Genomic DNA, 72,089 nt, shown 5'->3' on the forward strand with positions numbered 1-72,089 from the left:
ATTCCATTTTCCTCTTCATTTATTTTACGCTTGTTTGGTAATTGATTGTTCACTTAAACTATCTCTTAATTTTCTTTGCTAGCTTTCAGCCCGCTACATCAGGTATTACGGTTTCTCAGAGGGCATACAGCCTAGGCAAAAGTCATATTCATAATATCATATATAAGAAATACTTCCTTTGAATTGTGTAGTAGTAGTTAAGTAATTACTACTTATTATTATCCATCAAGTTATTAATAAACCTTCCATTTCGTTTTTCTTACTTGACTTTACATTTATTGGGTAGTAGTGGATCAGCAATCATCAACTTCATTGTTTTGCTTTTGTTGTCTCCATGCGTACTGTTTTTCTTTGTCAAACCTTTCCCCAAACCCCCGTTCCCATCCATTCATCAAACCCTAACCCTCTTCCCCCGGGCTTTGTGGTTTTATATTGAGGTGTGATGTTACTACATTAAATCTACACCAACAATTGATCACACGCTTGCTGGGGCAGATGTGGTGAAAGCAACACTAATGAAATCAAATGTCAACGAGGCAGGGCGAGGATCTTCTTCTGCTTGCCCACCCAAGCTGACTTTATGTACTAGTGTACAAGGCAATTAATTTCCCAAAGTGACCCAACGAATAAATGTAAATAATTGCTGGCATTGTTTGAATTTAATTTTAGAGCATTTAAGTTTACGATTTGTATTGTGTTTTAATGACTCCAACGCAACTACAGTTATCTTCTTGTACTTGGCAGTCCCCGACACCATTGATTTCTTTGAGTTCGTTTTGCAGTTGCAATATTGTTTGTATTTTTTTGTCAGTATAATGTACTGTAATTTTCTACTTCTCCCATATTCTCCCTCAGGCAAATGACTGTCTCTTTGTTTTTGTTTGCCAATGCTAGTGCCAGTGTCTAGTCTACTACTACCATCACACAACCACGGCATATTCTCCGTTGTCTTGGGAAACCATGCAGCCCTTGCGGTGCCAAACTTAATCATCATCAATCACAGGTAAGAAGAGAAGTTTGCTGGGAGGTATAATGGAGGAGAGGCTGGTAGTACTAATAGGACAAATATAACTGAGTGAGGGGTACACATGTGGTCAATTAATAAAGTATTCCAATCAAACACTGGCCACTGCCCTGCATCTAGAGTAAACCTTGTGACGTACAACAGTAACCCCACCACAAAATAACATCATATGTGTAAGTTGAAAATAAATAACATTTATTCATGTAAAAAAATATCCTCCTAGTCCTCCTATCCCACCCCTATCCCCACCCTAACCCCAACCAATGTACAAGTCCAAAGAATGTCCCACAAAAAAACCCAACACCAAATTCCCACCCACCAACAAAAGTATTAAAAAAGGGGCAAATCAACAGGGTCCATTACATTTGGCGGGCTTTGAGGTGTTTGTCCACTATAATCTTGACGCGCTCCTCTAATTGGTCCTCCAGCTTGGCCACCCGGAGGAGAAGTTGTTGCCGAAATGCACGCCACCTACATTTGCATCCATGCTGTGTGGGGGTGGCAGATGTTAATTGCCGGGGGTGAGTGGCTGCCTGGCTGCGGCGCCGTACTCCTGCAGGTGGGGCCTTGCTGGGGCCAGACCCATTGGAAGAGGCAGCAGCTGCTGCCGCCGCCTCTTCCTCCTCCTCCTCTGCATCAGTCACCAGCTTGCGGTACTCCTCCACAATGGCCTGCAGTTTCCTTTGCCGGGCCCTGGCTGCCAACTCCTTCCGTGATGGTTTTTGGGAAGGAGTATGAGTATCTATAAAAAAAGAAACAGAATTGTAACTGAAACTCTTCAAAATTAATTCAACAGTACATTGTGGCATAGCAGCACTACCAAGCGCAGTACATACAATTGGTGTCAACTTTTAGTATCTATCTAATCTATCTTCCTGCTTGCCCTGCCTGTAGCATTTGTTGAAGTTTTTTCCGGCATTATACTTGCCCTAGTACTATGAGTGGTCTTGAGTACACAGAAGAACACCAGTGTTTTTTGTATCTCCTTTTATATTTTCAAAGTAAGACTCTGCTTCCAGTGACAGTCTCCACCTATGATGAATACAATACATTTAGGGGGCATCCACCCATTAAAAGTAAATGTCTATCATTCTTTATTATCGGCTTAGCTGGTTTCACTTTCACCAGCAACCACCCATGCCTCCACTCCTTCCTTGCCTTGGGTTTCATTGACACAAACTCCGCTCATGATTCTTGCTATCCACTATATCCATGCACCCATATTGTTTTGCCCAACCAGGCCTGCATTTTCTTTCACCTTCCAGTTCTACCCATCCTTCAACAACCCATGCATCGGATTCATATCAGCCACGTCCATGAACCTTCCAAAGTATCCTTCTATGGTAGTTAGTCTTATTATTACATCTCTTTAGGCCTTCCTCCTTCCACCCTAGTTCACTTCTTTCCCTTTTTGTTCAACACATCTCTCAAGGTCATCTGATCTGACTTTTAGTCTTCTCCATAACTTTCACAGCTGAGTTGGAGTCTGATAGAAGAGGCCTTGTTTACTCAACTCACACTGGTAATGCTACAAAGGGTGTCTTCTTCAACCATTGTATATTGTCGACTACAACTTCAAATGTATACTTTCCTAATAAGTCTCATAGCACAGTGAGCACAGTGCACAGTGAGGGAAATGTTCCCCTTCCACCTATGCAAATAAGTAATGAATATAACTTACCACCGCCCACCGCTGAAGTTTCCTCCCCTACTGATGCTCCTGCAGGGGCCACAGCCACTGTCCCCTCCTGGATGGCAATCGCATCGCCGCTGGCCCCGTCGGCACTGGTGGTTGGTAGTGATTGTGCACCTATAAAAGCAAGTACACCTTTTTAGATGCCTGCACACCTCCCCCTATTTTACTAGTTGTACTTTTTTCACCAGGAAGGAAGATTGAAAAAACAGTTACGTACAACATAAATCGTTGTTGTAACTAGTCCAAATTGCGTCCTACTGTACAGCAGTCACATTAGACAGAGTTTAGTTTTAATTTATTAGATGGTCCGTAGGGTCATCTAATCTCTACTCCTACTCTAGTCTTTGGAAAGTTAGCCTGAGCCATATAACCATTTTAGATCCGGGTCTACTGCTTTGCCCATGTTACCTCGCAGCTTGTTGCACAGTAAGAAAGACACCTTTTGCTTATCCATAATGTTGCACTTTTTGCCATGACTGCTAAAAACTGGCATAGTTGTATTCACTGTCTAACGTGCAATATTTTTCTCATAGGCAGATGAGAAGATTGCCTTCTACGAAACAAGGGATTTGCAGAGCTTTCGAAAGATGCATGTGTAACCAGTATACGTTCAACGGTGAGGGGTCTCCCACAATTCACACATTTCTCTATCGTTGTTGGACCCGGCCTCGTGGCGTGGTCCTCCTTGACCCGTAGTGATCCCTCCTGACCCGTGCAACTCCCCATGACCCTGATTCACCCGACCTTTCCCGCCATGACCCACATCCCCGACACTGGGCTTCCCCGTCCTCGCCCTCCATTTCCCTGGTACCAGAGGCCGATGCCCATGTCCCTGCACCTAAGATGGCCGCCCCGGCCCCAGCCCGACCTCGGCCTTCGGCGCCATACCCGGCCAGGGGGTAGAGTGCTCCCCGTAAGCGAGAGAGGGAGGAGTAGCTCGATCACACCTCCCACCTCCCCTCGAGAGATGAGTTTCGATCACCCATCCGGCCTCACTGAGGGCTGGCTCCAGGCCTGCTGAGTGTCTGGGATCCCTCCAGACCCAACTTGAAAGGATGAAAGGTGCGGCCGAGGTGGAACCCCCAACAACCGGCTCCCAGGTGCTAAGACCCCTGCCTGCGAGGACTCCGGACATCAAAGGCGAGGAGTCCTATATCAAGGGTTGCTGGGGTGATCAAGTCAGTTGTATCCTGGACTACGTGAGCCCTCCTGACCTCGTCGCTGCTCCTACCGAGCAGAGAAGGACATCTACTCGAGAACCACCTGAGCCCTGCTGACGCTGTCGCGGCTCCATTGCAACCTAAAGACTACCTGAGCCTTGCTGACGCGGCTCCCTTGCAACCTAAAGATCCACCTGAGCCCTGCTGACGCTGTTGCGGCTCCTACCAAGCAGAGAAGGACTTCTGCCCAAGACCACCGAGCCCTGCTGATCCGATCGCGGCTCCCCAAGACCGTAAGAACTACGACCTCCTTGCTCGAGCCCTGCTGACTCGATCGCGGCTCAAAGACTATCCTGGCCCGGCTGGACCCAAGATCACCCCGTATCCCCCGGCTCGAGGATTGAGAGCTGTGCGCCGGATACGCACCCGCAAGTGACTTTGAACCTTGAGACTGTCCCGCTACCCTACCCCTACCAAGACTATTTGAGCCCTTGCTCGCTTGTACATAATAATCTGCGGATCATAAAGATCCATTTTTACTTGAAGATATAAAGAATATGTTCCCTTAATCCTACGGTGTGGTGTCCCTTTGTCGAGTGGTGCTAGTGCAGCGCGTACGATTCTAGATTCAAGATACTCTCCCTGTGGGTCTCCCGCCATTGCTCGGCTGTGTTCCTAGGATAGGTGGGTCACAGGGTGGTCAGGTGCCAAGTCTGTCCTCCCCTGGGATCGCCCCTCTAACATCGGTGGCAAGCGACGGGATACAAGCCCATAATCTAGAGATCGTACAGTAAGCGGCTGGCACACTACCGAACAAAGATGACGGAAAGAAACACCAAGAGTTCCACTGAAGCCGAAGCGAGTTCCACGTGTGTGCGGAACGGCTGGAAGAGTACACGCACAAAGAACCGAAAGAATTTTGCAAAGCGCGAGGAATCACTACCACAGGCCTGAACACGAAGAAGGATATGCAGAAAGCCCTACAAGCTTGTGTAGAGTCCGAGGAAAACCCTCCCCCGTCAAGAGGAGGAGCAGAACAGCTGACCGAACCCGAACCCAACCCAAGCAGCAGCACTCCGGTACAGAGCAGCGCACCAGTTGGGGGCCTCTCCCCAGAAGAACTAGCGGACAGAGAAAGAAACCGCAATCATGAACTTGAGTTGGCAAAACTCAAAATTGAGTGCGAATTAAAGCTAGCAGAAAAGAGGCTAGCAGTAGAGCAACTACGAGTACAAGGAGAGTTGGAAGAGAAGAAACTCCAACGGGAACATGAAGACAAGAGACTCCAGCTGGAGCACGAGCGCGGCCTGAAGGAGATCGAGCTAAAGGCCCGGAGCGAAGAAAAACGAACCTCGGGGAACCGAGAATCCGTTCCCCCGGTAGAGCCAAAAGTCCACATCCCCAAGGATGTGGTGAGAGAATACTATAAGAACGACAATATCCAGCAATGGTTCAAGGCCTACGAAGTCGCCATGACCTCCCACCGAGTTCCGCAGAAGGATTGGGGAGCGGGGTTGTGGGGCCGATTCCTGAGCGAGGGGAGAGACACCCTGCTCGATCTGCCGTCCTCTGTGCAGACCTCCTACAGCCACATGAAAGAGGCCCTCCTCACGAGATACGGGCTCACCCCCGAGATGTATCGCCAGCGGTTCCGGGACTGCAAGAAGATCCCTGGCACCACGTGGGTGGAGTACGTGAACTTTTACAGTTGAGCATTGGAAGGGTGGATCAAGGGCAGCAAAGTTACCACCTTCGAAGAACTTACCGACCTTATCGCATGGGAACATTGGTCCGCGAACTGTTTTGTGGAACTACTCCAGCATTTGCTGGACAGCAAGCTTGCAGACCCAAGGAAGCTGGCCGTGGAGGCCGATCGCTGGGTGAACACCCGTGTCCCCAGGGGCCCCGTAGGAGACTACCGCCGGAGAAATCAGGGATCTCCCCGCCAGAGGGGATGGGGGAACCAAGGAAGACAGAGGGATTCCCAGTCAGGACCCCAGCGTAGTCCCCCCAGAGGCCAATCCCAGACCGTACCAGCACCCCCACCAGCCAATCCTGCTCCCCCGGGCAACCGTGGGCACCGGGTCACTATTTCCTGTTACCGTTGCCTACAGCCAGGGCATTACGCCAGTGACCCCCAGTGTCCCATGGCCCGTGACCCTCCACGACAGCTCCCCAAGCCAGACAGGTAGCCAACGTAGCCCTAGGGGAGGAGATGGAGGATACCGAAGAGTGGGAACCCGCTGCCATGGCCCTAGTCTCCCTAGGAGACCGAGAGATGATCTCCCGGGGCCCCCCTACCAGATAATACCAAGAAATACCGGCAACTGGTGGCAGTGAACGGCCACCGGGTGGAGGCCCTTTGGGACACCGGGGCGAGTATCACAGGTGTCCTCAGTCACCTAGTCAGAGAGGACCAGATCATTCCGAATGTCCTGTGCCCCGTACTGTCCGCTGACAACACCGAGAGTTTATGCAAAATGTCCCTAGTACCGTTCAAATGGGGGGGAGTGATAGGAAAATTACGAGTCGCTGTCCGAGCCTCCCAACCTGTAGACTGTCTCCTGGGCAATGACCTAGAAAGTTCCCCGTGGAGACAGGTGGAACGCAAGACCTACCTGGGCATGATGGGCCTACCCGAGTGGGTGTGCGCCACCACCCGATCCATGTCCGCCCGACTACCCCCCCTCGGGGCTGTCGACGCCGAGCCTCCCAGCCACCGCCCTGTAGTAGAAGAGAGAGACGACCGAACTGAGCCCACCGGCCTCTCCCCAGGAGGAGAGCCCGTCACCGACAACAAAACCTTGCATCCCGAGCCCGCACAGATCTCTGAGTTGGCTGATCTGCCCGAGTTGGCGCAGTGGCGTCACGAGGGGGACCCCTCCCGAGAGGAGTTCTGCCGGGAGCAAGCCACTTGCCCTTCCCTGGTCGGACCCCGGCGACAGGCCGCGGCCCAAGCTGCGGGGGACCAGACTGGAACTCATTCCGTATACTGGGAGAATGACCTCCTGTACAGTGAGCAGAAGTCTGCCGAGCTAGGGTCAGCCCGAGTGCTGGTGTTACCCCTACGCTTCCGAGAATTCCTCCTGGGCCTGGCCCACGATGTACCCCTGGCGGGACACTTGGGCCAGGACAAGACCTATGACCGCCTCGTTACGCACTTCTATTGGCCCAAGATGCAAGCGAATGTAGAAGCCCACTGCAAGTCCTGTCTCACGTGCCAGGCTAGTGGAAAAAGTAGAGGAACGCGCAAGGCTCCCCTCCAACCCTTCCCCGTCGTCAGTAACCCCTTTGAGCGGGTCGGGATCGACATAGTAGGGCCCCTGGACCCTAGAACCTCCCAAGGTCACCGATTCATCCTTCTCCCGAGTGGGTTTTCCCCGCGAGGTCGTGAGTGACCGCGGCGCGAACTTCATCTCGAAATACATGATGTCCCTGTGGCAACAATGTGGAGTGTCCTACAAATTCACCACCCCGTATCATCCCCAAGGAAATGACCTAGTGGAACGGTTTAACCGGACACTGAAGGGGATGATCATGGGCCTAGAAGAGCCCCTCCGGCGCAAGTGGGACATCCTCCTCCCCTACCTCTTGTTCGCATACCAGGAGGTCCCCTTAGAAGTCCCTGGGGTTCAGCCCATTTGAGCTGCTGTACGGGCATCCCGTCTGGGGGCAACTCAGCTTGGTCAAGGAGGGATGGGAAACGGCCCTCCGAGAGCCTCCCCCAGATGTGTTCTGCTACATTCTCACCCTCCGAAATCAGTACCGGAAATTCCGAGCGCTGGCCGAAGCCAACCTCGAAGCAAGTCAGGAGGAGATGAAGCGCTGGTATGACCAGAATGCCACTCTGGTCGAGTTTCAACCGGGCCAGCAGGTCTGGGTGATGTCCCCGGTGAAACCCTGCGCCCTCCAAGACAAATGGACCGGCCCCTTTAAGGTCGTGGAGAGGAAAAGCCAAGTGACCTACTTGCTGGACGTCCAGTCCCCTCGGAACCCCCTTCGGGTCCTCCACGTGAACCGCCTCAAGCCTCACTTCGTGCGGACGGAGTTGAGCTTGCTCTTGGCCACCGACAACGGGGCGGAAGAGGAAACGGAGCCTCTCCCTGACCTCCTGTGTGCCAAAGAGAAGGATGGCTCCGTAGACGGAGTGAGCCTCTCTCCCTCCCTCACTTCTCAGCAGCGTGAGGACTGCCGCCAGCTCTTGGGGCAGTTCCCGGATTTGTTCACCTTGGTCCCCAAAATCACCGACTGGTGTGTCCACGACGTGGACACCGGAGCCAGCCCGCCGGTACGACACCGAGCCTACCGAGTGCCTGACCGAGTCCGGACCTGCATCCAGGCCGAAGTCTCGAAAATGCTCACCCTAGGAGTGGTTGAGCCCTCCGACAGTCCCTGGGCCAGCCCAGTGGTGTTGGTCCTGAAAGCCGCGGCCCCTGGGGCTGTCCCTGAACTGCGGTTTTGCGTGGACTACCGGGGGCTCAACGCAGTCACCCGAGCAGATGCCCGCCCCATTCCCCGCGCAGATGAGCTCATCGACCGCCTGGGGTCTGCTACCTGAGTACCTTCGACCTGACCTGCGGCTACTGGCAAATTGTGCTCACAGAGGGAGCCAAGGAGCGGTCCGCCTTCTCCACCCCGGACGGGCACTATCGCTTTCGAGTGATGCCGTTTGGGATGAAAAACGCCCCGGCCACCTTTCAGAGACTGGTGAACCGAGTCCTGGCCGGGCTGGAAGAGTTCAGCGCCGCGTATTTGGACGATATTGCGGTGTTCAGTTCACAATGGGATGAGCACCCCCGGCACCTCCGGAGGGTGTTGCTAGCCCTGCGCCAGGCAGGCTTGACGGTGAAAGCCAGCAAGTGCCAGATTGGGCAGGGGTCAGTGACCTACCTAGGCCACCAGGTCGGAAGCGGGCAGGTCACCCCTCTCCAGCCGAAGATCGATGCCATCCTGGCCTGGGAACCCCCTACCACCCAAACCGAGGTCGGAGCCTTCCTGGGCCTCACTGGCTACTACCGGAGGTTCATAAAGAATTACAGCAGCATAGTGGGTCCCCTCACAGAGTTGACGTCAAAAAACCGGCCCAAGCACGTGCACTGGACCCCCTCCTGCCAAGAGGCGTTCGACGCCTTGAATACCGCCGTGTGTACTGCCCCCGTGCTTCAAGCTCCGGATCACTCTAAGGAGTTTGAGGTCCAGACGGATGCCTCCGAGCATGGCATCGGGGCCGTACTGTCCCAGCTCAATGAGGAAGGCATAGATCAGCCCGTAGCCTTCATCAGCAGATGGTTACTGCCCGAGAACAGAGAAGTAAGCACCATCGAACGAGAAGCGTTCGTAGTAGTCTGGGCCCTCAAGAAACTCCGACCCCACCTATTGAGAACCCACTTCCGAGTGCAGACAGATCATCGACCCTTTCGGTGGCCCATGCAGATGAGAGGAGAGAACCCCAAACTGCTGCAATCGTCAATCTCCCTCCAGGGGATGGACTTCACAGTAGAGCACCACCCTGGTACCGACCACGCCAACGCTGACGGCCTCTCCAGGTTCTTCCGCCTCAGCGAAGAGAACCCCCAAGAGGATGGGTAGTTCTCCCCGACCTTCAGCTGGGGGGGACGCGTGTTGGACCCGGCCTCGTGGCGTGGTCCTCATTGATCCGGAGTGATCCCTCCTGACCCGTGCAACTCCCCAAGACCCTGATTCACCCGACCCTTCCCGCCATGACCCACATCCCCGACACTGGGCTTCCCCGTCCTCGCCCTCCATTTCCCTGGTACCCGAGGCCGATGCCCATGTCCCTGCACCGAAGATGGCCACCCCGGCCCCAGCCCGACCTCGGCCTTCGGCGCCATATCCGGCCAGGGGGTAGAGCGCTCCCCGTGAGCGAGAGAGGGAGAAGTAGCTCGATCACACCTCCCCCCTCCCCTCGAGAGATGAGTTTCGATCACCCATCCGGCCTCCCTGAGGGCTGGCTCCAGGCCTGCTGAGTGTCCAGGATCCCTCCAGACCCAACTTGAAAGCATGAAAGGAGCCGCCGAGGCGGAACCCCCAACAACCGGCTCCCAGGTGCTAAGACCCCTGCCTGCGAGGACTCCGGACATCAAAGGCGAGGAGTCCTATATCAAGGGTTGCTGGGGTGATATAGTCAGTTGTATCCTGGACTACGTGAGCCCTGCTGACCTCGGCGCGGCTCCTACCGAGCAGAGAAGGACTTCTACTAGAGAACCACCTGAGCCCTGCTGACGCTGTCGCGGCTCCATTGCAACCTAAAGACTACCTGAGCCCTGCTGACGCTGTCGCGGCTCCCTTGCAACCTAAAGATCCACCTGAGCCCTGCTGACGCTGTCGCGGCTCCTACCGAGCAGAGAAGGACTTCTGCCCAAGACCACCGAGCCCTGCTGATCCGATCGCGGCTCCCCAAGACCGTAAGAACTACGACCTCCTTGCTTGAGCCCTGCTGATTCGATCGCGGCTCAGAGACTATCCTGGTCCGGCTGGACCCAAGATCACCCCGTATCCCCCGGCTCGAGGATTGAGAGCTGAGCGCCGGATACGCACCCGCAAGTGACTTTGAACCTTGAGACTGTCCCGCTACCCTACCCCTACCAAGACTATTTGAGCCCTTGCTCGCTTGTACATAAGAATCTGCGGATCATAAAGATCCATTTTTACTTGAAGATATAAAGAATAGGTTCCCTTAATCCTACGGTGTGGTGTCCCTTTGTTGAGTGGTGCTAGTGCAGCGCGTACGATTCGAGATTCGAGATCCTCTCCCTGAGGGTCTCCCGCCATTGCTCGGCTGTGTTCCTAGGAGAGGTGGGTCAGAGGGTGGTCAGGTGCCAAGTCTGTCCTCCCCTGGGATCGCCCCTCTAACAATCGTGCACTAGATGTACAAAATGTATAGTATTTAATCTTCTTCATTTTGCATGGTGGAGCAGGATGTTTTTCATGGAAATACTTACAAGTTACAACAATACAAAGCTTGTTATTAAAAAAATAAAGTTTTTGAACTTGCACATGGACTCTGTGGTATATTTTGAGTGTCTGGGGTGTTGTGGACTGAAACGAGTGAGTGAGCGAAAGGGTGTTCTTCTGTTCTGGGTTGTGTAATAAAATCATTGGGTATATATATCTAACTATCTTCGTGTGGGGGTCGGGAGTGGGACAAATGACTATGACCGAGACACTTAGGTAGGTAGACGGTTATTGGATTGTGGGTTCTTCTGACTGAGTTCTGTGACTAGGGTGTAAGGTGTAATGTCCAACCTCCCTATCACCAACATCAACATCCTATTTTCTTGTGCATAGTTCTGTATGTGTATGTGCAGATAATAATAACCACAACAGTAGTAGTAGTATACTAACTGAACAAAAATTAGTAGGTAAACATCTGGTTGTGCATTTTGTTGGTGGGAATTGACAAAGACTGGAGATTACAGAGGACAACGCAAAAGACAGGAATGGACCCAGTGGCTACAGCTATTCTATCACAGCTTTATTCAAAAGAATACCTTAACTAAAGAGTGGCCAACAGGGCAAGCTTAGCTACACACAGTCTAATAGTAGTAGCACAGAGAGTCATAGGGCAGAGGCAGTTTGAAGGAACTGAAAGTCAGGGATGGCATTGGATACCCAAAATTTGGAAAACAAATTTAAGACCAAAGAAGGTTTTGCTAACATTGAATTAGGAAGGAGGCTTAATAGGTTGGAAAAAATAAGGTGCGTTAAAAAGTTAGGGAAATATAATTGTTAATAATATAAGCACTGTAGGACTTACTGGGGCCAGCAGCAGGATCCTCTGTAGAGGAGCACTCCTCTTGTGGTTGTCCCGCCAACTCGGACCCCGTCTTCTTGCCCCTGGGTGGTGCTGATCATGTAAGAAATAATAAAGAAAGAGAAACATTAAGTGCTGTGAAACAAAGACATCATTCAAAAATCCTCTCAAACATTTTAGGAAACAACAATTCCAATAAAATTGACTTCGAAGTATAAATGACTACTGGCTTGCAGGATTCACAGACCGTTACTTATAGAACACTAATCAAATGTTCCATAAACATTCTGATTACAGAATATACTAACAAAGCCAGTAACACCTGACCTACACCACCTATTCCAGAATCCAGACGGGCCAATTGTTCAGAAAGTCGGCATTTCCATTTTATTTTTGCCCGCAAACATGCATAGATGAGATGGAGGACACATGCATAAATTTGTGCATACACGGAATTGTTGGTTGATTGAGTCATATGAACTGCTACTGACTCACCCGACCATGCTATTGCTGCTAAGCCTACCACTCAGTAAACAAACTTCAAACCGTTCTTTGGAGGGGTGGGGTAAATAAGAACTAAGCATTCAGTGACAGAGGAGGCGTCATGCAGACCGTTAAAAAAATATGAACTAATACTATCCATCCACCACTATTTCACTAAAGGACAATGTAAGGAAGGACTAGAGTCAAGCAATAGCATTAACTAACTTCAGTTCTCTAAAAACTCTAACATCAATAATCACCAGCCCAAGCTAGCGCAAAGTTACAAACCAGTAAGAGAAGTGGCGAGCAGCACCTGTGTCATACAATAACAGAAGATTTTGAGACGGAATGATCTGCAATGTAACTAAGCGCACCAGTAATTGTGTTAGTTATTCGTCCAAGAAATATACACAATACTTATACTACTATATTATATATTAAATTATTAATATTACTACCTACTCAACAAGCCCCATGACCTCGACACCTAGCAGGTCCAACAGGTCCTGCTCCCTGTCCAGAATGTCTGCCCACCGGTGGGCCAGCTGCTGATGGGTGCGCCGGATATCCTAGCGACGGTAGACTGCCCGGTGCAACTTCGCCCACCGGCGGTGACGCTCCTCTGGGAGGTAACCAGAGCCTGGCCTGCCGCCTGCTGCCAAGGTCAAGGGGAGGTGGGGCTGGATGAAAAAAACCAGGGCGGCCACCTCCGCCTCCCAGAAAAGATTCCGGGCATGCACCCCTGCAGGTCTCATTCTGCCGCAAGGCAGCCGGCTCTTGGGCGCAGGCACCTTGCCCTTCGAGCCGGTTCTCCTGCTCCCTGCCATGGTTCTGGGGTGGAGGTGGAGGTGGAAAAGAAAAGTTAGAACAAAAGGAAAAAAAGTTAGCGGGAAGAAGTAGGAGCTTAAATAAAAAAGTAAAGTAAAACAGTAGAAAAGTTTTAAAAATGGTGGAAAAGTAGAAATAAAATGCAAAATATAAACTTAAGGACAGAGAGATAGATGATAAGTGAAAAAGGAAGAAAAACTGTGAAAATAGGTAAAGATTGCACAGATATAAGGTGGATAGAAAACTAGTCCCAGAACCATAGCATAGAGTGTGAAAAACAAGATGGCCGCGCCCATCGCGACCATGTGGGTAAGTTCGCGCGATTTCACGCGAACACGCACTTTGTCAGCGTGAACAAGTACTTGTGTTCCCGAACAAGACGTGCACCGCGCGAACACGATATACGCGACCCGGAAGAGGAAATAGGGGACGCGAGCGGGCGGGACAATTGAAAAAACAAGATGGCCGCGCCCATAGCCCACCACATGGGTAAAGTGGCACGCTACAATCCCCCGAACACGCAAACAGCGCCCCGAACACGCACAATGCGCTCCCGAGCAAGAAAAACGGCTCGCGAACGGGTCCAGCAAGCTACTACGCACGCTCGCGAAGCTCGCGTAGTGCGAGAACGTCTTTGCGTAGCTTCGCGTAGCGCGACTACGCGTACTACGCCCAGGGTTAATTAAAACCAAAACATTGAATAAAAGCCTTAGGAAAGTGATAATTGACTTTGAATTGATGATTAACACCATTTGCAACATTTACCCTACCACCCAAATTCAAGGATGTTTTTTTCACTTTTCTCAGGCATATTGGAGAAAAATTAAAAAAACATCCTTAGTTTAGGATTACATGTCAAACAGTAAATTGCAATTTGAATTAGGAAATCTAACAGTGTTATGCTTTGTTCCTCCTCAGTGTGTGGATGAGTTCTACACTTCAATTACTGAATCTGACTACTTTACCCAAAACGAGGACAAAGTGACCCCACTACTAAATAATTTTGAGGACACATGGATTGGCCATCTAAGCAGGTCTGGACACAGGAGCAAGCCAAGGCTCCCCATTGACAAGTTGAACTGTTATGCAACCTGCTTAGAGAGAGGAGCAAAGACTAGTAATCCCATTGAGGGATGGCAGAACTCCTTCAATAAATCTACTGGCAGGCCTCACCCAAACCTGTAAAATTTCTTAGACATTTTGAAGAAGGAACAAAAGGCCTTATTACTATAGTGGGTGGTCGGACTGCCGTCCGCTATTGCATAAGTCAGGAGACCAACTAACAGTCAGAAAAGTTCTCTTTAACATGGCAGAGTTGTAAAGAGCACTTTGTGCATATCCAGGCATTGTGTACTGTGCACCATGTGATGCATGGCACACGGTGCAAGGATTTGTATGGGGGCCCTACATGTGTCCACAGTGCCGCTTTGCAGTGGACCTCGAGGGACTGGGTCCTGTATGGGGCCCCTAACGTCTCTTTCTGACAGTCTTTTCATTGCAGTGGTACTGCCATGTAAAGGCTGCCAGAAAGGAACATCGTAATTCCGACGGCGGTGCCTGACCACGCACCTTTCTCATTAGGGATTGTGTTTCTGACTACGACATTGGGATCTGTAGAAACTGTCGGAGGCCGTGATCTGTCCCTAGTCCAACAAGTGTCCAACTATCTGCATCATAATGTAGCCATCGGACCGTAGGGCTGACTGTCGGGAGGTCTGCCACTGACGGCCTTTTTGTGGCGGTCCTCCCGACATCGTGATTAGGCCCATAGTTTCCAAGAAATGATAATTGCATGATCTCTAACAGGCAGTCTGAACCACCCGGGTTTCCCAAAAAAGTAAGAGATGTCCAAGAGACTATTGGCTAAAATCAAGGCATTTTTATTGATGGGTGCTTCAGACTACCTCAATGACATTGCCTACATTCTACACTTCCAACATGCACTAACAACCTCTAATATTACTTGCCTGTTTTAAATATGCTGTAATTTATTTGGCATTTGTTAAATACGTTTTTTTACACATGAAAGGATTTTTAGGGTTCCTAGCTGTAGATGTCTTCTCTCTTCAACTCCAGGTAGCTATTTCAAACCACAGGTCACCAGGAGTCTTCTGTATTCCATTAATCAAAACAGGGTATCCAACATCCAAGGAAAAGATCAAATCCCCAAAAAGGTATTTTATGAAAAATCACAGTTAAAAGTATGGGACTTGGTGTCTCTTTGATTTTCAGCAAATGCTTATGAATAAGGAGCTGGGAGCTCCGAAACTCGCCAGGTGAGGGAAGGAATCAGTGCTAAAACTGGTTTTGAAAATTAAGGACTTGGATGAATCATCTGTTGTTGAGTGCATCCTCATCTCAGGGCAAGTTGGAAACATATACATATATATATATATATATATAACCGCTACAAGTTTGCCATAAGCAATGAGTCGCACCCCAGCAACGTTGTAACATTTAATCAGGTACGGACAGCATGTTGAATACAGATTCCATAAGCAGCTGTGAATTCGGGATTACGCCTGACGCGTTTCAAAGGACACAGCCTTCTTCCTCAGAGGCTCCCAGTCGCAGTTCGTGCTACTTTCCGGTTTTCATCCCATGGTTACTGCCCTATTCCACGCCCTTTATGGGCTGCTCCGTTGAGACCGCGGGGCATTCTGGAACCAAAAGTCCGGAAAGTAATACCGCACTATGTTGCTGCCGGTAACCAAACCCTGGATGGGCCTCCATACCAAGACACTGTCCTCAATCCTTGCCGTTGCTTCCCCATCAGGGCAAGGTAGAATTTCCGAGGCCCGGGGCCCCCTCTTATGTGGTGGTGCAAGCTCGGCGGCATGGCAGGCCGCCTAAATAAAACTCTTTTTGAAAATAAAGGACTTGGATGAATCATCTGTTGTTGAGTGCATCCTCATCTCAGGGCAAGTTGGAAACATATACATATATATATATATTTTTTAAATTACCTACTGGCGGTCGCCAGTAGGTATATATAGTTAGGATTTTTTCTCTATGGGTTTTTTGAAAATTCTATGTCTAATAACTTTGGCGTTTGTGGACGGAATTGGCTGAAATTTTCAGGAAAATGGCACATTCTGTTTCTGAGCAGCCCTTGAAAATTTGGGGGGGGTTCGTCCAGTGGGGGCCGAGAAAAAAGGGGGGTCCCAAAACGTGTTTTTAACATTGAGTTTTCCATAGGGCGGTTGGCCTCACTTTTAGCCCGAACGGCTGAATGGATTTGCACGAAACTTGGCAAAATTGTAGGGACTGGTAGCCCGATGTGCCTTTTGTAGGTCTCAATATATGTGCTCCAGTGGATTTTGAGAAATTAACGTTTAAAAAAAGATATATATCTGTAACAGCGGACCGGGCAGCGCTCTGGTTCGCGGACTTTTCGCGCAACGGAGCTTTGTGAAGCGAAGCTGATTGGTTCTCCGGCGTCTGTCAACATTCCAAACAGTCCGTAGCGGCCGCCATCTTGTCTCTCGGTAGGATCGAGAGACAAGAGGAGGTCAAAACAAAGGGGGAAATAACTATAAGGGGGCATAGTAGATCCTCGCTGACCCCCTAGGTTTGATGTGGAGGTTTTAAAAGGGCCCCGCGGGGCAAAAAAAAAAAATAATAATAATAATTGAACGGCTGAATGGATTTGCACGAAACTTGGCAAAATATTAGGGACTGGTAGCCCGATGTGCCTTTGCTAGGTCTCAATATATGTGCTCCAGTGGATTTTGAGAAATTAACGTTCAAAAAAAGATATATATCTGTAACAGCGCTCCGCTTCGCGTAATGGAGGTTTGCGAAGCTGATTGGTCATTCTGTCACTGGGCTATAGTTGGGCTACATCTGGCTGATATTTGGGCTACATTTGTTTTTTTGTGTGTCTGGCGGCCATCTTTGGGCTACATTGGGCTACATTGGGCTTCATTGGGCTACATTCGGCTAATTAGCAAATAGCTCATCGCAAACTAGGAATGGTAAAGAATCGCTATTTATTCCTTAAAGTTCGCTATTTAGGAAATGCAAAAAACTTTGATGATATATATGGCGGTTCATCTCTAACAAGATAAGAAGCATAGGGATACATTTATGATGACTGGCGCATCACCAGGGATGTGTTAGTCATTCTGTGCCGCTGTTCCGTCACCTATGGTGTGCTGCATTTACAATGCGGCGCATCATGGGGCAAAAACAGCACAGATGCGTGATGTATCTGTGCCGTAAAGGTGGCGCATTGCTGGAGTTGTATCGCAAGTGTGATGAAGCTCCAGCAAGGGTCGGGGGTGCCCCTGTCGCAGGGTTTCTGTTCTCACACAGAACTGTGGACAGAGGATTGGAACCTCGGCGAATGCATTGCTGGAGTTGTATCGCAAGTGTGATGAAGCTCCAGCAAGGGTCGGGGGTGCCCCTGTCGCAGGGTTTCTGTTGTCACACAGAACTGTGGACAGAGGATTGGAACCTCGGCGAATTAGGGTGTCCCAAAACTCACGTTAGTAATCAAAAACTCCTTAGCAAGCTAGGTACAGTGTCACATTGGATATAACAAACTCTCAATGTTTAGACAATCCAGAATATGAACTTATAGTACCTCAGGATACGTGGAACTCATGAACAGTCGGTCGTTATAGATTTCTTAGAAACCAGAACATGGAGTTAAGAAGAACAGATGTGTATTTGAAATGTTTATTTACTAATGCCGTCTTCTCAGGCGTAGTACCTTAGATAATAAAAGTACACATATTATCAGTAGCAAAATTACCAGCATAGTTACTAGTACATAAAAAGTGAATGGTGATAGTATGTTAACATGCTGTAAATGAATAAGAGTTAGCAACACTTATAAGCAGCCGCGGGCCGTGGAGGGAGTTACGGTGAGGCAGGGAGGCGGGGAGGGGGAGAAGCAGGGTGGAGAATACAAGTACACATATTAACAGTAGCAAAATTACCAGCATAGTTACTAGTACATAAAAAGCGAATGGTGACAGTATGTTAACATGCTGTAAATGAATAAGAGTTAGCAACACTTATAAGCAGCCGCGGGCCGTGGAGGGAGTTACGGTGGGGCAGGGAGGCGGGGAGGGGCAAGGTAGAGAGGGCTCCACCCTGCTTCTCCCCCTCCCCGCCTCCCTGCCCCATCGTAACTCCCTCCACGGCCCGCGGCTGCTTATATCTCACCCTCCCTAATACACATATTATATTATTTGCTAAGAAGGTCTCTTTGTGTTGGTTTAGGGCGTGCCCATACTTTAGTGTCTTAGATTTGAAGGAATCACATCACCATACACCAGCTCTCTCTTCATGTGAACCGCATCAACTGTTGTGTATGTGTGTTCGGCAAAGCAATATAAAACCCGCCTCATGCCCAGAATTGGCAGAAGTTGCACTTATGTTATGAGTATGAAGTCGTGGAGATCAGACCTCATAACAATTCTGTATCGTGTTGTTCTTGAAACTTTAGCACTCGCTGTACAGATATAGTTTAACAAGTAAAGCAGATAGTAGACCAATAACATATTATTCTCATGTAAACCACGATGAACTACTAGGTGGAAAGCTAAAGCAACAACTAAGTGTCGTGTGCAGAAGTTGCAAAAAAGGAAAAATGGCGTTTAAACCGGTAATGAGCCCATGCTAACTTAACACGGTGTAAAGATATCCAGGACCTAGATGACACCTCCTCATGATCCGGAAACGAACTGAATAAGATAATAGAAGTGCCATCTCATGAGAGCAGATTGCAAGTTTATATGTGGACGGTCCGCAAGGTAAAGCATTAAAAACTAGGAAAATTTTATGCTAAAGAAAAATAAAACAGCCAAGTACTTTATCGAGTCTTAAGCCAATAGGCAAGGTAAATAATAAAAACTTGACAAATAAGTCAATGAATTGTCAATGAAATGCTAGTACTCAGCATATCAAACATGAAAAAGGTCTATGACATAACTGTGTATGCAAAATAAGCTGCAACAGCCTCCAATAGGAAGTCACCGTCTTCATCCGAAAACAGTTCAGCCATCCAATTTAAAAGCGGAAAAGAACATACGTGCTCTCCCAGCACCGGATCCTCTATCACCATCAGAGGACAGCTCGGTGGGTTTTCAAGAAAGCTCTCTTCCAAGAAAGACTGTGCTGCCGCCAGTAAATTCCAGGGACCAAGTAGTCCATGCATCAATGCCACAGCCATAATCCTTTCGCCAGGACAAACCAACTCGTGAGTAATGATAGGAGTCATCAGCTGATTAAAGTCGACGTCAGGAGAAACCGGTCCGCAGAGACACAAATCAATGGCCCAATCGAAATCACAGGTCAGGCAGTGAAATACAGGCTGGACACAGGTGAAGTAGGAGAACCGAAAAGATAATCCATATGCCGTGCTTAATATCGCCAACGGCATTGTGCCATAATATTCTAGCATGCGATTGCGGAACAGTGTCAGCAGCTGCAGGGTCGGAGGTTGCATAGGAGGGACATCCATATTTAAAAATGTAAAAAAGCACAAGAGCGTCCGCTGGTAATGCAAGTAAAAATGCCAATCCACGAACCAGAGTGCAGAAAATACAATGAAAGGAAGCAGGGATGACTCCAAAGATTTTCTCAAATGAAGTCACGAGACCACTGGTAACAACTTTAAAAAAGTGTGTCAGGGACTTTGTGGAGGATGCGTTAAAGATAGTCGGAAACATGTTGCTGAAATTGAAAGGCAAATCTTAATTGAAAAGGGTGTGCACCTCTGTACGGGTGTTCGCTATGTGAAGTACGAAAGTTTCACGGGCCGAACTCAAGGCCACCTCTCTCTGAGACAAAAGAGCTCTTATTCTTGCCATGCCGTTGAAACGTGTCCCAAGGTTGGTATTTGTGGCCAGATTGAAAACTCCCTATGTTCATGTGTGGGAGGAAATAGAACATTTCTGCAGCAAATAACCCGTTCACTTACTGTTACGATAAAAGGAATACTTTTAATTAACTCAGAACAATCTTCATTATTGAGCATCAAATAACTACCATTTTCCAACAACTTGAACGTGGGGATGATAGCAGGAACTGGCGTGCCTTGCAACACGCAAGCCATATTTGGTCGGTGTTTGTTGCATGAACCGTGTAACTGTATGTGCCTACACATTAGTGAATGATCTGGCGTCTCAGTGCATTCCTCTCCATTCAGATAAACTTCTTGATCATCTTTGAAACATCTGTATGTGTATGGAAGCGACCAGACCTCATGAAGAAAAGCACTACCTAAAGGTTCATAACGACCTATTGGTATATATTTCATACAATTTGAAAACTTATATAAAGCAAAAGGCAGCGTTATTAAACCGTGGATAAGGCATGTTGTCAAAAAACCCGCAATCCTCTGCTGATGATGTCACTGAGCATGTCATGAATGATGTAATGTGTGACATCATCAGCAGTGGATTACGGGTAATAGTATCTCTAGTTTACTCCCCTATAGCTGTCTTTATTTTAACATAAGTGTGTGTTTCCCTCCCTTATACTTACTGTTTTTGGTTCGCTTCCAGTTCGCGTACCGGCGAGCGAACTAGGAAGCGAACTAAGAGAAATAGAGGTTGGCACAGTTCCAAATATTGTACCAATTTTTTAATAACGGGGAGGTAGTTCTGAAAAGAACTTTTTTATTTATTTTTCTGAACATTTTTTTACTGTTTTTGAATTTTTCGGAACAGTTTTATATTTTTTTGGGTTTTTCTTGGAGGGGGCAATGAAAACGATTCATTGTAAAGGGCTCAACAGGAGCAACAAAACCAAAAAAAGAAGTATTTATTATTTTGGGCGTTTCGGACAAACTTGCATATGATAGTCAATAGCTCTGTTGATCAGAGTGATGCTTCTTTCTCCGTAGGAAATGAATCCATCGCAAAATACGCAGGTGTGTTTTACTTCACCAAATCTCATTTGTATATTTGGCACCATCTCCCTGCCCTCTGGTCCCGTTACTTCCGGTACAACAGATCTTCTGGCCATAATAGGGAGATTATCTAGGTCGTTCCGAAACTGTGCAGCACTGTAGTTGTTAGGATGCCACCTAGTCATATGGCGATGCATTGTGTAGTTTCCGAAACTGTATTTTTTGTCGGTCCCTCTGGACAGTCTATCTTGACATATAAGGCAAGTTACGTATCTTGCATTTACTTTTTTCTGACCTTTGGGAATTTTAAAAAATTGCCAAATGAAGTTTTCTTTCCGGTGAGACGTCCTGGGCTGCTCAGGCAAAAACTGCCTCTCTTCGTGCTCGTCCTCCTGTTCCTCTTCTTCTTCTTCTTGTTGAATTATAACTTGAGCAGGTGGTCCACTCTTCCTTGGATGTGGTGGAGGTGGTGGGGAAGCACCAGCTGAAGCTACTAAAGAAGCCATTGCTCAGTGATCACAAAGGGTCTTTCTCTCACAATGATGAAAGTCAGAGTGAGGAAAGAAGGAGGGATTTTCATCATTTGGGAAAAACAAGAGTTCTCAACCAATCAAAAGTGTTCATTTTAGATTATATGACCTAGTCTTACATCATTAGGAAACCAAAAGTGAAATGAACCAATGAAAAGTGTTATTACCAAGTCACATGACTTGCTGTGTTTACGTTAAGCGCTTTGCAGGGCCTCCCGGTTTGCTTCCAGAAACCTGCGCTTTGCGACTCGCTTCGCGTACCAGTTCGCTAACGTAGTACGTCATATGACGTATCACGCGACAACGTGAAACGTCATGCGGACGGGAGGCGTCACGATGTTGTTTTGTAACGCGGCACTTGCGGTAAAGAAACGTTTACCGGCTCGCGGTCTATTTCGCGGCATCAAGGTCAGCTAACGGGAAGCTTCCCGATTTGCGAAGCGGGAACGAAGAAAAAAAAATATTTAAAAAAAAATTATTCATAAACATATAAAATATATTTTTGGATTTAAAGAAGAATACATTTTACAGCTACAGATATTAGCTGTTAAAAAACCAATGAAATTCACAGAAAAAACCATAGGTTATGGACCATATATAGTTAGGAATTAGCATTTACAAAACCTTGAAAATTCACTGAAAAAACCATAGGTTATAGACCATATATAGTTAGGAATTAGCATTTACAAAACCTTGAAAATTCACTGAAAAAACCATAGGTTATAGACCATATATAGTTAGGAATTAGCATTTAAAAAACCTTATTTTACTCACACAAAACCATTGAAATTCCATATATAGTTAGTTGCACTAACTATATATCGCGCACCCGCAATCCACTGCTGATCATGTCACATATTACATCATTCATGACATGGTCAGTGACATCACTGATGACATCACTGATGACATCTCAAATGACATCACTGATGACATCACTGATGACATCTCATTTGACATCATTCTTGTGCTAATACGATAAACCTCTTCAGACTCTAATATAACCTTAGATACACTCAGTGTATACAGACACTCACACACTGCCACTCATCCATGGAGTTACTCACACACCCAGTCAGTCATGCAAAGAAACAATCTCACCTCCATTTCTTCAACTATACAGTTAAACACACCTTACTTATTGAAACATATACTAACACATATTTACTCCCTTATACAATCCCTGATACAAGTTCACAATGATCGATACAACCACTCACTCATTCAGTGGCTCTCATGCACAGTTATTTATATATGCCAACTCTCACATGTACTGTGTTTTACATATGTACTTACTATGACATGTAGCATTGAGATATCCATTCACTCATCAATACACTCATGCACACAGTCAACTGCCCATGTAGCTGTTTCCACATGCACTCTTGAACTCATACACCTAGTGAATAAACTGCTCACACATCTATGCATAGAGTCTCACACCTTCCAGCCACCCCCACACAAACTCAATCTCCCATAGAAATACTTGGGCAACCAATTAATAACACATATAGCCTCTCGTATAGCTAATGATCAACACATGCAGCAGTTTACAGAACAACAGACATAATGATGCACAAATTAAGACAGTTTAGTCACTAACCCATGCATTCAGTGAGACACATTTAATCACTCACTCATACAGTCAGTCATGCACCTACTAAATCCTTCATCCAGACACTTATACATCCACTCAAGACATATTTTAACTTTACAGAAAAATACAGTCACTGGATGTTGTCATCAGTGATGTCATCAGTGATGTCATTTGAGATGTCATCAGTGATGTCATCAGTGATGTCACTGACCATGTCATGAATGATGTAATATGTGACATGATCAGCAGTGGATTGTGGGTGCGCGATATATAGTTAGTGCAACTAACTATATATGGAATTTCAATGGTTTTGTGTGAGTAAAATAAGGTTTTTTAAATGCTAATTCCTAACTATATATGGTCTATAACCTATGGTTTTTTCAGTGAATATATATATGTATATATACATATATAAATATATATATTACCTACTGACGATCGCCAGTAGGTAGTTATAGTTAGTACCTTGTTTCTATTCAAAAAGTGTTTCTTCTTTTCCCAATTACTTTGGCGTCGGTTGACGAATCTTTGCGGAATTTTTCAAAACCTAAGGCCCGCTCCGGTCTGCTCCTATCTTGAAAGCTTCGGGGTGATTCGGCAAGCGGGGGCCGATAAAAAAGGGGGGTCCCAAAACATGTTTTCTCCATGTTAATTCCCATAGGAAACTTTAGACTCGGCTACAGCCAGAACTGCTAAACGGAATTACACCAAATTTGGCACAAAGGTAGCCCTTGTTTCAGAAAGAACTCTTTTTGCTAAATGGTGTAAATACGTTCAGTAGTTCCTGAGAAATTCAAGAAAAAGAGGTGAAAAAAATCAATTTCCTGTAGGAAACTTTAGACACCGCTACAGCTCGAACTGCTGAACAGAATTACACCAAATTTGGCAAAAAGTTAGTGCTTGGTTCTGAAAGCACTCATTTTCTTAAATGGTGTAAATCTGTTCAGTAGTTGCTGAGTAAATAAAAAAAATTATAGTTTCGATATATAGAGGAACAAAGGATCCACACACCCTGACGATTACGTACTGCATTCTAATTGGCTGTCAACACTTCAAACCAGGTAGTGTTGGCAGCTATCTTGTGCCTCGGTAGAACCGAGGCACAAAAAAGCAGTGAAACAAACACGCAAAACAAGAAAAGAGGGCAGGGTAGAAACACCCTGACCCCCTAGGCCCGCTCAGGGGGACCCACAAGGACCCCCAGGGCCCAAAAAGCATTGCAAAAATAAAAATTGGGCAAAATGCACACAGGGCCTGCTAATCCCGCTGAAATTTTAAAAAAAATGATGCGCAGGCTCCTTAATTGAGGCCCCTGGGTGGGCCAGGTCCTGGGGGCAGTGAACAAAATGTGTGGGGGGGGCCGATCCCCCCACACTGCCCCGGGGACTGCCACCTCCCCGGGGCTTGAGTAAATAGTTGGGAGGCACGCAGCCCCCCCAGCCCTGGGGGCCGCCACCCCGGGGCTAATTTTAAAATGTGCGGGGGGCCTCTAAGGCCCCCCAAGCCCCGGGGACCCCCACCTCCGGGGCTTTCTTTATTAATTTTTTGGGGTGCACACTACCCCCCGCTGCCCCGGGGACCGCCACCCCGGGGCTTTTTTTTCAATTAAAATACCTATGTGGGGGGCTCGCCCCCACACACCCCGGGGACAAACACCTCCTCGGGGCACTGATATTTAAATGTGGGGATTCATAACGGACCCCCGAGCTCCAGGAACCACCACCCCCTGGGGCATTGTCAATGTTGGGAGGGGGCCGCGCGGCCCCCTCCTGGAGCCAGTGATGGCCCTGGGAACCACCGCCGCCAGGGCAGGCTCCTACAGTGTCTCTGGGTGCCCACCCTGGGACACTGCTGTTTGCAATGACAGGGCGGGAGCCTTGCGGCTCCCGTCCTGTCATTGGAAACTGCCTTGCTTCATTGAAGTGAGAGCAGGGAAACCTGCTCTCGCTTCAATGAAGCAAAGCAGATTGCTTTTCCACACGGGGAGATGCAGGTTAGCAGCTCCCCATGTGGAAAAGCAATGCCGGGTCCCGCAGGATGCGGGGTATCGGCGGGACCATGGGGGCATTGGAGCTCCCCCCACGGACCCCAACGGAGAGGGCTAGTCCCGGGGGATGGGGTCCCAGGGGCTAGAAGTGGCCCGGGAGGGGGGCCACGTGGACCACATCCGAATAAAAAAAAAAAAAAGCAATGGCTAGGCCCCAGGGGATGGGTTCCCAGGGGCCAGAAGTGGATCCCCTCCCCAGTAAAAAATAACAAATAAAACAAGGCAGAGCCCCGGAGGATGAGGTCCCTGGGGCTAAAAGAAGCCTCAGCCACGCAGCCCCCTCCTTTGTAAAAAAAAATTAAATATATATATATATATATATATATATATATATATATATATATATATATATATATATATATATATATATTTTATTTTCCACTGAAAAAAACGTAGGTTTCAGACGTTATAGTTAGGTGGACATTTCACTTATACAAAACCATTGAATTTCCCCCGTTATAGTTAGTTCAGCTAACTATAACTTGCGCGCCCGTAATGCACTGCTGATGACGTCACATATTACATCACTCATGACATGGTCAGTGACATCACTCATGACATCACTGATGACATCTCAAATGACATCACTGATGACATCATCCTTGTGAAAGAGTGGCAGATCTCCTCTCAGCGTAATATAAACTTTGATACACACAAATTGAAAAATAGAAACTAAACTTTTCAAAACAATGGAACTACAAATTCCAGTTAGAACAACCTATTCAGTAATTCCAAAAACTACGTAAACATCCACTCATTCACCAACAGTTCGATATAGTCACTCATACATGTACTCAGTCATCATATGTACTCCGACACCTATACATCCTATACATACACCTATACTTAATTTTTAAATGTATTAATTGTTTTTTTTAATACTAATTTACTACATTGTTTTAAAGTATTTATTTTTAGATATTTTATTTTTTAAATTACATTACATATTTTTAATATAAATTGAATTTTTTTTTTTAATATTGAAATTGTAATATATTGTTTTATTTTATATTTTTTTAATTTATATATATTTTATATAGCAGGTTTTATTATGATATCCTATGGAAGGAAATTCAAGTTACTGGTAAGTACAGTTAAATTTACTTTTCAGGAACAGTAGTGAGCTGAAAGATGCAGCACTGAGGTCTCTCCTGATAACAGGTGACTAAATCAGAATTCGTAGTTCGGCTGATTTTAGAGGAATTTTTTAAACTTCCAAAACTCCACACTTAGAAGAATTTCCAAGTGAAACCAGTCAATGTTAGCCTATGGAAGGAAATTCAAGTTACTGTAAGTATGGTTAGAATTACTTTTCAGGATCGGTAGTGGGCTGAAAGATGCAGCACTGAGGTCTCTCCTGATAACAGGTTAGTAAATCAGAATTCGTAGTTCATCAGATTTTAGAGGAATATTTGTATGTTTCAAAAATAGACACTTAGAAACTTTTCTGGTGAAAACCCCGCAATAGATTCCTTTGGAAGGAAATACAAGTTACTGGTAAGTACGCTTAGATTTACTTTTCAGGGTCCGTACTGGGCTCAAAGATGCAGCACTGACGTCTCTCGTGATAACAGGTGAGTAAATCGGAATTCGTAGTTCCGCTGATTTTAGAGGAATATTGTGCTCAATAGTGAAGGAAGGAGGCGGGGCCTAAGGTGACATGTGTGCAAACACGCCCTGTGACGAGTTTTAGATTGGGGAATTAATTCCTCTTCAATCCTGAGGTCCCCTGTAAGCCAACTAGCCCACCAGGTACCTCCAGTATGCACCAGGGAGCTGTGTTGCAGAGAGGTGTTCAGAGGGCACCCCCCCCTTTTTACAACGCTCCGTGGCGCTTAATGGAGGTACCTGGTTGACTAGTTGGCCCCTAGGGTACCTCTGGATTGAAGAGGAATTAATTCCCCAACTTAAAACGCGCCACAGGGCATGTTTGCACACATATCACCTCAAGCCGCCCCCTTCCTTCATCACTATACAAACACGCCCGTAGCGTGTTCTAAGTTGGGGGATTAAGTCCCCTTGCATACTGGGGGTCCCTGGAGGCCAACTAGCCCACCAGGAACCTCCAGTATGCGCCAGGGGGCTGCGTTGCAGAGAGGTGTAAAAAGGGGCGTGGCCTCTTTACACGTCTCTGCAAGGCAGCCCCTTGGCACGTTTGCAGAGGGGGAACTAATTCCCCTTGGATACAGGGTGTCCCTGGGAGCCAACTAGCCCACCAGGAACCTCCAGTATGCACCAGGGGGCTGCGTTGCAGAGAGGTGTAAAAAGGGGCATGGCCTCTTTATACGTCTCTGCAAAGCAGCCCCCTGGCATGTTTGCAGAGGGGGAACTAATTCCCCTGGAATACTGGGGGTCCCTGGAGGCCAACTACCCCACCAGGAACCTCCAGTATGTGCCAGGGGGCTGCGTTGCAGAGAGGTGTAAAATGGGGGGTGGCCTCTTTGCATGTCTCTGCAAGGCAGCCCCCTAGCGCATACTGGAGGTTCCTGGTGGGCTACTTGCCCCCAGGGACCCCCAGTATTCAAGGGGAATTATTTCGTCCTCTGCAAACGCGCCAGGGGCCGCGTTTGCTGAGTGGTGCCTTAATGTTTTTTTGGGGATCGGCAGGGTAAAAAATATATATTTTTTGGTACTTGGGGGTCCTTGTGGGACCCCCTGAGCAGGCCTAGGGAGTCAGGAACCTCCAGTATGCGCTGAGGGGGCTGCTTTGCAGAGAGGTGTAAAAAGGTGCGTCGCCTCTTTACACGTCTCTGCAAGGCAGCCCCCTGGCACGTTTTCAGAGGGAGAACTAATTTCCCTTGAATACTGGGGGTCCCTGGGGGACAACTAGGCCACCAGGAACCTCCAGTATGCGCCAGGGGGCTGTGTTGCAGAAAGGTGTGGCCTCTTTACATGTCTCTGCAAGGCAGCCCCCTAGCGCATACTGGAGGTTCCTGGTGGGCTACTCTGCCCCCAGGGACCCCCAGTATTCAAGGGGAATTAGTTCCCCCTCTGCAAACGCGCCAGGGGGCGTGTTTGCAGAGTGGTGCCTTAAGTTTTTTGGGTGATCGGCAGTGTACGCGTACCAAACACGTATCCCGCGATTTTTTCAAAGAAAAAAAAAATTGGGGCCTTGGGGGTCCTTGTCGGACCCACTGAGCAGGCCTAGGAGGTCAGGGTGTTTCTACCCTGCCCCCTTTTCTTCGTTTTCTCCTCTGTTTCCCTGTTTTCTTGTGACTCGGTTCTACCGAGGCACAAGATAGCTGCCAACACTTCCTGGTTTGGAGTGTTGACAGACAGTTGACAGCCAATCAGCATGCAGCTCGCACTCGTAATTGTACGGATTTCCGTACGCGTGTAGTACTTCGTCTCTAGATATCACTACGATCTTACTTTTGATTTTCTCAGGAACTACTGAACGGATTTACACCATTTAACAAAAATCAGAATCTGCGAACCAAACTCTACCTCGCTGCCAAATGTGGTGTAATTCCGTTAAGCCGTTCGGGCTGTAGCCCTGGTACAGGTCCCTATGGAAAATTGCATGGGGAAAACATGTTTTGGGACCCCCTTTTTTCTCGGCCCCCACTTGACGAATCAGCCTCAAACTTTCAATGAAGGAGTGGAGCGGAGCAGGCCATTTTCTTTGAGAAATTCGCGAAGATTGGTCCACCAGCGCCAAAGTTATTCCAAATAGAATGTTGTGGATTTCCTATGGAAAGTAGGTCCTAACTATAACTAACTACTGGTGACCGCCAGTAGGTAATATATATATATATGAATATATATATATATATATATATATATATATATATATATATATATATATATATATATATATATATATATATATATATATATATATATATATATATATATATATATATAAATTCAGCTTCTCCTCCTTTCACGGTGCAGAGAACCACAGGACACGGCAGGGTTTTTCAAAAGTAGTTTTATTCTTGAGGCTTGCATGACCGGTTTCGGCGTGTAGCCTTTCTCAAATGCATTTCTCAACAGCATGTTCTCCTTTCATTATTTCGATGGCTGGCTCCTCCTTCCCAAGTGGTGGTTGGCTCACCTGCACCAAGTTAGGCCCGCTGAATTTATCAAGGGACTACCAGTCCCATAGTGCAGCAAGCTACTATGCTCGGCGCTGGTGAAAAGGAAATTATGCCGCAGTTTGAAAAGTATTTTCTTTCAGTCCCTTTCTTTCGCCCATCTACCTCAATATATAAGATTTTAATGTTCAGGTCGTAAATCACAGCGTCCTTTTACCTTGAGGTTCGATGGTGGATCAAGGAAAAAAATTCCGATGCCTCGGCTAAATTCAAACAAAGTTCCCATGTCGCCATGTATATATGTTCCCATGTATATATATATATATATATATATATATATATATATTCACTGAAAAAACCATAGGTTATAGACCATATATAGTTAGGAATTAGCATTTAGAAAACCTTATTTTACTCACACAAAACCATTGAAATTCCATATATAGTTAGTTGCACTAACTATATATCGTGCACCCGCAATCCACTGCTGATCATGTCACATATTACATCATTCATGACATGGTCAGTGACATCACTGATGACATCACTGATGACATCTCAAATGACATCACTGATGACATCACTGATGACTACATCCAGTGACTGTATGTTTCTGTAAAGTTAAAATATGTCTTACATATTGAAGAATGAGTGGATGTATAAGTGTCTGGATGAAGGATTTAGTAGGTGCGTGACTGACTGTATGAGTGAGTGATTAAATGTGTCTCACTGAATGCATGGGTTAGTGACTAAACTGTCTTAATTTGTGCATCATTATGTCTGTTGTTCTGTAAACTGCTGCATGTGTTGATCATTAGCTATACGAGAGGCTATATGTGTTATTAATTGGTTGCCCAAGTATTTCTATGGGAGATTGAGTTTGTGTGGGGGTGGCTGGAAGGTGTGTGACTCTATGCATAGATGTGTGAGCAGTTTATTCACTAGGTGTATGAGTTCAAGAGTGCATGTGGAAACAGCTACATAGGCAGTTGACTGTGTGCATGAGTGTATTGATGAGTGAATGGATATCTCAATGCTACATGTCATAGTAAGTACATATGTAAAACACAGTACATTTGAGAGTTGGCATATATAAATAACTGTGCATGAGAGCCACTGAATGAGTGAGTGGTTGTATCGATCATTGTGAACTTGTATCAGGGATTGTATAAGAGAGTAAATATGTGTTAGTATATGTTTCAATAAGTAAGGTGTGTTTAACTGTATAGTTCAAGAAATGGAGGTGAGATTGTTTCTTTGCATGACTGACTGGGTGTGTGAGTAACTCCATGGATGAGTGGCAGTGTGTGAGTGTCTGTATACACTGAGTGTATCTAAGGTTATATCAGAGTCTGAAGAGGTTTATCGTATTAGCACAAGAATGATGTCAAATGAGATGTCATCAGTGATGTCATCAGTGATGTCATTTGAGATGTCATCAGTGATGTCATCAGTGATGTCACTGACCATGTCATGAATGATGTAATATGTGACATGATCAGCAGTGGATTGCGGGTGCACGATATATAGTTAGTGCAACTAACTATATATGGAATTTCAATGGTTTTGTGTGAGTAAAATAAGGTTTTCTAAATGCTAATTCCTAACTATATATGGTCTATAACCTATGGTTTTTTCAGTGAATTTTCAAGGTTTTGTAAATGCTAATTCCTAACTATATATGGTCTATAACCTATGGTTTTTTCTGTGAATTTCATTGGTTTTTTAACAGCTAATATCTGTAGCTGTAAAATGTATTCTTCTTTAAATCCAAAAATATATTTTATATGTTTATGAATAATTTTTTTTTAAAATATTTTTTTTTCTTCGTTCCCGCTATTCGCGAATCGGGAAGCTTCCCGTTAGCTGACCTTGATGCCGCGAAATAGACCGCGAGCCGGTAAACGTTTCTTTACCGCAAGTGCCGCGTTAGAAAACAACATCGTGACGCCTCCCGTCCGCATGACGTTTCACGTTGTCGCGTGATACGTCATATGACGTGCTACGTTAGCGAACTGGTACGCGAAGCGAGTCGCAAAGCGCAGGTTTCTGGAAGCAAACCGGGAGGCCCTGCAAAGCGCTTAACGTAAACACAGCAAGTCATGTGACTTGGTAATAACACTTTTCATTGGTTCATTTCACTTTTGGTTTCCTAATGATGTAAGACTAGGTCATATAATCTAAAATGAACACTTTTGATTGGTTGAGAACTCTTGTTTTTCCCAAATGATGAAAATCCCTCCTTCTTTCCTCACTCTGACTTTCATCATTGTGAGAGAAAGACCCTTTGTGATAACTGAGCAATGGCTTCTTTAGTAGCTTCAGCTGGTGCTTCCCCACCACCTCCACCACATCCAAGGAAGAGTGGACCACCTGCTCAAGTTGTAATTCAACAAGAAGAAGAAGAAGAGGAACAGGAGGACGAGCACGAAGAGAGGCAGTTTTTGCCTGAGCAGCCCAGGACGTCTCACCGGAAAGAAAACTTCATTTGGCAATTTTTTAAAATTCCCAAAGGTCAGAAAAAAGTAAATGCAAGATACGTAACTTGCCTTATATGTCAAGATAGACTGTCCAGAGGGACCGACAAAAAATACAGTTTCGGAAACTACACAATGCATCGCCATATGACTAGGTGGCATCCTAACAACTACAGTGCTGCACAGTTTCGGAACGACCTAGATAATCTCCCTATTATGGCCAGAAGATCTGTTGTACCGGAAGTAACGGGACCAGAGGGCAGGGAGATGGTGCCAAATATACAAATGAGATTTGGTGATGTAAAACACATCTGCGTATTTTGCGATGGATTCATTTCCTACGGAGAAAAAAGCATCACTCTGATCAACAGAGCTATTGACAATCATGCTCATGTTTGTCCGAAACGCCCAAAATAATAAATACTTCTTTTTTTTGTTTTGTTGCTCCTGTTGAGCCCTTTACAATGAATCGTTTTCATTGCCCCCTCCAAGAAAACCCCCAAAAAATATAAAACTGTTCCGAAAAATTCAAAAACAGTAAAAAAATGTTCAGAAAAAAAAAAAAAAAAGTTCTTTTCAGAACTACCTCCCCGTTATTAAAAAATTGGTACAATATTTGGAACTGTGCCAACCTCTATTTCTCTTAGTTCGCTTCCCAGTTCGCTCGCGGGTACGCGAACCGGAAGCGACCCAAAAACAGTAAGTATAAGGGAAGGAAACAGACACTTATGTTAAAAGAAAGACAGCTATAAGGGAGTAAACTAGAGATACCATTACCCGTAATCCACTGCTGATGATGTCACATATTACATCATTCATGACATGCTCAGTGACATCATCAGCAGAGGATTGCGGGTTTTTTGGCAACATGCCTTATCCACGGTTTAATAACGCTGCCTTTTGCTTTATATAAGTTTTCAAATTGTATGAAATATATACCAATAGGTCGTTATGAACCTTTAGGTAGTGCTTTTCTTCATGAGGTCTGGTCGCTTCCATACACATACAGATGTTTCAAAGATGATCAAGAAGTTTATCTGAATGGAGAGGAATGCACTGAGACGCCAGATCATTCACTAATGTGTAGGCACATACATTTACACGGTTCATGCAACAAACACCGACCAAATATGGCTTGCGTGTTGCAAGGCACGCCAGTTCCTGCTATCATCCCCACGTTCAAGTTGTTGGAAAATGGTAGTTATTTGATGCTCAATAATGAAGATTGTTCTGAGTTAATTAAAAGTATTCCTTTTATCGTAACAGTAAGTGAACGGGTTATTTGCTGCAGAAATGTTCTATTTCCTCCCACACATGAACATAGGGAGTTTTCAATCTGGCCACAAATACCAACCTTGAGACACGTTTCAACGGCATGGCAAGAATAAGAGCTCTTTTGTCTCAGAGAGAGGTGGCCTTGAGTTCGGCCCGTGAAACTTTCGTACTTCACATAGCGAACACCCATACAGAGGTGCAAAACCTTTTTCAATTAACATTTGCCTTTCAATTTCAGCAACATGTTTCCGACTATCTGTAACGCATCCTCCACAAAGTCCCTGGTGCACTTTTTTAAAGTTGTTACCAGTGGTCTCGTGACTTCATTTGAGAAAATCTTTGGAGTCATCCCTGCTTCCTTTCATTGTATTTTCTGCACTCTGGTTCGTGGATTGGCATTTTTACTTGCATTACCAGCGGACGCTCTTGTGCTTTTTTACATTTTTAAATATGGATGTCCCTCCTATGCAACCTCCGAACCTGCAGCTGCTGACACTGTTCCGCAATCGCATGCTAGAATATTATGGCACAATGCCGTTGGCGATATTAAGCACGGCATATGGATTATCTTTTCGGTTCTCCTACTTCACCTGTGTCCAGCCTGTATTTCACTGCCTGACCTGTGATTTCGATTGGGCCATTGATTTGTGTCTCTGCGGACCGGTTTCTCCTGACGTCGACTTTAATCAGCTGATGACTCCTATCATTACTCACGAGTTGGTTTGTCCTGGCGAAAGGATTATGGCTGTGGCATTGATGCATGGACTACTTGGTCCCTGGAATTTACTGGCGGCAGCACAGTCTTTCTTGGAAGAGAGCTTTCTTGAAAACCCACCGAGCTGTCCTCTGATGGTGATAGAGGATCCGGTGCTGGGAGAGCACGTATGTTCTTTTCCGCTTTTAAATTGGATGGCTGAACTGTTTTCGGATGAAGACGGTGACTTCCTATTGGAGGCTGTTGCAGCTTATTTTGCATACACAGTTATGTCATAGACCTTTTTCATGTTTGATATGCTGAGTACTAGCATTTCATTGACAATTCATTGACTTATTTGTCAAGTTTTTATTATTTACCTTGCCTATTGGCTTAAGACTCGATAAAGTACTTGGCTGTTTTATTTTTCTTCAGCATTAAATTTTCCTAGTTTTTAATGCTTTACCTTGCGGACCGTCCACATATAAACTTGCAATCTGCTCTCATGAGATGGCACTTCTATTATCTTATTCAGTTCGTTTCCGGATCATGAGGAGGTGTCATCTAGGTCCTGGATATCTTTACACCGTGTTAAGTTAGCATGGGCTCATTACCGGTTTAAACGCCATTTTTCCTTTTTTGCAACTTCTGCACACGACACTTAGTTGTTGCTTTAGCTTTCCACCTAGTAGTTCATCGTGGTTTACATGAGAATAATATGTTATTGGTCTACTATCTGCTTTACTTGTTAAACTATATCTGTACAGCGAGTGCTAAAGTTTCAAGAACAACACGATACAGAATTGTTATGAGGTCTGATCTCCACGACTTCATACTCATAACATAAGTGCAACTTCTGCCAATTCTGGGCATAAGGCGGGTTTTATATTGCTTTGCCGAACACACATACACAACAGTTGATGCGGTTCACATGAAGAGAGAGCTGGTGTATGCTGATGTGATTCCTTCAAATCTAAGACACTAAAGTATGGGCACGCCCTAAACCAACACAAAGAGACCTTCTTAGCAAATAATATAATATGTGTATTAGGGAGGGTGAGATATAAGCAGCCGCGGGCCGTGGAGGGAGTTACGATGGGGCAGGGAGGCGGGGAGGGGGAGAAGCAGGGTGGAGCCCTCTCTACCTTGCCCCTCCCCCTCCCCGCCTCCCTGCCCCACCGTAACTCCCTCCACGGCCCGCGGCTGCTTATAAGTGTTGCTAACTCTTATTCATTTACAGCATGTTAACATACTGTCACCATTCGCTTTTTATGTACTAGTAACTATGCTGGTAATTTTGCTACTGATAATATGTGTACTTGTATTCTCCACCCTGCTTCTCCCCCTCCCCGCCTCCCTGCCTCACCGTAACTCCCTCCACGGCCCGCGGCTGCTTATAAGTGTTGCTAACTCTTATTCATTTACAGCATGTTAACATACTATCACCATTCACTTTTTATGTACTAGTAACTATGCTGGTAATTTTGCTACTGATAATATGTGTACTTTTATTATCTAAGGTACTACGCCTGAGAAGACGGCATTAGTAAATAAACATTTCAAATACACATCTGTTCTTCTTAACTCCATGTTCTGGTTTCTAAGAAATCTATAACGACCGACTGTTCATGAGTTCCACGTATCCTGAGGTACTATAAGTTCATATTCTGGATTGTCTAAACATTGAGAGTTTGTTATATCCAATGTGACACTGTACCTAGCTTGCTAAATAGTTTTTGATTACTAACGTGAGTTTTGGGACACCCTAATTCGCCGAGGTTCCAATCCTCTGTCCACAGTTCTGTGTGAGAACAGAAACCCTGCGACAGGGGCACCCCCGACCCTTGCTGGAGCTTCATCACACTTGCGATACAACTCCAGCAATGCATTCGCCGAGGTTCCAATCCTCTGTCCACAGTTCTGTGTGAGAACAGAAACCCTGCGACAGGGGCACCCCCGACCCTTGCTGGAGCTTCATCACACTTGCGATACAACTCCAGCAATGCGCCACCTTTACGGCACAGATACATCACGCATCTGTGCTGTTTTTGCCCCATGATGCGCCGCATTGTAAATGCAGCACACCATAGGTGACGGAACAGCGGCACAGAATGACTAACACATCCCTGGTGATGCGCCAGTCATCATAAATGTATCCCTATGCTTCTTATCTTGTTAGAGATGAACCGCCATATGTATCATCAAAGTTATTTGCATTTCCTAAATAGCGAACTTTAAGGAATAAATAGCGATTCTTTACCATTCCTAGTTTGCGATGAGCTATTTGCTAATTAGCCGAATGTAGCCCAATGAAGCCCAATGTAGCCCAATGTAGCCCAAAGATGGCCGCCAGACACACAAAAAAACAAATGTAGCCCAAATATCAGCCAGATGTAGCCCAACTATAGCCCAGTGACAGAATGACCAATCAGCTTCGCAAACCTCCGTTACGCGAAGCGGAGCGCTGTTACAGATATATATCTTTTTTTGAACGTTAATTTCTCAAAATCCACTGGAGCACATATATTGAGACCTAGCAAAGGCACATCGGGCTACCAGTCCCTAATATTTTGCCAAGTTTCGTGCAAATCCATTCAGCCGTTCAATTATTATTATTATTTTTTTTTTTTGCCCCGCGGGGCCCTTTTAAAACCTCCACATCAAACCTAGGGGGTCAGCGAGGATCTACTATGCCCCCTTATAGTTATTTCCCCCTTTGTTTTGACCTCCTCTTGTCTCTCGATCCTACCGAGAGACAAGATGGCGGCCGCTACGGACTGTTTGGAATGTTGACAGACGCCGGAGAACCAATCAGCTTCGCTTCACAAAGCTCCGTTGCGCGAAAAGTCCGCGAACCAGTGCGCTGCCCGGTCCGCTGTTACAGATATGTATCTTTTTTTAAACGTTAATTTCTCAAAATCCACTGGAGCACATATATTGAGACCTACAAAAGGCACATCGGGCTACCAGTCCCTACAATTTTGCCAAGTTTCGTGCAAATCCATTCAGCCGTTCGGGCTAAAAGTGAGGCCAACCGCCCTATGGAAAACTCAATGTTAAAAACACGTTTTGGGACCCCCCTTTTTTCTCGGCCCCCACTGGACGAACCCCCCCCAAATTTTCAAGGGCTGCTCAGAAACAAAATGTGCCATTTTCCTGAAAATTTCAGCCAATTCCGTCCACAAACGCCAAAGTTATTAGACATAGAATTTTCAAAAAACCCATAGAGAAAAAATCCTAACTATATATACCTACTGGCGACCGCCAGTAGGTAATATATATATGGGTCTAGAAATGGACTTATAGACTTATATTTTGAATAAGGTTGAATAAGGTTGAATGTATCCGCATTACAGGCTGTGAACATTAATTGTGGATTTATCCAGCAATACATTTATAATTCAAATCGTGATCCAAGGAATAAATAACGGCAGTATGTTTTCTCTTTTCACTAAAAAATTATGTCACATGACACATTACGTCACTGTGAGGGGTGTTTCCTTGTGGATTTGCATTTAAAAATAGCTTCGTGTTATGCATTCATGTTGCGGCGTGATCAAGGGCATACCTTGCCAGAAACGCGTAGCTGCTCTGTGCTTCAATTAAAATCTGCCGAAGCTGAATCATTGTGGTCCGTCTCCCTTTGTTTGCTGGTGTGTGCTCGGGGCCAGGCTGGGTCGGAGACGCCGAGAGAGATTCAAGGAGAGTCACGTGGTGTATACAGAACGGAGGTTGATTTGTCTCCGTAACGGACCCCTTCCCCGTCAAGTGGAAAGCTGCTTTCAAATCCTTTCTATTACAAACGTCCCTTTGGGAATTTTGGCGGCTACCCCCTGGATTGCGAGGAACAAAAACCGGAGCACGGCGGTGGTTGAACTGCGGTGGGGGCTCGTGTCGGAGGACGCGACACACCAGGCGGATCCTGCCGTCGGCGGCTGTCGGTGAGTGACGGAGCTTTGTTCCAGGTGGGGAAGTAGAATCAGCAACATAATTGCTTAGCGAGACTCGAATAACGCATTAACATCAGAAATACATCGCGCAATTATTAATATTGAAGTGAACACTTTGCACAGAGACAAAAAACAACATGTCTGATGAACTAGACAGGTTGCGAGAAGAGGCTGCAGTTGATTTATTCACCGGCTTGCCGAGTGAAAGCAGCAATATCAGAAAGCATACTGAGCCTATTCAAAACACTCAAATTAGAAATTTGAAAACGATATTTAAGGAAATGGAAAAATTACAAAAAGCAGAATGCACGAAGTGGTGGGAGCACAAATCATTGAGCAAATACGAGGAAGTAGGTCGCGTTCCTCGCGGCCTGCGTATTCTTCTGGCCCCGAGTTTTGAGAAACCTGATCCCGCCATGTTACAAGAGTGGGGGGAGAGCAACTTGGCGGCCTCAATGAATCTAGTATGCATCTTAATTAAATACGCGGCTAAAGATCGGAGAAGATTGCTGGATGAAATTAAAATTATTGAAACTGAATTATTGACCTACACCGATGCGGAAGAGATAAAAAGATTATCAGACATTATGAGTGAGCGAGTAAGAAAACATGAAGACAAAATCAAAACTCGCAAAGCAATCAAATTCACTCGTGATGCTAATGACTATCGTGATGGAAAAATCTTTACATTTTCCAGGAAATATGATTCAGCAAAAAGACAAGCATTCAGTAAAAACAAAGTTATCACTGAAACCACGAGCACTGTTACACCAAGCACCAGTTCAGACAGCTTGACACATAGAAATAACTCACGTGCTGGGAATTCGTCTGCTGGTGCGGCTAATGATGAATCAATTGAAACAAGTAACTTGGATTCAGACACAGGCTCATGTAGAAGCGATTCAAGTGAAAACCTAACCTCTTCTTCCTCTGTGAATTCGGATTTAAACTTGGTGGGACTAACAAAACTCAGCCTGCAGCAAGAAATGGACTTTATTGTAGAGGAAAGATTACAGACTTTGAGGCCAAGGCAACAATCATTGCAAACAAACAAAAAAGGAACAGGCGGAGAAAAGAAAGGCGCCGTAAGCAACAACAGCACTGCCCAAACACAAAACAAAAAGAAAAAAACATGGGTGAAGCGCCGCTAAATGACAATACTATCATAAACCTTTCAAATGTCACACTAACTAAGGCTGAACAACAATTATTATGTCTTGGCCTGAATTTCTGTCCAGTTCAAAGTTTCAATTATGCAATGACTAGAGTTGATCTATTCCTTTATATAAGAAAATTGAAATTAAAAAAGCATTTTGCATTGAAAGCCGGCAAAGAACTGCCTAATACTGACCACATATCTGAGGAAGCAAATAATGATAACATTGGCGCTTTATCAGCCTCAGATGTACATGCATTCTTAGACGCCAATGATTTACAGACTTCAAGGTCGGCCTCCCAGGATGACCCAGATGTGGCAACCCAAGCACGGTTGAGTAAAATCTCAGTATTGCAGAAAGGAGCTGGCCTGAGTCCATTTAAAAGTAAATCCAAATTCGTACCGTTGATGCCTAAAGATGCCATCGATGTCTTCCACGACTGTGTCACAAATGACATCAAGAAACTGTACAAACAAACTAATTCCAAGACGAACAAAAGAGTCACACATATGAAAAGAGAATACGTGAAACTAATTAAAAAACTTGGGGAAAATCACGAGATAGTAGTGAAGAAATCGGATAAAGGGGGCAATCTGGTTATTTGGCCAAAAAATGATTATATAAAGGAAGCCAAACGTCAACTTAATGACCCCCTTTGCTACAAAATCTCTAACAATAAAGAATATTCTAATGCAAAAATTGAACTGCAACAAATGTTGGCCCAATGGAAAAGAGAGGGACTTATTTCCTCTGAAGAATACAAGTTTATGCACACGGAATTTCCTATTATGCCCTCACTTTACCTGATTCCTAAAGTGCATAAGGGGGTGGTTCCTGTGCCAGGCAGGCCTATTGTCAGTGCCATCAACAGTGTGGGTGAGAGAGTTGGCCAGTACATTGACTTTTTTCTTCAGGACATTGTAAAAAACCTCTCGAGCTATGTACGAGACACCAGTGACTTTTTGCTCAAAATTGCTAATATTGAATGGGACGATAGTATGTGGTTAATTTCATTGGATGTTGAAGGGCTGTATACCAGTATTGACCACACTCAGGGTCTCAATGCTATCCAATATTACTTGGACCAAAAACCCATAGCATTTTATGAGCACAACAAAGTAATTGTGGGCCTCATCAGATGGTGTCTGTACAATAATTTCTTCACCTTTGGCAAAGACCTCTACAAACAACTTAGGGGTGTTGCGATGGGGGCCTGTTTTTCCCCCAGCTATGCGTGCTTGCACGTAGGCTGGTGGGAGGAGCAGGTCCTCACCGTATTACACTCCACCGAGATAAGCAACCATGTTGTATGTTATCTTAGGTATATAGATGACATATTCATGGTGTGGAAGGGATCTAAGGATGAGGCATTGCTGTTTATAGAAGGCATGAACAACAATTCCATGAATTAGAATTTTACAGCTCACATTGATCAACATAAAATACAGTTCTTAGATGTAGAGGTGTATGTAGCTGGCTGCAAACTTAATACCACATTGCATAGGAAATCCACCGCAGGGAACATGACCCTTCACGCCACCAGCATGCACCCCAAACATACCATCATGGGAATTCCTTACGGTGAGATCCTCCGGCTCAAAAGAATTTGCAGTTCCCCCTCTGACTATGAGCGTTGCTTATCAGAACTGTTAGCACGTTTGCGAGCCAGAGGATATTCTGACACTATTTTAAACATGGCAGTGGAGAAATCCAAAATGAGATCTAGAGATAGCCTTTTTCCAGAGGGTGAGTTAGAACTCGACCAGGAAAGGATCTCACAAACCCATGAAGACTACCCCAGAATGATTACTGCATTCAGCAGTGAGGACAGAAAACTAACGGCCATATTTAAGAAAAATTGGCCCATTGTTCTCAGTGACCACGTTTTAAATACCAGACTACCTGCTACACCTACCATCACTTTTAGACGAGCTAGAAGCATGGGCTCAGCTTTAGACAAAGCAGCCCCTGAACTAAAAGCTAAAATTCCCTGGTTGAAACCTTCAAAAGGCTTCTTTAAATGTTCCAGCTGCCGCGCTTGTAGGTTCGGAGTAAATACTTTGCATTATGTAACTCCTTTCGATGCGGAACCTAAGACCATTTCTGGCAATTTTAATTGTAAAACAGACTTTGCCGTGTATGTCCTGACGTGTACCTGTGGGCTAAGATATGTGGGTAGTACCAAGCTCCAGGTACACGTCAGGATCCTACAACACCTACGTGCGATACTTCATAATGATCCGGCCTACCCCGTGGCTCGCCATTTCAAACGAGCACACAAGAATGATCTTGCTTGTTTGAAGTATTTTGTGATTGGAGCAATACCTCCACTCAAAAGAGGCGGGGATAGAGAGACATTATTAAGGCGGTTGGAAACCAGGATGATTTTGGAACTTGACACTCGTTGGCCCAATGGATTGAATAATATTGATGAGATGCATCATTTCTTATAGATTCCATTCTATCACCATTATGGCCTCTGATGGTTACGCTTGTCGGGTTCACTACACTTACTCCCTCTTAGTTAGGTTCCCTATTTCGAGGTTGAGAATGGAGATAACAATGTCCTTAAATGTAGTGCTACCTTATAACATGATTGTTTACATTATCTAGGTATATATTCTCTATGAATTTCTGTGACTATTTATTGGATTTATACATTTATATATATTTATATATTTATGTATATTTATATGAAATTGTCCGGTCTATGAATTGATCATTGTTGTATATATGGGGGTTTATATATATATATATATATTTCTTTACAGATTGGAATATATGAAATCTTTCAGCTTGTGTATATATATAAATTTCTCTGCATTTCTATTTTTCTATTTTTCTATTTTTCTGCTTTTCTATGTTTCTATTTTTCTACTTTTCCATTCTTCTAATTTTCTAATTGTGTACTAGGCTTAGGGCAGTATTTTAAAGACTTGTAAATATTGTATCTTGGAAAAAGCTCCTTCCATTGTGTATATATACGTATGTATAGGCTTGTATATGTGTGTATATGGATAATGAAATGAAGTTTTATGGGAATTTTTTCAGGATTTTACACTTTTTTGATAACTATTTTATACAATTTCTGGTGGAACGATTAATTATATCCATATAAAATCATGGCTATTATATGATTTTGAGTGATCATTAGAATACTCAGCACAGATATGACTTTTGGACTGCAGTATACATATGTTGTTTAATATATTTTATGGTACTGTATTGAATATTAGCCATTCTCGTTTCCATGTATTTTCTTTCTTTGCTATTTGCACTTTACTATTCACTCTCACTTAGCACTTTACTATCTGCCTCCCATTAATGATCAGATCTGTACTTCGTTCAGTTCACTGTATATGCCTATTACTAAAGATACTTATTCTGTATTTACACAGTTAGAGGTGGGTCTAGAAATGGACTTATAGACTTATATTTTGAATAAGGTTGAATAAGGTTGAATGTATCCGCATTACAGGCTGTGAACATTAATTGTGGATTTATCCAGCAATACATTTATAATTCAAATCGTGATCCAAGGAATAAATAACGGCAGTATGTTTTCTCTTTTCACTAAAAAATTATGTCACATGACACATTACGTCACTGTGAGGGGTGTTTCCTTGTGGATTTGCATTTAAAAATAGCTTCGTGTTATGCATTCATGTTGCGGCGTGATCAAGGGCATACCTTGCCAGAAACGCGTAGCTGCTCTGTGCTTCAATTAAAATCTGCCGAAGCTGAATCATTGTGGTCCGTCTCCCTTTGTTTGCTGGTGTGTGCTCGGGGCCAGGCTGGGTCGGAGACGCCGAGAGAGATTCAAGGAGAGTCACGTGGTATATATATATATATACATATATATATTTATAGTGGCCATGCCCCGGGGGATGGGGTCCCTAAGGGCGCAAATGGCCTCGGGAGGGGGGCCAAGTGGAGTGACCATAAGTATGAGTGACTGTACGGGTGAGTGGATGTGTGTGTAAACCCAAGAATCAGTGAGTCGGTATGCAGTTATAGGTGTTGGAGTATCCATGGTTTTGAGAATGGCAGTCTGTAATTTAGAGTGGGTGTATGAAAGGTTACATTAGGGTGTGAGAAGATGCATCAATTTATCACATGGATGATGTCATCAGTGATGTCATTTGAGATGTCATCAGTGATGTCACTGACCATGTCATGACATCATGAGCAGTGCATTGCGGGGGCGCAAGTTATAGATGGCCGAACTAACTATAACAGGGGAATTTCTATGGTTTTGTAAGAGTGAAATGTCCAACTAACTATAACGCCTCTGAAACCTGTGTTTTTATCAGTGTGAATATAGATATTCACCGAACTTAAAAATATTGGCGTCTGGCTGGATTCCAAATTATCCTTCTCGCCCCATACTAAGAAGGTAGCATCCATGTGTTTTGGCATTCTACGGGGCTTGAGGCCAATTCTCAAGTTTTTTTACGCCCCTACTCGCCAGATGGTGATCCAAGCGAGTGTACTAACAAGGCTCGATTATGCGAGCTCTCTGTTCTTGGGCACCAACCAGGCGGAAGTTCGGCGACTCCAACGGGTGCAGAATGCGGCAGCTCGGGCCTTGGTTGGCCTCCCGCGCTTCTGCTCAGCTCGTGCCACAATTTCTAACTTGCATTGGCTACCAATATCCAGACGCATCGAGTTCAAGGCCCTTTGCTTTTCATTTAAAATTCTCAAACTCGGTACCCCGACCATACTTCAGCACCTGTTGTCCCCGTATAACCCTCTGCGCTGCCTTCGTTCTACTGGACAAAACTTGGCACTTGTTCCTCGTTTTAAAAAATGTCGACTGGATGGTCGTTCGTTTACGGTTCTGGCCGCTAAACTCTGGAACGCACTCCCGGCCCACATACGTTCACTGGAGGATCTGTTCTCCTTTAGGAAGGCTGTTAAAACTTACCTTTTCCCTCTGCCTTATTAATTAGCCTCCACCTTTTGTGTTTCAGTTGTGTTATCTGTACTAATTATAGCACCAGGACGCCCCTTGGCTGGGGCAGCTGTGCGCTCAAAAATTTGAATAACATAACATAACATATATATATATATATATTCACTGAAAAAACCATAGGTTATAGACCATATATAGTTAGTAATTAGCATTTACAAAACCTTGAAAATTCACTGAAAAAACCATAGGTTATAGACCATATATAGTTAGGAATTAGCATTTACAAAACCTTATTTTACTCACACAAAACCATTGAAATTCCATATATAGTTAGTTGCACTAACTATATATCGCGCACCCGCAATCCACTGCTGATGATGTCACATATTACATCATTCATTACATGGTCAGTGACATCACTGATGACATCACTGATGACATCTCAAATGACATCACTGATGACATCACTGATGACATCTCATTTGACATCAATGATCACATCACTGATGATATCATTCATGTGACAATACAATGCATCTCCTCACACTTTAATATAACCTCTGTTACACCCAGTGTTAAATACAGAGTATAATTTTTGAAACCTTTGACACACCAATACTAGTTACTACATACACACTCAGTGATTCCTACGTCTACACACACATTCACTCATTCACCCATACAATCATTCATACATACAATCGCTCATCTTTACAACACTATCATATGCACTCATACACCTATACAGACACTCACACTCTGCCACTCATCCATGGAGTTACTCACACACCTAGTCAGTCCTGTAAAGAATCAATCACACTTCCATTTTCTCATCTATACAGTTAAACATAGAACACCTTACATTGTCAAACATATACTACACACATACTTACTCTCTTATACAATCACTGATACAAGTACACATTGATCTGCACAGTCACACACCTCCCAGCCAGCCACACACACACTCAGTCTCCCATACCAATACTTGGGCAATTAATCAATAACCCATATAGTTACTCATATAGCTACTGATCAACACATGCAGCAGTTTACAGAACAACAGACATAATGATGCAAAAATTAAGACAGTTTAGTCACTAACCCATGCACTCAGTGAGACATATTTAATCACTCACTCATACAGTCAGTCATGCACCTACTAAATCCTTCATCCAGACACTTATACATCCACTCATTCTTCAATATGTAAGACATATTTAAACTTTACAGAAACATAAAATTACTGGATGTTGTTTTCAGTGATGTCATCAGTGATGTCATTTGAGATGTCATCAGTGATGTCATCAGTGATGTCACTGACCATGTCATGAATGATGTAATATGTGACATCATCAGCAGTGGATTGCGGGTGCGCGATATATAGTTAGTGCAACTAACTATATATGGAATTTCAATGGTTTTGTGTGAGTAAAATAAGGTTTTGTAAATGCTAATTCCTAACTATATATGGTCTATAACCTATGGTTTTTTTCAGTGAATTTTCAAGGTTTTGTAAATGCTAATTCCTAACTATATATGGTCTATAACCTATGGTTTTTCCAGTGAATTTCAATGTTTTTTTAATAGCAAATATCAAAAGCTTTAAAATGTATTCTTCTTTAAATCGAAAAATATATTTGATATGTTTTTAATAAAAAAAATGTATATATTTTTTTTTAATAATTTTTTTTGTTTTGCTTCCGGTCCGCGAACCGGGTAGCTTCCCGTTAGCTCAATTTGCTGCCGTGACCCGGTCCGCGAACCGGTAAACGTTCCGTTTGCGCAACTGTCGCGTTAGAAAACAACATTGTGACGCGTCGCGTAAGCGCGACGTATTGCGTTGTCGCGTAATGCGTCTTATGACGCGCCGCGTTAGCGCACCCGGAAGTGCTCCGGTGCGCGAAGCGAGGCGCGAAGCGCAGCTTCCCGGAAGCGATCCGGGGCGCGGCGCGGAGCGCGTAACGTAAGCATAACAGGTCATGTGACTTGTTAATAACACTTTTCATTGGTTCATTTCACTTTTGGTTTCCTAATGATGTAAGGCTAGGTCATGTGACCTAAAAATAACACTTTTCATTGGTTTAGAACTATTTTTTTTCCCAAATTATGAAAACCCCTCCTTGTTTCCTCACTCTGACTTTCATCTTTGTGAGAGAAAGACCTTTTTTCATCACTTAGCAATGGCAAGTGTTGTAGCTTCAGCTGGTGCTCCCCCACCACCACCACCACCTTTTAGGAAGAGAGGACCACCTCCTCAGGTTGTGGTTGAGCAAGAGGAGGAAGAAGAGGAAGAAGAGGAAGAGGAAGAAGAGAGGCATTTTTTGCGAGAAGAGCCTAGGAGGTCCCGTGTCAAAGTGAATTTTATTTGGCAATTTTTCAAATATCCCCAGGGCCAAAAAAAAGTGAATGCTCGGTATGTAACTTGCCTTATTTGCAAAAAAGATCTGTCCAGAGGGACAGATAAAAAATATAGTTATGGCAATTATACGATGCATCGCCATATGGAGAGGTGGCACCCTAACAACTACAGTGCTGCGCAGGTACGTGACCTGCAGGATAACCCCCCTCCTGTGGCCAGACGATCAAATGTAGAGGAAGTGACGGGACCAGAGGTGAGGGAGATGGTCCCAAATTTACAGATGAGGTTCGGGACAATCAAACAAGTGTGCGTGCGTTGCGGTCAGTTGATTTGCTACAGAGAAAGTAGCATCAATTTAATCAACTTAGCAATTGACAATCATGATTGTCCAAACCAGCCCAGAAAATAAATTATCTTTTTTTTTTGTTGCTCCTGTTGAGCCCTTTAGAATGAATCGTTTTAGTTTCCCCCCCCCAAAAAAAACAAAAAAAATATAAAACCGTTCAAAAAATACAAAAAAAGTAAAAAAATGTTCAGAAAAATAATAAAAAAAATATAAAACAACAAAAATAATTTAAAAAAAAGTTCTTTTCAGAACTACCTCCCCTTTATAAAAAAATTGCTAGAATGTTTAGCACTCTGGCAACCTCTATTTCTTTTGGTTCGCTTCCCGGTTCGCTCGCCGGTACGCGAACCGGAAGCGAACCCAAAAAAATAATTAAAAAAAAAACAGAAGAGTAAGTATAAGGGAAGGAAACAGAGAGTAATGTTAAAAGAAAGACAGCTATAGGGAGTAAACCAGAGATACTGTTTAATAGATCTATTTACCAAAGAAAAGATGGAAGAGGGTATAATTGTGAAAAACAAAATAGATAAGGAAGTGAAAGAAAAAAAGGAGAGTAGAAGAATAATAAACAAGAGTTTCTTAGAGAATGTGAGTGTGTGAGTGAATGTTCAAAATAAGATTAAAACATGTGGAATAACAGAGAGAAAAAACAGAAAGCAGAAAAGAAGAAGTAACAGAAAAGGAATGATTGAAACAGCAACGAAATGTAAATAACATAGGGGCATATTATCAACATAGGCGATAAAATTATCGCTGCTTTTATCGGCAGAAATCTGCCGCTAAAGCCGCTTTTGCGGCAGAAAACTGCAGCTAAAGCCGCTTTTGCGGCAGTTTTCTGCCGATAAAAGCAGCGATAATTTTATTGCCCGTGTTGATAATATGCCCCTTAGTGTGCTTGAACTACAGGGAGAAAGCATAATGAACAAGTAGTGAAAGAGTGATCAGTCAGAGACAGTGAGAGTAATAGAGACGGAGTGAGTGAACAAGAGTGAGGAACTATGAGAACAGAGGGACTGAGAAAAGGAGTGGAAGGAGTAGAGTAAGTAAGTAATAGAGAAAGGAATGAGGGAAGTAGCAAAGGCAGGAAACTGAGGGTTAAAGAAATGAAGCAGTGGAACTAATAGAAGTTAAATGTGATAGAAATGTAACGAAAAGAGTACAAAATACTTACCTTATAATTGTCGTTAACTTAGTCACTTGTTATTTTTAGACTTTCAATCTGTGAAAAAAACAACAAAAATTTGAAAAATATTAAAACATGTATTTTAAAATTAGAAAGGACAAGGGAAAAGATTGACAATCATCCAATTTTACAAAGAAATAAAGTTAGAGATAAACATGCAGAAAAAAAAGAGAAAGAAACGGTGATAGACAGTCAGACACAAAAAGAAATTTAAATAGAGTAAATTACTTAGAGAGAAAAAAAGAAGATACTTTCAGTGACAGAAAAGAAGGATAGAAGAGTAAACTAAATTGAAGTTGTGTAAGCTACTAAAAGAAAGTGAGTAAGGTAAACTATATAAGGAAAGGGTCAATAAGGAAAAGAGAGTGAGAGAGAGGGGAGACAGAGGAAGTGAAGGAAAGAGTGTCAGATACAGACTGAGTGAGGCATCTACACAATGTGATTCGTAATGTTAGGAAACACAGGTAATGTATTTGAAAAACGTGCAATTTTTTTTGCTCAATCCACAATCACATCACTTGTGTTTCCTTTGCTTAGGTATCTCATTGTGCAGAAGTAGTCTAGCATATGAATGAGTACGCAGAAGGTGAGCACTGTATGCAACAACTTTGACACTTACAGAAGCCTCAGCTTCTCCATGCCCCCTACACAGTCCTAAATATATACATTTTAAACTGACGGTATCTTGTTGCAGATGAAGTGAGGCCAATCTTGCAACATGGTGCATCTTTTGCACTGCTGCTGCGTCAAAAGTGACGCAATGGCGGCACAAAAGAGGCGCATGGGCATCATAAATCTGCCCCTAACATTTTAAATGATTGTTTCAGGATGCCGATAAGGTGTTGCCTATCCAGAGATTTGTTTGAGGTGAGGCCTACTCAGGGTTGCAGATGAAATTTAGGCTTATTGCAGAGTACAGAGGAGATAATACATGTGCAGGCCTACCAATGAAGTGAGTCATGTCCACTGCACTCTTGAACAAAGGCCACACCTCCTCTGTGTCCCTGGACAGGCCTAAACCTCATCTGCACAATGTCATTCGTAATGTTAGGAAACACAGGTGATATAATTGAAAAACGTGCAAATATTTTTGCTCATTTCACAATCACATCACCTGTATTTCCTCAGCTTAGGTATCTCATTGTGCAGATTTAGTCTAGCATATCCAAGAGTACGCAGAAGGTGAGGACTGTATGCAACAGAGCAATGTACATTACTCACCTCCCTTGACACTTACAGAAGCCTCAGTTTCTCCATGCCTCCTACACAGTTCTAAATGTATATCATGAATACAAAAAGGTACAGAAATAATTATACAAGTTAAATGGTTTATTTTTGCTGTTCTCAGAATGTATCAAATTTCACTAAAAACAGTGAGCTGAAGGTATTCATCATATAACAGCGGGGAAAAAAAAACACAATCAAAATGATTGTGTTTAAAAAACCCATATAACATAACCAATCAGAAATCAGAACTCCTGAAAAGTAACTTACTTTCCATGACAGCGAAGGATGTCCTATGAACAGCTTATACTGCTGTTATTATTTTCTGCCCGCCACTTTCTGAAAGAAAAGCTCCATCGTATTGACGAATATGTTACATACAATAAATGACTTCTCGCTCTCTACCACACTTCTCCTCAAGGCCAAATCGTGTAAGAGCCATTTATAACTCTTGGAATTCTTCTAAGCAAATCCCGTCATTTTCTTTTTCCGCAACTTTCAGAAAGAAAACGTCCAAGATCACTTTCACAATCCTGTACTAGTAATATCTCACCCTTCTTGCTCACTCATGTTCCACATTAACTTTTCATTCTGTACTACACTTATCCTCAAGGCCAAATAGTGTAGGAGCCATTAGAACCTCTTGAAATTCCTCAGAGCAAATCCCGAGATTCCTACCCTAAAATTTTGGTTGTAAAAACACCAGGTAAGAATTTTTAAGGTCAAAAGGCAATTTGTTTTTGAAAGTTAAAACAGAATCATTGCAGAATGACCAGCCGTGTCTAGACTTCAAATAAGCTGTGTAATGTCCTGATGTTGCTGAAGGACCGTCATGAAATATAATTGCTGCAGTTACAAAAGTCCTTCCTGATATTGACAACTGCGAAGCCACAAAATTTTTAATTAAAGTTGTCAATTTTGTTCCATCAGGCCTACATCGTTGGAACATTAAAATGACATACTGGCCATATGTTCGTATAAATAATGTGGAGAACATTGCAGACTTACATTGGCTACACTCCATGTTGTGATCAGCTGCTTTTACTAGCTTACTAAAGGACACTGATTTACTGTCTGGCAAAGTTAAATATATAAATCTTTCAGACTCTACACTAGTAGTACTTGATACCCTGCAGTTCTCGCAGTCATGCTGCCATTGATAAGAAAGGCCAAACAGATGATCTACATCTACACCTTCATCTTGCAATACATCAAGCATATACATTAAAAAATCCTGACAATCTTGCTGAATATTTTGAGAGAATTGCATTTGACCTGAACATTTGTCTAACAGATTTCGAATTTCAGACACACTTTCTATTTTTGTTCTATCAGTGCTACATTTCTCTAACACAGAATTCAACAAACTGCAAAATCTTTGATCCGAATTGACCACAATCTCTTCTTTTAAAGTTTCTAGAGAAAAGACAACATTAACCACTACATTAGCATAGCAGTTGACACCAGAACTATTTTCAAATTGAAAACCAACAACATCTTCAACAGAATCCATTTTTTTTCTGCTTATAATTTCAGGTTCATCGACTTTTCGTCTTTTTGCTACAACCTCCCTACTATTGGTCACATTTCTTCGTTTCCGGCCTACCACACGTTTCTCAAACAAAGGATATTGAGGCAAATGTGGCGCATACTCTCTTCTTAACCTATTGTATTCGTTAACACAATCTAGATCCGCACAAATGTTTGTGACATCACACTCAATCAAGTACAATCCCGATAAACTTCTGACTCGTGACAATGCCACATATGCCATACCCTCCTTGAACACAGAACTGCCAATATTCACCAATGCACTGTCTACACTTAAACCTTGTGATTTATGGATTGTCACCGCATATGCCAAGCAAACAGGAAACTGCTTACGGCGAACATATAAGTCTTTTACAAGCAAAAACCTAGCAGAGCAACGACCAATTAGCTGTACTTCCTCAATGCCATCAAATTTAATTTTTAAAAATTCAATTCCATCTCTATTTCTGTATTTCTCAAAATCAACAACATTACCCATTGATCCATTTACCAGACCTCTTTCAACATGTAAATTCCTTCTTAAAATTATACGGCAATTTAAGCACACATTCAGAGTCTTTTCAAAACCTGCAGTTTTAGATATAGTCTTCTCTAATGAATCCAATTTTGATTTCAAATTCTCAGACAAAATAATTGTTGATCCCATATGCTCTACTCTGTCAATAGCTTCCAGTTTCACAATCTCTTGGTTTTCTAAATGCAACATTTTGTTGTTGAAGATGGCACATTCTGCAAGAGTTGGCATCAAACATATTCCAGATTTCTTCTCAGTAATTTTCCGAAAAATATTCTCAGGCACAACGTCTTCTTCTGGATACAAATTTGACAGTAATCGTGCATGTAAAGCTTCTTTCCCATGCTCGGTCACTTTTCCGATTCTAACATCTTGTAGAATATTCTTATAATCTTCATCCTTCGCTTGACGCATATTTTCACGCAGTTCAGCATAATTGAAGTTTAACCATATATTGACGTTGCCAATGCTCCCTAGGCACTTCCTGGTATCTTCATGCGTGAGCATTTTGAACACAGGTTGTCCTTTCACTGGTGTCAGCAGCAGAAGATCACCGAAAACAATGATGTGTTTGCCACCAAATAACACATCATACTCTGTTTTGAGAACTTCTTGCATTCTCAAATGCACAAAGGCAAGCATGACATTGGAAACCATGCTTACTTCGTCAATGATAAGAAGTTTCATTTTCCTCAAGACTCTTGAAACTTCACAACAAGCATCTCCAGATAACTTGTGGTATTGTAATTTGTTATCATGCTCCACTGGCAGCATCAGTAGACGATGCAAAGTAATACCTTTAATGTTATGTGCTGCCAGTCCAGTTGGAGCGGTGACAACACAAGACAGCGATGACTCAGTCCTTTTCTGCAAATAACATGAAATTGCTTTAATGAGGAAACTTTTTCCAGTTCCCGCTTCTCCACTCACGTACAGTCGGACAGGCTTCAACGACCTACATGAGCACTCTTTCTTCTCATGACTTAATCCATGATCAATTTGGTTGGTAACTTCATCATATATTTTCCTCTGCTCAACGTTGAGTTGTCTTTCCAAGTCTTCTAAGTTAACCGCATCCTCCTGAGCATGTGCCATGGCTCTTTCCACTTCAATCATGGCAGTGGCAGCTTCATTTTCGATAACTGGTCCTCCTAGTGGATCCTGACTCAATGAAACAGAACTCTGACTGGCCTGAGAACTGTCTCTAGCAATCTCGGCTGCAATCATTGCTTCCTGCTCGATTTCCGCATTCAACATTTCTAGATATTTGGGAAAAACAGGACATTCTATGGTCTCCTTGGCGGCATTGAAAGAGTCTTCATAACAGAGGAAATCTCCAAGCAGTTCATCTTCTGCACGCCAAGGCTTGAAAAGTTGCAAAAGAGTTAAATAGAAAAACTCTTTTCTTTCAGGAGATTCGCCACTCAATTTTCGATGGTTTACCAATTGGCATTTTCTTTGCTTGACCAGACATCCTTCACTTCCAATTACAGCATACACTCCTTTATCAATATCTTCTTTGATGTTCCTCTTGAATATGTAATTTTGTAGAACCTCATACAGACAAACATTCTCGAGGTGACTGCTTCTATTTGCTAATATGTATCCAACATGTTAGTCTTCAAAATATCGGTACTGTTTGGCTCCTTTTCCGCCAAATACTCAATTTCTCGCACAGGTTTCAGAACTCGATTACGCGTTGCAGCAAGACCAAGACTCGCCCAAATGATACTCCTAGATTTGGCATAGAGACTTGCTGAAGATAACCGGTCAGAACATTCGTAAGCTCCGATTTCTCGATGCGACAACATCTTCAGACTGAAACTGTACGACTTCTTACTGAGGCTTTTTTCCAGGGAAATGTCCTCCCACATATCCTTCAATTCTGTCTTTTCTTTTTTAGTGATGTAAGATGTCACATACCGAGCCACAGCCATACAGTTATCAGCCACAAACTGTATATCCATGTTAGCATTCCACATGGACAAAATCACTGGGTTGTAGTCGTTGATGTACTTGGACTCTTCGTTCCTTTTCAAATTGTATGTGTTTTTGGGTGATTTCCTCGTCACATTATGTCGCAGCGAAGACATCAAACTGTTCACTCTTCCTTTAGAAATCACCGGTCGTGGAAAGCCGAAACGACATTTTGTGTAGAAGTTGTCCTTGTTTCTGAATTCATGACGACAGTACTTTCCGCAACGATGGCTTTGGAAGCGTAAAACTTGTTCTCTTATGCTTTTGTCTTCCTTTGTCTTTGGAACAGCACATGTAGAATACTGTTCTATGAAACTCATCACTAAGTCATCCGGATCTGTTCCAAATGTGGGTGCATCTTTGATCCATAGCAGCATATGTATATGAGGACCACCTCTTGCTTGGTACTCCTTTCTCCAGAAGAAATCCAACACCTCTCCAAGAGGTGGATTTTTCTTGTTCATGATGAAAGCCATCATAGCTTCAAACCTATGATTGAAGTACCTGCATACATTCACTGGATCCAAAGAGCACAGTTCTCCGGGTGTCTTGAATTCGATATTTTCAATGTTTCCATTTGCCTCTCGTAGAAATTCAAGTAAGTCTTCCCAGCCATACTCGGCACAGCTGAGAGTGAGGAACCATGTGGGAGTTCCTAAGTTCCTCAGCATACATTTTAAATCACCATGACGACGGTACCAGTACTCATTAGTACCACGCTGACACGCCATGAGATTAATCAGGTGAGAATCCAAAATACTGTCTTGCACATTGTCTTTATCCATAAAGTCCCTTGCCGAGATATTTTGCATCTGTACACCACTTTTCAAGATGTGGTTCACTGCATATGACAGTCCAGACAGATCGCTTTCAAACAGGAGATGAAACAAATAGGGAATGCATTGACGAAACCTAGGATCTTCTGCATACAATCGTAAAGTACGGTATTCAGAAGCAGGAATTTGATCAGGTCGCTCATCATATCTTCCTCCTTCACCTGTTGGAAATAGCTGTGGGCCACACCGAGCTTCCAAACTTTCCTCCCAAACACTAATGGGACTCCCTTTGGCTTGTTTCATTTGAAACAACTCAATAGCATTCCCCATGACTTCCTTGGAATGCAAAGGATGAACACTATAATGTTCATATATTCCTTCATTTTTAGAGGCTTCTACCTTCTCAATTCGACCAGCACACAAATCGCTATCCTCTTCTTCACTTACTTCCTCTTCTGCAACATATACATTCTTATAGTACTTATTTTTTTCTTCAAATACAATGTTGCCTTTTTTACTTTCCTAACATCCACTAAATCTTGCCATATTTTCTTACTCTTTGTCGGAACCCCATTAACTAAGATAACCAGAGGTTACTCTTCCACTTTCTCTACTCCAATTGTATTAATGTTTTTCTTCAAATCTAGAGGCAAATAAACAACTCTTCCCTTTAATCCTCTCTGTAAATCTGATGGAGGCAATTTCCCTGTCTTTGGCTCCATTCGTACAATAGCCTGAAAGGGATGGACACTTTGAATCAAAATAGATTCATAAGTATTTAAATCCTTCAATTCAGAAGGAATCTCAACCAATTCCAGATTATTATGAACCGCTCTAGCAGGCATCCGGTTTTGATTAAATTTGTTACAACAATAAGTACACACACGTTGATCCAATCCCAAATCAAAACAATTTTCTACCATCAAGTATGTTGTGAAATCCTTCCATTCACTATTATTTTCTCTTTCACTTTTTGCATATAAATCCACTAACTTAGTCTGATTCTTATAATAAGTGCGTCGACAACACACACAAGTGAAATTAGGCCTCTCACTTGATTTCACCTGAAACGTGGCAATTTCCTTCTGAAAATTATCTGTACTGGAAATCTGTACACTCTCTTCCACATTACCTTCTTCTTCTGGGTCAATTTCAACATTCTCCTCTTTACTTGCAAAGTAACAAAACTCAATTTCTGCACAAATATTCTTCACATCTACTTCTGAACCATGCAAAAGAGCAGTGCATAATTGTTTAAGCATAATTGCTGGACTCTTAGCATAATACAACATTCTAACTAATTTCCTCACTTTATTATGATGCACTGCTAGCATCCTGAAATGATGAAAAACACTCTGGCATAGTCTCCTGGAAAGACAAGCCAATGAATGACCATGCAAACCTGTCAGTTCTCTCAATCTGCAAGGATCTAAGTCTTGCAACAACTTAATTTTTTGTTTCAGACTTTTCTTACTATATGTACGTAAGAAATTACAAAACAAATCAATTGATTCCTGTCGCACACTGCAAATACTACTACACTTCCAGGTGTACACTGGACCCTTAGGACGTCTCCCTAAAACTTCATCACCTAACACCTCTTCTGCCTCTGTTGTCACAAGTTTTTCTTTTTCAACCACACATCCATCTTTCACCTCATATGCTCGACCACTGGTGTCAACTGCATGCACCAAATCATTATCCTGGAAATAACTCTCCTCATTAAAAAATGCCTCACAACTTGAACTATGCATCCATTCTCCTGTAAAAACTTCACAAAAATTACTACGATTAACTGTTCTCTTCCATCTACTATTTGATTTGAAATCATAAATTGCCTTGTTTAGTTTCCTAATTCTATTGACTATCAAAATAAATAACTTTCGCTTAATTTCGAATGCCTGATCAATAATTTTCTCAACTTTTTTTTTTCTCTTATAAAAAAACACTTTCTGTTGACCTTTCTTAATATTTTTTAACAAATTGCCAATTATCCTGTTGCGGAACATTCGTCTACGAATGTCCCTAAACTGATTTTTCCTTCTACTACCTTGCACAGAGTTATCTCCTGCTCTAGCAGTAACATTTTTGATTGGCCTTTCCTTTCCGTTTAAAATGGCTCTCTTTTTCTGGACTAAAACATGTTCTGTACTGATACTTTTTCGTCTGCAAATGTTTCTTAAAAAAGATTTCGTTGTCTTACCCGGAGCTTTCTTGGTGACTTGACAAGTTTTTATTGTAGAGGACTGCTGCAAGCATTTAGTAAGCTGCTGTGTTTGACGTTTTGTAGCCTTTTTCCTCCTGTCCTTCGAAGGCATCGTATAATTTTGAAATGATCTGCAGTTGAATCTGTAGTAAAATATAATAAAAATGTTATTAACCACTATTACCAAACAGTAAATCAATAACAGTCGTCAAAAAATTAACAGACTAGTTGTCAATTCTACATACAATAATTTTTAGTGCATTAGAAAATTTAAAACTCACAAATAGTAGCAAAGAAATGGAATGCTTCTACATTTGACCTGTGCTCTTTTATATGTGAACCTGAAGTAATTTTATTAGCATATTTCACTATTTTAATAAAGACACTTCACACAATCTGTTTTTGAAGTTGTATTTAATTTTAAATAAAATGGTTTACATGGTTACTTTTCATTTCGAGTAACTTAAATTTATTTTTAAAAGTCTTTATAGGTTAATAGGCTCGAGCAGGTCAGTGCCCACCCTATGTCATACAATTCTGACAAATCAGCATCCTCATCATATTCTTCCTCATCCACAGGATATAAATCATCCAAGGGATCTACTTCCACTGACGTTTCAATAACAATTTCAATGATAAGATCGAGATCAACAGATTGGTCATTATCACTCATGCTTGATGTTGTCGTGATCTTTAAAAAAAGAGAACAACAATGAGATGTTGCAGAGTAAGAGACAAATCTCAGAGACTATAATAGTAAAATTGTTTAACAAGAGTAACATTTTGCAGATATTATTTAACCATGTCCAGCGATGCTGAGGAGGTGAGGCCTATGTCCAAGTTTTCAGTGAACAGGACTCATCTCTTCTTAACCTTGGATAAGCCTCACCAACACTGTGCCCCCTGCTAATACTTAAATTTAAAGGAGCAGATTTATGTTAACTGGCACATCCCCAGGGATGCACCAGTTAACGTGCGCCACTGCTCTGCCACCCATGATGTGCCGCATTTACAATGCAGAGCACCATTGAGCAAAAACAGCACAGATGCGTCACGCATCTGTTCCACAAAAACGGCGCATTGCAGGAATCACGTCATAAGCGCGACATATATACTGTAATGCACAGGGGCAAGCGACACATTGCATGGTGCATCACTCCTTATGCCTGTTTCAAACAGGCGTAAGGATTTGATTCAGCAATGCCATAAAGGTGACTCAGTGAAATCTTCTTAATTTTACTGTGTTAGTTTTACAGGGCTTTCATGCAAATGACTGCCCACCCTACAACAAAACACTCACATGAAACCTGACGCAGGTTTCATGTGGCACAGGACTTTACAGCATGACACATCTGCCTAGATGCATCAAGTTGTAAATATGTCGCAACATAGCACATTTTTTGCACCGCCGCTGCGTCACAAAAGTGACGCACAGCGGCGCAAAAGAGACACACGGCTATCATAAATCTGTCCCTAACATTTTAAATGATTGATTCAGGATGACGATAAGGTGTGGACTATCCAGAGGTTTGTTTGAGGTGAGGCCTACTCAGGGTTGCAGATGAAATTTACGTTTGTTGAAGAGTACAGAGGAGATAATAAATGTGCAGGCCTACCAATGAAGTGAGTCATGTCCACTGCACTCTTGAACAAAGGCCAGACCTCTTCTGTGTCCCTGGACAGGCCTAAACCTCATCTGCACAATGTGATTCATAATGTTAGGAAACACAGGTGATGTAATTGAAAAATATGGAATTCTTTTCCTCATTTCACAATCACATCACCTGTGTTTCCTTTGCTTAGGTATCTCATTGTGCAGATGGAGTCTAGCATATCAAAGACTACGCAGAAGGTGAGCACTGTATGGAACAATTTTGACATTTACAGAAGATTCAGCTTCTCCATGCCCCCTACACAGTCCTAAATGTTTACAGTTTAAACTGACGGTATCTTGTTGGAGATGAAGTGAGGCCTATCTTGCAACATGGTGCATCTTTTGCATCACTGCTGCATCACAAAAGTGACGCAACAGCAGCACAAAAGAGGCGCACGGCCATCATAAATCTGCCCCTAACATTTTAAATGATTGATTCAGGATGACGATAAGGTGTGGACTATCCAGAGGTTTGTTTGAGGTGAGGCCTACTCAGGGTTGCAGATGAAATTTAGGCTTGTTGAAGAGTACAGAGGAGATAATACATGTGCAGGACTACCAATGAAGTGAGTCATGTCCACTGCACTCTTGAACAAAGGCCAGACCTCTTCTGTGTCCCTGGACAGGCCTAAACCTCATCTGCACAATGTGATTCGTAATGTTAGTAAACACATGTGATGTAATTGAAAAATGTGGAATTTCTTTTGCTCATTTCACAATCACATCACCTGTGTTTCCTTTGCTTAGATATCTCATTGTGCAGATGGAGTCTAGCATATCAAAGACTACGCAGAAGGTGAGCACTGTATGGAACAATTTTGACATTTACAGAAGATTCAGCTTCTCCATGCCCCCTACACAGTCCTAAATGTATACAGTTTAAACTGACGATATCTTGTTGGAGATGAAGTGAGGCCTATCTTGCAACATGGTGCATCTTTTGCATCACTGCTGCATCACAAAAGTGACGCAACAGCGGCACAAAAGAGGCGCACGGCCATCAAAAAAGTGCCCCTAACATTTTAAATGATTGATTCAAGAAGACGATAAGGTGTGGCCTATCCAGAGGTTTATTTGAGGTGAGGCCTACTCAGGGTTGCAGATGAAATTTAGGCTTATTGAAGAGTACAGACAAGATAATACATGTGCAGGCCTAACAATAAAGTGAGTCATGTCCACTGCACTCTTGAACAAAGGCCAGACCTCTTCTGTGTCCCTGGACAGGCCTAAACCTCATCTGCACAATGTGATTCGTAATGTTAGGAAACACAGGTGATGTAATTGAAAAATGTGGAATTTCTTTTGCTCATTTCACAATCACATCACCTGTGTTTCCTTTGCTTAGATATCTCATTGTGCAGATGGAGTCTAGCATATCCAAGAGTACACAGAAAATGAGGACTGTATACAACAGAGCAATGTACATTACTCACCTCCCTTGACACTTACAGAAGCCTCAGTTTAATATTTCTCAGTTCGATATTTATTTAAAGAAGCAGACACCAATATGACCTTCTCATAAATGTGAAAAGTGTTTTTTTTTTAAAAACGATTTTCTGGTCATAATTTGAAAACACAACACAGGTCCTATGTAGAAGCACACCCTGTCAGTACTTAAATTTGCCAAGCACACATGGGGGCGTATTTACAAGGACCTTGCACCACGGGGAAATGTCTTAAATTAAAATGGGAAAAATAACATCAAAGGGACTCAAAGGCCTTGTAAATATGCCCCAAGCAACCTATGAAACTCTAGCAGTACATATGAAGAAACCTAATTGATTTCAAAAAACGTTTTTAAACACATCATGTTAAGCAATTATATACCTACATTCATGGGGAAGTGACTTAAAATGCCCTAAGACCCATGAAAGCGTATTTTTAAGGCCCTTGCACCATTTTTGCGTCACTTTTAACATGGCTATGTAACTCAAAGAATCAAAATCTAAATTTGCCAAGCACACATGGGGGCGTATTTACAAGGACCTTGCACCACGGGGAAATGTCTTAAATTAAAATGGCAAAAATAACATCAAAGGGACTCAAAGGCCTTGTAACTATGCCCCAAGCAACCTATGAAACTCTAGCAGTACATATCAAGAAACCTAATTGATTTCAAAAAATGTTTTTAAACACATCATGTTAAGCAATTATATACCTACATTCATGGGGAAGTGACTTAAAATGCCCTAAGACACATGAAAGCGTTTTTTAAGGCCCTTGCACCATTTTAGTGTCACTTTTAACATGGCTATGTAACTCAAAGAATCAAAATCTAAATTTGCCAAGCACACATGGGGGCGTATTTACAAGGACCTTGCACCACGGGGAAATGTCTTAAATGAAAATGGCAAAAATAACATCAAAGGGACTCAAAGGCCTTGTAAATATGCCCCAAGCAACCTATGAAACTCTAGCAGTACATATGAAGAAACCTAATTGATTTCAAAAAACGTTTTTAAACACATCATGTTAAGCAATTATATACCTACATTCATGGGGAAGTGACTTAAAATGCCCTAAGACCCATGAAAGCGTATTTTTAAGGCCCTTGCACCATTTTTGCGTCACTTTTAACATGGCTATGTAACTCAAAGAATCAAAATCTAAATTTGCCAAGCACACATGGGGGCGTATTTACAAGGACCTTGCACCACGGGGAAATGTCTTAAATTAAAATGGCAAAAATAACATCAAAGGGACTCAAAGGCCTTGTAAATATGCCCCAAGCAACCTATGAAACTCTAGCAGTACATATCAAGAAACCTAATTGATTTCAAAAAATGTTTTTAAACACATCATGTTAAGCAATTATATACCTACATTCATGGGGAAGTGACTTAAAATGCCCTAAGACACATGAAAGCGTTTTTTAAGGCCCTTGCACCATTTTAGTGTCACTTTTAACATGGCTATGTAACTCAAAGAATCAAAATCTAAATTTGCCAAGCACACATGGGGGCGTATTTACAAGGACCTTGCACCACGGGGAAATGTCTTAAATGAAAATGGCAAAAATAACATCAAAGGGACTCAAAGGCCTTGTAAATATGCCCCAAGCAACCTATGAAACTCTAGCAGTACATATCAAGAAACCTAATTGATTTCAAAAAACGTTTTTAAACACATCATGTTAAGCAATTATATACCTACATTCATGGGGAAGTGACTTAAAATGCCCTAAGACACATGACATCGTTTTTTTAAGGCCCTTGCACCATTTTAGCGTCACTTTTAACATGGCTATGTAACTCAAAGAATCAAAATCTAAATTTGCCAAGCACACATGGGGCGTATGTACAAGGACCTTGCACCACGGGGAAATGTCTTAAATTAAAATGGGAAAAATAACATCAAAGGAACTCAAAGGCCTTGTAAATATGCCCCAAGCAACCTATGAAACTCTAGCAGTACATATCAAGAAACCTAATTGATTTCAAAAAACGTTTTTAAACACATCATGTTAAGCAATTATATACCTACATTCATGGGGAAGTCACTTTTAACATGGCTATGTAACTCAAAGAAACCAAATCTATTTGTAAAACACTTGACACAAAGCAACATTTTAAATACACAACTTTCTTCATAATTTTCTCCTTAAAGCATACTAATCTCTATTTAAATTAAATGAATCTTTTCTCACCTTAGCAAATACTTTTTGAGTTTCAAAACAGTCTCAGACACACACCAATTTGTCTTCAGCAGAACAAAGGGTATGCACTCCAGAGGCTGCAACCAACAATGGCACAGAAATGCTGTAATTCATCACACATATCTCTCATGTCACCCAATCAAAACTCTTCCCTCACTTTTTTCAAATCAACACCCTTCCCCCCTCTGCCCTTTCTGCCTTTTTGGCATAGCAACCACCTCCTGAAAGACCTCTCATGTTTGCAACTTCACACAACAATGTTTCAATTGAACTCTGAACTCTCAGTACACCTGCGTATCCAGTGCAATCTTTCATAAAATGATTTTTTCTTGACCATTCAAATTACATCTTTCAAAGAACTCATCCATGCACCCTAACTTTCTGTTTCCAGCAATCAAAATCCACCAATCATTGCTACTGATTCATTAGCACAGAAACTCCAAAGTTTTTTTCATTACATACTCCTACTGTTTCAACTGCCATTTCATTACCACACTTCATCTGACTGCAGCAGAACCTCCTCTCACTATGTTTTCTGTCTGGATTGTTGGACATAGTTACATCCATTGGGCTCAAAGGTATGCTGATACAGAAATTTACACAACCTCAATTTATAAAATGTGGAAATCAACTGGATTGGCCACAGAGGATTAAGATGTCACCAATTGATACCATTGGTGAAAACCTTTTTGCATTTGCCAAAACCTGACCTGTTAATTGTGCACTGTGGAGGAAATGATTTGGGCACTTTGACTGGGGTAGGTCTGGAAATGCCAAAGACAGAAATGGAGGTGGTCCAAGCAATTTTCTCCACAAATTGAGAAATCGAGGAAGCATGTAAATAAGTCTGTTTCAGCTTACATGAGAGACCATGGAATGGGCTCCATCTACAACAATAACTTGCGTTACTACATGCAAGATATCTACAGAGAAGATGGAGTTCACGTCTCAGATGAGGGGAATAGAGTTTTCATCCTGAATTTAAGACTATGGTTAAATGGAATTCCAATCAAATTTGTGAAAATGGTAGGGATTGGTATGTAGTATGAGCTAATCTATATTTGGTGAAAGTGTCTCCAGTGGTTTTTCTGTATATTACTTTCCCACCTTTTTTGAGCGAGCGCTTCCCGGTGCGCGCCCCGGTACGCGAACCGGCAGCGTTACGGGAGTCCTCCATTTTGTGTTTCGGTAGAATTGAGATACAAGATGGAGGGCAAATAATGTTCAGAATGGGTAGAAGGGGGCACGGTAGACGTATCCTGACCCCCTAGGTTTTCTGAGGGTGGCTGAGGAGGCCTATATGTGCGAAAAAAACCCATTTTTTTTTCAAATTTTCGCGCGGTTAGCGTCCGGTGCGCGTACCGGGTAGCGCTCCGGGGAGCGTACTTTGGTGAAAATTAGTGAAAAAAGTTAGAGTAAAATAATAATTGTGAGTGATCAGATGTAGGGTAGCTCTGAAAAGAGCTTTTGGGTCCTGTGGCTGATGTAGGTACCTACAAGTAGGTACCAATGCACAGTCTTAAATCGAGGATGAAAATTCTGTTCCCCTCATCTGAGAAGTGAACTCCATCTGCTCTGTAGATATCTTGCATGTAGTAACGCAAGTTATTGTTGTAGATGGAGCCCATTCCATGGTCTCTCATGTAAGCTGAAACAGACTTATTTACATGCTTCCTCGATTTCTCAATTTGTGGACACAATTGGTTGGACCACTTCCATTTCTGTCTTTGGCATATATTTGAATATACCAAGGCAGTTTGAGGAAATAATGCCATCAATTGCTCAAAGGTGTCCTTTAAAAGCATTTCCAGACCTACCCCAGTCAAAGTGCCCAAGTCATTTCCTCCACAGTGCACAATTAACAGGTCAGGTTTTGGCAAATGCAAAAAGGTTTTCACCAATGGTATCAATTGGTGACATCTTAATCCTCTGTGGCCAATCCAGTGGATTTCCACATTTTGTAAATTGAGGTTGTGTAAATTTCTGTTATCAGCATACCTTTGAGCCCAGTGGATATAACTATGTCCAACAATCCAGACAGAAAACATGGTGAGAGGAGGTTCTGCTGCAGTCAGATGAAGTGTGGTAATGAAATGGCAGTTGAAACAGTAGGAGTATGTAATGAAAACAACTGTGGAGTTTCTGTGGTAATTAATCAGTAGCAGTGATGGGTGGATTTTGATTGCTGAAAACAGAAAGTTAGGGTGCATGGATGAGTTCTTTGAAAGATGTAATTTGAATGGTCAAGAAAAAATCATTTTATGAAAGATTGCACTGGATACGCAGGTGTACTGAGAGTTCAGAGTTCAATTGAAACATTGTTGTGTGAACTTGCAAACATGAGAGGTCTTTCAGGAGGTGGTTGCTATGCAAAAAAGGCAGAAAGGGCAGAGGGGGGAAGGGTGTTGATTTGAAAAAAGTGAGGGAAGAGTTTTGATTGGGTGACATGAGAGATATGTGTGATGAATTACAGCATTTTTGTGCCATTGTTGGTTGCAGCCTCTGGAGTGCATACCTTTTGCTCTGCTGAAGACAAATTGGTGTGTGTCTGAGACTGTTTTGAACCTCAATAAGTATTTGCTAAGGTGAGAAAAAATTCATTTAATTTAGATAGAGTATAGTATGCTTTAGGGATACATTTATGAAGAAAGTTGTGTATTTAAAATGTTGCTTTGTGTCAAGTGTTTTACAAATAGATTTAGTTTCTTTGAGTTTCATAGCCATGTTAAAAGTGACGCAAAAGTGGTGGAAGGGCCTTAAAAATACGCTTTCATGTGTGTTAGGACATTTTAAGTCACTTCCCCATGAATGTGGGTAAATAAGTGATTTACTTGATGTGTTTAAAAACGTTTTTTGAAATCAATTAGGTTTCTTGATATGTACTGCTAGAGTTTCATAGGCTGCTTGAGGCATATTTACAAGGCCTTTGAGTCCCTTTGATGTTATTTTCCCCATTTTAATTTAAGTCATTTCCCCGTGGTGCAAAGTCCTTGTAAATACGCCCCCATGTGTGCTTGGCAAATTTAGACTTTGTTTCTTTGAGTTACATAGCCATGTTAAAAGTGACGCAAAAATGGTGCAAGGGCCTTCAAAATACGCTTTCATGTGTGTTAGGGCATTTTAAGTCACTTCCCCTTGAATGTAGTTGAATAACTGCTTTAGTTGATGTGTTTAAAAACGTTTATTGAAGTCATTTAAGTTTCTTGATATGTACTGCTAAAGTTTCATAGGCTGCTTGGGGCATATTTACAAGGCCTTTGAGTCCCTTTGATGTTATTTTCCCCATTTTGTCATTTCCCCGTGGTGCAAGGTCCTTGTAAATACGCCCCATTGTGTGCTTGGCAAATTTAGATTTTGTTTCTTTGAGTTACATAGCCATGTTAAAAGTGATGGAAAAATGGTGCAAGGGCCTTCAAAATACGCTTTCATATGTGTTAGGGCATTTTAAGTCACTTCCCCTTGAATGTAGTTGAATAACTGCTTTAGTTGATGTGTTTAAAAACGTTTATTGAAGTCATTTAAGTTTCTTGATATGTACTGCTAGAGTTTCATAGGCTGCTTGGGGCATATTTAAAAGGCCTTTGAGTCCCTTTGATGTTATTTTCCCCATTTTAATTTAAGTTATTTCCCTGTGGTGTAAGGTCCTTGTAAATACGCCCCCATGTGTGCTTGGCTAATTTAAGTACTGATAGGATGTGCTTCTACATAGGACCTGTGTTGTGTTTTCAAATTATGACCAGAAAATGTTTTTTTTTTTTTTTTAAAAACGCTTTTCACATTTATGAGAAGGTCATATTTTGTGTGCTTCTTTAAATAAATATTGAACTGAGAAATATTAAACTGAGGCTTCTGTAAGTGTCAAAGGAGGTGAGAAATGTACATTACTCTGTTGGATACAGTCCTCATCCTCTGCGTACTCTTGGATATGCTAGACTAAATCTGCTCAATGAGATAACTAAGCTGAGGAAACACAGGTTATGTGATTCTGAAATGAGGAAAAGAAATTCCACATTTTTCAATTACATCACCTGTGTTTCCTAACTTTACGAATCACATTGTGCAGATGAGGTTTAGGCCTGTCCACGGACACAGAAGAGGTCTGGCCTTTGTTCAAGAGTGAAGTGGACATGACTCACTTCATTGGTAGGCCTGCACATGTATTATCTCCTCTGTATTCTTCAACAAGCCTAAATTTCATCTGCAACCCTGAGTAGGCCTCACCTCAAACAAACCTCTGGATAGGCCACACGTTATCGTCATCCTGAATCAATCATTTAAAATGTTAGGGACAGATTTATGATGGCCGTGTGCCTCTTTTGCGCCACTGTGCGTCACTTTTGTGACGCAGCGGCGGTGCAAAAGATTTGCTATGTTGCGACATATTTACAACTTGATGCATCTAGGCAGATGTGTCATGCTGTAAAGTCCTGTGCCACATGAAACCGATGCAGCAGTGATGCAAAAGATGCACCATGTTGCAAGACAGGCCTCACTTCATCTCCAACAAGATACCGTCAGTTTAAACTGTAAACATTTAGGACTGTGTAGGGGGCATGGAGAAGCTGAATCTTCTGTAAATGTCAAAATTGTTGTATACAGTGCTCAACTTCTGTGTACTCTTTGATATGCTAGACTCCATCTGCACTATGAGATACCTAAGCAAAGGAAACACAGGTGATGTGATTGTGAAATGAGGAAAAGATATTCCACATTTTTCAATTACATCACCTGTGTTTCCTAACTTTACGAATCACATTGTGCAGATGAGGTTTAGGCCTGTCCACGGACACAGAAGAGGTCTGGCCTTTGTTCAAGAGTGAAGTGGACATGACTCAATTCATTGGTAGGCCTGCACATGTATTATCTCCTCTGTACTCTTCAACAAGCCTAAATTTCATCTGCAACCCTGAGTAGGCCTCTCCTCAAACAAATCTCTGGATAGGCCACACCTTATCGTCATCCTGAATCAATCATTTAAAATGTTAGGGACAGATTTATGATAGCCGTGTGCCTCTTTTGCGCCGCTGTGCGTCACTTTTGTGACGCAGCGGCGGTGCAAAAGATTTGCTATGTTGCAACATATTTACAACTTGATGCATCTAGGCAGATGTGTCATGCTGTAAAGTCCTGTGCCACATGAAACCTGCGTCAGATTTCATGTGAGCGTTTTTGTTGTAGGGTGGCCAGTCATTTGCATGAAAGCCCTGTAAAACTAACACAGTAAAATTAAGAAGATTTCACTGAGTCACATTTATGGCATTGCTGAATCAAATCCTTACGCCTGTTTGAAACAGCATCGCTGGACATGGTTAAATAATATCTGCAAAATGTTACTCTTGTTAAACAATTTTACAATTATAGTCTCTGAGATTTGTCTCTTACCCTGCAACATCTCATTGTTGTTCTCTTTCTTTAAAGATAACGACAACATCAAGCATGAGTGATAATGAGCAATCTGTTGATCTCAATATTATCATTGAAATTGTGATTGAAACATCAGTGGAAGTAGATCCCTTGGATGATTTAAATCCTGAGGATGATGAAGAACATGATGAGGATGCCGATTTGTCAGAATTGTATGACATAGGGTGGGAAGCTGACCTGCTTGAGCCTATGGAACTATAAACATTTATTTTTAAAAGTTACTGGAAATGAAAAGTAAACATGTAAACCGTTTCATTTAAAATTAAACACAACTTCAAAAACAGCTTGTGTGTAGTGTCTTTAATAAAATAGTCAAATATGCTCATAAAATTAGTTCAGATTCACATATAAAAGAGCACAGGTCAAATGTAGAAGCATTCCATTTCTTTGCTACTATTTGTGACTACTAAATTTGCCAATGCACTAAAAATTATTGTATGTAAAATTGACAAGTAGTGTGTTACATTTTTGACGACTGTTATTGATTTACTGTTTGGTAATAGTGGTTAATAACATTTTTTATTATATTTTACCACAGATTCAACTGCAGATCATTTCAAAATTAGAGAATGCCGTCTAAGGAAAGAAGCCGAAAGGCTACAAAACGTCAAAGACAGCAGATTACTAAATGCTTGCAGCAGTCCTCTACAATAAAATCTCGTCAAGTCACCAAGAAAGCTCCGGGTAAGAGAACGAAATAATTCCTTAGAAACATTTGTAGAAAAAAAAGTTTAACTACAGAACATGTTTTAGTCCAGAAAAAGAGAGCCAATTTAAACGGAAAGGAAAGGCCAATCAAAAATGTTACTGCTAGAGCAGGAGATAACTCTGTGCAAGGTAGTAGAAAGAAAAATCAGTTTAGGGATATTCGTAGACGAATGTTCCGCAACAGGATAATTGGCAATTTGTTAAAAAATATTAAGAAAGGTCAACAGAATGTGGTTTTTTATAAGAGAAAAAAAAAGTTGAGAAAATTATTGATCAGGCATTCGAAATTAAGCGAAAGTTATTTATTTTGATAATCAATAGAATTAGGAAACTAAACAAGGCAATTTATGATTTCAAATCAAATAGTAGATGGAAGAGAACAGTTAATCGTAGTAATTCTTGTGAAGTTTTTACAGGAGAATGGATGCATAGTTCAAGTTGTGAGGCATTTTTTAATGAGGAGAGTTATTTACAGGATAATGATTTGGTGCATGCAGTTGACACCAGTGGTCGAGCATATGAGGTGAAAGATGGATGTGTGGTTGAAAAAGAAAAACTTGTGACAACAGAGGCAGAAGAGGTGTTAGGTGATGAAGTTTTAGGGAGACGTCCTAAGGGTCCAGTGTACACCTGGAAGTGTAGTAGTATTTGCAGTGTGCGACAGGAATCAATTGATTTGTTTTGTAATTTCTTACTTACATATAGTAAGAAAAGTCTGAAACAAAAAATTAAGTTGTTGCAAGACTTAGATCCTTGCAGATTGAGAGAACTGACAGGTTTGCATGGTCATTCATTGGCTTTTCTTTCCAGGAGAGTATGCCAGAGTGTTTTTCATCATTTCAGGATGCTAGCAGTGCATCATAATAAAGTGAGGAAATTAGTTAGAATGTTGTATTATGCTAAGAGTCCAGCAATTATGCTTAAACAAATATGCACGGCTCTTTTGCATGGTTCTGAAGTAGATGTGAAGAATATTTGTGAAGAAATTGAGTTTTGTTACTTTGCAAGTAAAGAGGAGAATGTTGAAATTGACCCAGAAGAAGAAGGTAATGTGGAAGATAGTGTACAGGTTTCCAGTACAGATAATTTTCAGAAGGAAATTGCCACGTTTCAGGTGAAATCAAGTGAGAGGCCTAATTTCACTTGTGTGTGTTGTCGACGCACTTATTATAAGAATCAGACTAAGTTAGTGGATTTATATGCGAAAAGTGAAAGGGAAAATAATAGTGAATGGAAGGATTTCGCAACATACTTGATGGTAGAAAATTGTTTTGATTTGGGATCGGATCAACGTGTGTGTACTTATTGTTGTAACAAATTAAATCAAAACCGGATGCCTGCTAGAGCGGTTCATAATAATCTGGAATTGGTTGGGATTCCTTCTGAATTGAAGGATTTAAATACTTATGAATCTATTTTGATTCAAAGTATCCATCCCTTTCAGGTGATTTTAAGAATGGAGCCAAAGACAGGGAAATTGCCTCCATCAGATTTACAGAGAGGATTAAAGGGAAGAGTTGTTTATTTGCCTCTAGATTTGAAGAAAAACATTAATACAATTGGAGTAGAGAAAGTGGAAGAGGAACCTCTGGTTATCTTAGTTAATGGGGTTCCGACAAAGAGTAAGAAAATATGGCACGATTTAGTGGATGTTAGGAAAGTGAAAAAGGCAACATTGTATTTGAAGAAAAACAATAAGTACTACAAGAATGTATATGTTGCAGAAGAGGAAGTAAGTGAAGAAGAGGATAGCGATTTGTGTGCTGGTCAAATTGAGAAAGTAGAAGCCTCTAAAAATGAAGAAATATATGAACATTATAGTGTTCATCCTTTGCATTCCAAGGAAGTCATGGGGAATGCTATTGAGTTGTTTCAAATGAAACAAGCCAAAGAAAGTCCCATTAGTGTTTGGGAGGAAAGTTTGGAAGCTCGGTGTTTCCCACAGCTATTTCCAACAGGTCAAGGAGGAAGATATGATGAGCGACCTGATCAAATTCCTGCTTCTGAATACCGGACTTTACGATTGTATGCAGAAGATCCTAGGTTTCGTCAATGCATTCCCTATTTGTTTCATCTACTGTTTGAAAGCGATCTGTCTGGACTCTCATATGCAGTGAACCACATCTTGAAAAGTGGTGTACAGATGCAAAACATCTCGGCAAGTGACTTTATGGATAAAGTCAATGTGCAAGACAGTATTTTGGATTCTCACCTGATTAATCTCATGGCGTGTCAGCGTGGTACTAATGAGTACTGGTACCGTCGTCATGGTGATTTAAAATGTATGCTGAGGAACTTAGGAACTCCCACATGGTTCCTCACTCTCAGCTGTGCCGAGTATGGCTGGGAAGACTTACTTGAATTTCTACGAGAGGCAAATGGAAACATTGAAAATATCGAATTCAAGACACCCGGAGAACTGTGCTCTTTGGATCCAGTGAATGTATGCAGGTACTTCAATCATAGATTTGAAGCTATGATGTCTTTCATCATGAACAAGAAAAATCTACCTCTTGGAGAGGTGTTGGATTTCTTCTGGAGAAAGGAGTACCAAGCAAGAGGTGCTCCTCATATACATATGCTGCTGTGGATCAAATATGCACCCAAATTTGGAACAGATCCGGATGACTTAGTGATGAGTTTCATAGAACAGTATTCTACATGTGCTGTTCCAAAGGCAAAGGAAGACAAAAGCCTAAGAGAACAAGTTTTATGCTTCCAAAGCCATCGTTGCGGAAAGTACTGTTGTCGTAAATTCAGAAACAAGGACAAGTTCTACACAAAATGTCGTTTCGCCTTTCCACGACCGGTGATTTCTAAAGGAAGAGTGAACAGTTTGATGTCTTCGCTGCGACATAATGTGATGAAGAAATCACCCAAAAATACGTACAATTTGAAAAGGAACGAAGAGTCCAAGTACATCAACGACTACAACCCAGTGATTTTGTCCATGTGGAATGCTAACATGGATATACAGCTTGTGGCTGATAACTGTATGGCTGTGGCTCGGTACGTGACATCTTACATCACCAAAAAAGAAAAGACAGAATTGAAGGATATGTGGGAGGACATTTCCCATGAAAAGAGCCTCAGTAAGAAGTTGTACAGTTTCAGTCTGAAGATGTTGTCGCATCGAGAAATCGGAGCTTACGAATGTTCTGACCGGTTGTCTTCAGCAAGTCTCTATGCCAAATCCAGGAGTATAATTTGGGCGAGTCTTGGTCTTGCTGCAACGCGTAATCGAGTTCCGAAACCTGTACAGGAAATTGAGTATTTGGCGGAAAAGGAGCCAAACAGTACAGATATTTTGAAGACCAACATGTTGGATACATATTATCCAAATAGAAGCAGTCACCTCGAGAATGTTTGTCTGTATGAGGTTCTACAAAATTACATATTCAAGAGGAACATCAAAGAAGATATTGATAAAGGAGTGTATGCTGTAATTGGAAGTGAGGGATGTCTGATCAAGCAAAGAAAATGCCACTTGGTAAACCATCGAAAATTGAGTGGTGAATCTCCTGAAAGAAAAGAGTTTTTCTATTTAGCACTTTTGCAACTTTTCAAGCCTTGGCGTGCAGAAGAGGAACTGCTTGGAGATTTCCTCTGTTACGAAGACTCTTTCAATGCCGCCAAGGACACCAGAGAATGTCCTGTTTTTCCCAAATATCTAGAAATGTTGAATGCGGAAATCGAGCAGGAAGCAACGATTGCAGCCGAGATTGCTAGAGACAGTTCTCAGGACAGTCAGAGTTATGTTTCATTGAGTCAGGATCCACTAGGAGGACCAGTTATCGAAAATGAAGCTGCCACTGCCATGATTGAAGTGGAAAGAGCCATGGCACATGGTCAGGAGGATGCGGTTAACTTAGAAGACTTGGAAAGACAACTCAACGTTGAGCAGAGGAAAATATATGACGAAGTTACCAACCAAATTGATCATGGATTAAGTCATGAGAAGAAAGAGTGCTCATGTACGTCGTTGAAGCCTGTCCGACTGTACGTGAGTGGAGAAGCGGGAACTGGAAAAAGTTTCCTCATTAAAGCAATTTCATGTTATTTGCAGAAAAGGACTGAGTCATCGCTGTCTTGTGTTGTCACCGCTCCAACTGGACTGGCAGCACATAACATTAAAGGTATTGCTTTGCATCGTCTACTGATGCTGCCAGTGGAGCATGATAACAAATTACAATACCACAAGTTATCTGGAGATGCTTGTTGTGAAGTTTCAAGAGTCTTGAGGAAAATGAAACTTCTTATCATTGACGAAGTAAGCATGGTTTCCAATGTCATGCTTGCCTTTGTGCATTTGAGAATGCAAGAAGTTCTCAAAACAGAGTATGATGTGTTATTTGGTGGCAAACACATCATTGTTTTCGGTGATCTTCTGCAGCTGACACCAGTGAAAGGACAACCTGTGTTCAAAATGCTCACGCATGAAGATACCAGGAAGTGCCTAGGGAGCATTGGCAACGTCAATATATGGTTAAACTTCAATTATGCTGAACTGCGTGAAAATATGCGTCAGGCGAAGGATGAAGATTACAAGAATATTCTACAAGATGTCAGAATCGGAAAAGTGACCGAGCATGGGAAAGAAGCTTTACATGCACGATTACTGTCAAATTTGTATCCAGAACAAGACGTTGTGCCTGAGAATATTTTTCGGAAAATTACTGAGAAGAAATCTGGAATATGTTTGATGCCAACTCTTGCAGAATGTGCCATCTTCAACAACAAAATGTTGCATTTAGAAAACCAAGAGATTGTGAAACTGGAAGCTATTGACAGAGTAGAGCATATGGGATCAACAATTATTTTGTCTGAGAATTTGAAATCAAAATTGGATTAATTAGAGAAGACTATATCTAAAACTGCAGGTTTTGAAAAGAATGTGTGCTTAAATTGCCGTATAATTTTAAGAAGGAATTTACATGTTGAAAGAGGTCTGGTAAATGGATCAATGGGTAATGTTGTTGATTTTGTGAAATACAG

The sequence above is a fragment of the Lissotriton helveticus genome, chromosome 10, assembly GCF_964261635.1.
Source record: "Lissotriton helveticus chromosome 10, aLisHel1.1, whole genome shotgun sequence".
NCBI classification, from domain to species: Eukaryota; Metazoa; Chordata; class Amphibia; order Caudata; family Salamandridae; genus Lissotriton; species Lissotriton helveticus.